Raw genomic sequence first — 72,089 nt, forward strand, 5'->3', positions numbered from 1 at the left:
AGCCCAGGGGAGCAACTGAACAAAGTTTGAAGTAAAATGACTGACTCCTGTATGCCTTTATACACTCATTTGTTGGTTGAAGAAAAGGCTTCTCAGTCACAGCAGCACTAAGGTCACTTACATGAAGAGGCCTTTGGAGCACAAAATCTTCAGTGCTCATGTAGACTGCAAGTATCTTCAAGCATTCTTGCCAGGTACTTGTGTACTGTGCTTTTTCTCCAAGCAAAAAAGTTGCAACTTTTTAGGGTAACATTAAGTTCAGGATCAGAATGTAGGAGATTGGGCGGGGGGGCGGTGGAGAGAAGGAGGGCTAGTTTGTTTTTTACTCTGAAGAAAAACTTCTGGTTTTGCAAATAGAAAACATTTTTTAAATTCTCAAAAATAATAAAGAAAAGAACTCTGCTCCCATCATGACCTCTCCTCTTTCACAGAACCTGTACACATCTTTCTTATAGGAAAAACATAGGTACCACATATAGGATTACCTTTTCCTTCACGTATGTGAACAAGCAAACTTGTTCTTCTCCTTCTTACATGTGCCTGAATCTCACTTTTCATTTCCCTCTTTGCTGCACCCCTGTGATGTCTCCCTGTTAGCCATTGAAGCTTGACTCTCTTGCTGTGATCTGAGTCCTAATCCATTCTTTTCTCATTCATCTTGGGGGTCACCATCTTTCTCTTTTATGCCCTCTGTAACAGATGGCTCCTATTAATGTGCATTTCCTCTGGGTCAGAGAACAAGCAGCCTCCTCAAAAACTTCTGCTAATGACCTCAAACCTGATATGAACAAAGTAGCTGCTCCTGAGGAGGAGCTGCCAGTTATGCTATATTCCTATATGTGTGGCCAGTGTAGAAGGCAAACACCTGCCAATGAGAAGCTGGTTTGAGGCCATAAACAGCAAGTTGAATTTGGACTCTAGACTTTGACAAGCGAGTGCCACTTGGTCCTGAAAGTGCCCCATCTTTCTTTTTTATCAAAGTGCTGTATTGGGTTTAAACTATTATCTCTACAAGCTATGATAATCATCCTTGATCATCCAAATATAGTCTAAATATTGCAAAAATTAGTGTTGTTATTAATTAAAAACTGAGCTATTGATTAAATGGTTGTTCTGAAATAAAATCCAAATATTATCACCACTACAGTCAAATCCAGGTTATGGCCCCATCCGTGATCATCTGGAGACAAAGGAGTTTACAAGCTTAATCCCATTCCACTGTGTGTATAAAATGTTGTTTAGAAAGTAATTGTGGTCATTTTGAAACCATCTCAAAGTATCAAATTCTGCTAACATCACTTAGTAAGTGATGTTTGGACCTAGTCAGTTTGGAGTCTCAGAGCTTTGGACTACTACATATATCAAAATGAAATACATTATTTTTTCCTTAATAGGGAATGTATTTTTGGAGGCATACTGAAATTATTTTTAAAAGCTCAGCAAAGCTCCATCATTATGGAATTTATCAGAGATTATTTTCTAGCCTTTAAACTAGATGCCAAGAGTTAGCTTAAAACCAAACAAGCTAACAGATAAAAAAAGGTTTGTTGGGGTTTTTTTTGCTTATTAACACTTCCCTCCCTGAACAGTATAAATTAATATGGAGTAATTTTTCTGAGCCTGCAGAAAACCTAAAAAAGCCTTAAGAGAAACATGACTTTGTCCCAAATATCTCAAGATAACATAATTCCCAAAGAATAATTATGGCAATCTATGATTCAACTACAGTTTTCTGCAGGAAAAATATTTCTGCAGTAGTGAGGTTAGATGTGAGGTACTGCTAGATGTAGTAACAGATAGTGGAACAAAGAGAGAAGAAAGGCAAGGGATAATGAGAAAGAGAATGAACTCAATCCTGCTATGCCTAGACAGTGTGATAATTTTAGTTATTAGTGGTCCCAAGCCATCAGTCTGAAGTTTTTGAGTATGTTTCTCCTCTGTATCCCATCATCACCAGCACTATTACCTCAAGCTGACTCAGTTTACATGTTACATTTGATCCCAAGAACTGAATTTGTTGTGTTACCCTGCTGTGCATCAAAGTTAAACTTAATGATTCCCTACCTCTCTCCAAATAGCTTCTTAGGAAGAAAAATGCTTTTAGTTCTTCTCTACCAGCACAGCATCTGTGAAATCCTTTTCACCAGAACAGCTCCTTCTGTTTGACAGTCCAATGAAATCAGAGTTGTCTCTTCTAGGTATATATCTGAGTATTTATTAACATGACAATTAGATTTGGATTCAGCAAGTCAGCCTCTGGGAAGTCATTTTCATGTCAGTAAAAGACAGACTATGACATTTCCTATTAGCAAGTTTTGGACAGTGTCAGCCAAAGAAGTTCTGGAAGTGTTATTAAAAAGCTGACGAAACTGCAACTTGAAACTACATTCCTTATATCCAATTTAATGAACCAGGGGGTCAGCTCTCAGTGGAAAATGTTATTGCCCCTCTTAAGGAAAGAGAAGGTTTTAGCCACTGGTACTACAGAGAACATACCATATTTATTTACAGTATTAGTGGTACATGAACAACAACCCATTCTGTACCCCCTTCTGGTCAGATCTGGATAACAGGGCCTGTTATTCTGCCTAGTGCCTTGTAAGCACTGGAGACCAACAGATGCAGGATCGGTTGGGAAAAATGCTCAAAGAACAGGGTAAAACTGGCCTTCATCCCTTGATGGCTGCCTTGTTAGACAAATTGTTCTATTCATGTTTTCTATTTGATTTTCATCAACTTACAGATCATTCAGTAACAGATGGAACCACTAGTTCATTTGTTTTAGGTTTTTTCCCCCAGCTGATATGCTAAATGATTTCAGCCTTACACCAATTATCCATAACAAAGGATTATTATTGCGTGGGGTTGTAACTAGACATTTAGTGAGCTAGTGTACAAAATGGCTGACATCTACTTATTTTTATTTCTTGTGGGAAGAAAGCAATGCTGTTTCATATTCTTTACTCACTTCCTTATTATTTCCATATTCCATTAAAGAGAGTAAAAGCAATCTATAAAGCTCTTTACAGTTTGGGTCCTGTCTATTTTTGCAAGGAAGGATGGTCTGTGGTTGAAGCAGTGGAAACTGAGGAAACTGAGGTTTGATTGATTCTTTGCCTGTTATAAGGCCTTAGTGACCTTGGGTTATGGATAGCTCAGTCTTGCTGGGCCTCAATTCACCACTGATAAAAGAAGAGTAAAACTCCTCTGTCTGACAGGAGTACTTTTATATCTATACAAAGATTTTAGAGGCACCCTGGTTTTACTTTGATTAATGCTTTATAAACGCCTATGCAAATAATTTCCCATTATGCTCTTTCCTGACACTTGAGAAACAGAAAAATACACAAACTAACATACTTCATGTCTTGGTATTCATGGTTTATGGATGATAGCAAGTTCCTTCCCTTTTTTTTTAATAGTACTTGGTCCAGAAAATCATTTTTCCTTCTACTCTTATAGAGTCAAAGTCAGTTAACCCTGACAGCACACTATAAGCTCTATATATTTGCCAGAATGGATGGAGGTGAAGGATATGTTATTTGGGTAGAGAAGGTAGCTTTTCTGGATGATAGAAAACTACTTTAACCAACCTTACTTTTGTTTGCTAACTGTGGCTTATATTGGCAACAAAGTAGTAATAACATTTTATAAGATAATGAAAGTCCCCTGAGCAGTGGAACCAAGGAATCCTGGTCTCCTATGGTGTATGTTCAAAGTGTGGGCTCTTGTCAAGATATCTGAATGTCTAACAAAGAGCAAGCTCATACTTCAACTACGTTCTCAGTGAAGGTACTAAAGGGGTTTCTCTCTTCTCTGCTTAACACCTATTTTCACTAAATTTGAAGGAAGTTCATATCTTCAATATGAAATTCACTTGAAACTGGATAATGGGCTCAGAGGTATTATGAGCCAAATAAACAGAAAGACAGGTGGACAGATAGCATGGCAACATACACTTTGTTTCCTCAGAAAGACAGGATAAAAAGTGAACTGAATAATGCTACTGAGTAACAGTATTGTATTGGGTGTATGTGGCAAGGTTGGGGGGGGCTGCAGGGGTGGCCTCTGTGAGAAGAGGTCAGGAGCTGCCCTGTGCTGGACAGAGCTGAGTCCACAGTAGACCCACTGCAGGCCAAAGATGAGCCAATCAGAAAAGTTGGTGGTGCCTCTGTGAAAACATATTTAAGAAAGGGCAAAAAACACCACACAGGCAGAGGAAGAGAGATGGGGAGAGAGTGAGAAACAGCAGTGTGAACACCAAGGTCAGAGAAGAAGGAGGGGGAGGAGGTACTCCGTGGCACTGGAGCAGATATTCCCCTGCAGCCTGTGGAAGAGACGACGGTAGAGCAGTTGGATATTTCCTGAAGGAATTGTGGCCCATGGAGAATCCACGCTGGAGCAGATTGTTCCTGGCTGGACTGCAGCCCATGGAGAGGACCCACACTGGAGAAGGGGAAAAATGTGAGGAGGAAGGAGCAACAGAGAGGAACTGTTATATACTGACCATAATCCCCCATCCCCCCTGCACCGTGGGGTGGATAGAGGAGTTGGGAATGAAGTTGAGCCTGGGAAAGGGAGGGTGGGGGGAAGGTGGTGTTTTAATTTTTTTTGTCTTTGTTTTTTACTATCCAAATCTATTTTAGTTGGCAATAAATTAAATTAATTTTCCCTAAATCAAGTCAGTTTTGCCTGTGATAGTATCTGGTAAGCAATCTCCCAGTCTTTGTCTCAACCCACAAGCTTTTTCATCCTATTTTCTCCCCCTGTGTTGTTGAAGAGGAGGAGGGAGAGAGCAGCTGGGTGGGAGTTTGGCTGCCTACCACACAGTAGCAAAGGCAGGTGATAACTTTAATGGCATGCAGAATCTCACAAACAGACAGAAAAGACTAGTTTAATGTCTGAGTCCTGAAAATCCCAGTAAACAACCCTTGATTTGTTTTGTTATCTGTTGAGTTGTTCAGATCCCCTCAAGACACTTAAACATTTTGACAACCATAAAAAACAAGATGAAGATGAATGCATGACTAGACAGATTGAGACTGGACAACGACTGCTGAGTTCTCAGTGTCAAGGAGTGCTCTCGGCTCTTATTTCAATGGATGATGCTCTGACCTTCAAAACAGGTATTACAAATAAGCATATACCTAAAGGCATACTATTTTGCCACTGGCTTTCTTACACTTCTCTGAAATAAGCCATGTTACCAAGCGTTTGAATTTCTTTAAGGGGCTTTGAAAGGAAACTGGATTCCCGTTTCTTGCACTTAATCTATATTAAAGTCCTACACTTTTTTTTTTTTCTTTTTTTTTTTCTGATTGTTTGCAGGGCCCAGGAAGTACCTTTTTTTCTGCATTGTTGCAAAACTTGACTTCTTGGGCTTGGGGGTTTTGAAAGGGAGATATGTGAAATGGCATTGGCGGGAGGGAAGTTTCTTTTATTCCTGCGAAGCATAGAACTAGAAGAGGGATGCAAGATAGGGTGCAAAAGTGCATTAAAATATTCCTCAGATACCCGATTTGTAGTTTTTCCCATGCACTTTGGGTTGAACCAGTTACCAACAATTTGTCCAGGAAGAAACTTTACCCACAACAGACTTGTGGAGACTATTGAGGTTGTTTAGTTTTTTACCTCCTCTGTAACAGAGGAAGTAGTCCACTCTGCCCAACCCTACTATACTGGCAATAGACTGGAGCCCTCCTCCTCTCTCCCAGTGATGATATTATGTGTGACTTTTGATCCTTTACATAAGATTTAGGTGTGTCAAAGGGTGCCAGGGAATGGCCCGTGCACCATGAACCTGTTTTTACTTCATATCCACTGCACAGTGACCTGAGCAGTTTCTTGCAGCTCTCTGTGAGGGAATGTGTGTGCAGCAGGAGGTTCATTCAAAAAACTTGTGCTGACCTTGTTTCCTCGAGGAGCTACAGAGCTGCCTGTGGCATGGCTGCTTTTTTCCTGGCAGGGAGAAATGAGACTCAATGAGATTCCTCCAGATGGAAAGTCGGGAAGTCGACTAAAAACACACATATGAATGCATACAAAAGTTACTCATTAAGTAATTTTACATTGCCCTAAACTTGTGCTTTCTTGTATTGGGTCGAGAGAAGGCCTGCTAGTTTTACAGAAGAGTCGGCTGGAGGTTTTGGAGCACCTGAGCGAGCCGCTTGGTCCGCAGGGCCATGGCCGGCCCACCGGGTTTACAAGTATTGCACACCCTTCGGAACCTCGCTCTGATTAGCCGAGCCCTTGCCAGTGACATCAGCCGGCTCACTTTTCATTAGCCAGCTGGTTGCTGGGACTGTAGGACTTCTAGCGAGACATTTAACCCTCTCGATGCCGCGCGGCGCCGGCGGTCCCCCGCAGCCTGCCGGCAGGACCGCGCGCCCCTCACGTAGGAGGGCGCGGGGTCGGTGGTGCGAATCGAGCCTCGGGGAGGGAGCCGCGAAGAAGATGTGGATCCCCCTCCTCTCGCTCCCCTTGCATCATGGCCCTTTTAAACGGGCGCGCCAAGGCACCCAGAGTAGCACGCGGTCTGGGGAGAGAGCACAGGGATTGGTGGGTCTGCCGCCTGGTGGACACACCCTCCATACAAAAAGGCTCATCTGAGTGAAAGAGGCAAGAAGGTAAACAGAGTTGACTTGTGCTGTCTGTTGGCCGATGGGGGGGGGGGGGGGGGGGCTGCGAACCTAACGTGATGGGATTCGGTGCGGCCGTTCCTGAACAGGAGTGCGCGGGGCAGCCAGCAGTTTCCTCTCTACTAGCGGCCGCGCCTCGGCGTCCGCCGCTGTTGCCAGACCCAGGCCGACGAAGCGCTGTTCCTCAGCACTGCTCTCCGTCTGCTGAATATTGCCTTGGGGGGGGTGGGGGGGTGTGAAAGACGAGCCCTGGGGGCAATTTGAAATTTTTTTCCCCTCACGTTTTCTTTTATTAAATATGCCCCAGTGAACTACTCCAGGTCGGCTCCGGCAGCTGTGTCTCTGAGCCTCGTCCCAGCGGCACACTGCCCAATATCGGACCGACCCTCCAGCGGTTGGTGGACCATGGCTTGCAGCACCTGGCGCGACAGCGCGGCAGGCCCTAAGAGAGTGTACTGAGGTGCTCCGCGCCGCCCGGGGACTTGGTGAAGCACAGCCGGCAGCGGGAGTGGGACTGTGCGCGGCAGGGCTGCTCCCGTACCATGTCGGCCGTTGCCTACATGGACTTCGTGGCTGCCCAGTGCCTGGTGTCCATCTCCAACCGCTCTGCCGTGCCTGAGGCGGCACGGCTGAAAGTGGCGGGCGAGGAGCAGGTGGGAAAGGAGCTGTGCGATCCCCGTGACGCTTGGAAGGACTACTGCACCTTGGTGACCATAGCCAAGAGCCTCCTGGAGCTGAACAAGTACCAGCCCCTGCCCGTCCCTTCCGTCTGCAGCGGCAACGTGGAGAGCCCGGACGAGGACGTGGGCTCTGACAGTGACGCGACCACAGAGCCGGGGTCGAGCCCGGCACGCAACTCGGCGCCGGGGCAGCCCCCCCACCTGCGCGACGCCGTGCCCCCCAAGGGGAAGTTGGGGGCTGAGAAGCGGCACAAGTGCCCCTACAGCGGCTGCGGCAAGGTTTACGGGAAGTCCTCCCACTTGAAAGCCCACTACCGAGTGCACACAGGCAAGCCGCGGGCGCGCGGGGGGGGGGGCGGCGGTGGGGCTCGAGGGAGCTGCTTGTCCTCAGGTGAACCCTGTGGGGATCGTTTGCCGCAATATCACTTATTTCCCCTCCCACACTTCGGGTGGGGAGCCTGTGGAGGGGGGTCCCATGTGAGTCCTACGTCGGTGGCGCCGTAAACCTGGCCGAGAGCCCTCGGGGTTGTCTAAAGTAGCGCAGCTTGGTCGGGTGCGGTGTCTGCCAGGCCAGCGGCCGGTGAGCAGGCCGCCTGCCACCGCGGGGTGTGAGAGTGGGGCCGGCTGCCCTGGGCAAGGGCTGCGGCAGCGGGGCGTGGCTAGTCCTCCCGCACCCCCGTGGGCTTCCTGAGTCCTCAAGGGAGAGCCCAGCTCAGCTCCTCCAATAGCCCTGGTGTGAAAGGGCCGGCAATTAATGGCGGAAAGCCCAAGGAAGAAAAAGGCAGGGAGCAGAAGAGCAAGTCTTGTGGAAAATCTTGGTTTTTAGAAAGGCAGCAACCTTTGGAAAGTGGAATACACTTTTGGTAAACAGATCACCTTGAGGAGAAGCTGTCGGTGACCGATATTCCAAGATTGCTGTATTGCTTTTATTTATGAGCTTCTTGAATCAGACTTTCTGATCCAGCGCTACAGCACATAAGTTTCTTAGTTATGTGACAGTCACCTTCATTATAGATGCTGTGGTAGGTTAACCTTGGCCGGCTGCCAGATCCCCACCTAGCTGCTCTCTCACTCCCTCTCCTCAACAGGACAGGGGGAGAAAATAAGGTGGAAAAGCTCATGGATCAAGATAAGGACAAGGAGATTGCTTACCAATTACAGTCATGGGCAAAACAGATTCTACTTGGGGAAGATTAATATAATTTATTGCCAATTAAAAGTAGAGTAGGACAGTGAGGAAACAAAACCCAAAACTTTTAAAATAAATAAATAAAACCCAACCTCAAACACCACCACCCACTTCTTCCCAGGTTCACCTTCACTCCTTCATTCTCTACCTCCTCCCCAACCCAAGCGGCACAGGGGGGATGGGGAATAGGGGTTGCGGTCAGTCTGTAACACTTCGTCTCTACTGCTCCTTCCTCCTTATACTCTTTCCCTGCTCTAGTGTGGGGTCCCTCCCATGGGATACAGTCCTTCAAGAACTGTTCCAGCATGGGTCCTTTCTGCGGGGTAGAGTCCATCAGGGACAGACTGCTCCAGCGTGGGCTCCTCACCACAGGCCACAGTTCCTTCCAGGAGCCTGCTCCAGTGTGGGTTCTCCACAGGCTGCAGCTTCCTTCAGGGCATATCTACCTGCTCCATCATGGCCCTCTCCATGGGCTGCAGGGGGACAACCTGCTTCACTATGGTCTTCACCACAGGCTGCAGGGGAATCTCTGCTCAGGTGCCTGGAGCACCTCCTTCCCCTCCTTCTTCACTGACCTTGGTGTCTGCAGGGTTGTTTCTCTCACATATTTTCTCACTCCTCTCTCTCACAGCTGCTGCACAGCATTTTTTTGCCCTTTCTTAAATGTTATCACAGAGGCGCTACCAACATCGCTGATTAGCTCAGATTTGGCCAGTGGTGGGTCCGTTTTGGAGATGGCTGAAACCGCCTCTGTCTGGCACAGGGGCAGCCCCTGATCTCTTCTTATACAGGCCACCCCTGCAGCCCCCCCTGCTACCAAAACCTTGCCATGTAAACCCAATGCAGATGTTTACTATAATATTGGCTGTGGCAGAGCAGCTTTATATAAAGATGCTGAGCATGTTTTGAATGGAAGGAAATCCTCACTACTTTTCAGAGTATTAAGCTCTGAAAGAACACAGAGGCAAACTTTCTGGTCATATAAATGAGCAAGTTTCAGAGACGCTAATGGCATTTTGCTCACTTGCAGTAGTAAAGATTTTTGGCCCGTTTTCTAAAAATAAATCCGTGGCCTTGGGTAAAAAAAAAAAAAAGAAAGCTCTTCTGCTGTTCTGAAAGGGTGTGTATTTGGTAATGCTCAACTACTGTTTTTACCTTTTTGAAGCCAGGTTTAATTCATCAGTTTTGCAGTCTGTGTTTTGATAGCCCTTAGTATCTTTAAGCTTTACTTCATGCCAGGGAAACTGGATGTTTCAGGATCCTAGTAATGGCTTGAGTACTGAAGTGTAGGATGGTTGTGTTGTATGTTGGCACCATACTCTGTCTCACTTCTGGGCTATGTGAAGTGAACTGTTAAATCTTGGCATAGCTCCATGCAAAGGGGAGGCCACGTCTCCCTTGCACAGTGATAAATTACACCTTTTGGCTTTTGTTGGCAGACCCCCTCAAGCAGGTGAAGGACCAAATGAACTTAAGGGGAAAATTCCAGAAGTATGCGACTTAAAAACCTGTGTCAGCCCCACAGACTCCCCATGGAAGAGACTTTCTTCAGGGACTTAGGTTACTTTGCAAATGATACCAGCAGGTTAACTTGTACTCCCTAGATGTGGCTCACTCAACTTAGAGGATTTAGCCACTGTCCATATGGGATTGGCTGCTTCTCTGCTCAGCTGTTCCTGTTTTCATAACCCATCTCAGCTGAGATGGCATTTTTCACAAGGGCTTCATCTATAAGACTGCATCCTTTAATACCCATGTACTCTCCCAAGCGGTTTAGAGGGTATGGCAAAATGGAAACTTAGTGATTAAAATAATCTGCTGCAGCAACTCTTATTTCCTCTGGTTCTGCCTAACAATTAAGAGCATAGTAATTGTAGACTTTTTAAAATTTCTCTAGATTAAAGGGCTGTGTATGAGTAAGGAAAGGCATGGATCAAAGGAAACACACTGCCATGTGCTTCATATCTGTTTTGTAAATTACTTCTTTTCTGAATTTTGTATATTGGCAGTGATAGCGAGTGGTGAAGTAAAAAATGAATTTATCACTGAGGGAACGTGTTGCAAGTTATTGCTTTAGTATTTAGTGCGGTCTGAGTAGGGCATGGTCAAATCTGAACACTGGCTAAACTTCTATTGCTCTGACTTGCCTGTTCATCTAGCTATATTTGTATTGCAAAGGAAGAGACCTGGAGTTGGTTATCTACCTATGCCCTACTAGGAGATCTGTTATGTGCTTGGCTCAAGAGGTCAGAAGGAGGATTACTGGATGTGGTTCAGTGGTGGACTCTGCGTTTAGGTGGAGTTAAGACTGTGTCCATGAGCAAGGAAAGAAGATGGTCAGTGATGACCCTTAAATAACCTCAGTACCTACCCTAGGGATTATTGTGTTATCAAATCAAAGATTTCAGCTCAAATCCTCTTTTGGAGGCTGAAGGTAACTGATGTCTTGCAAAACTTTGGCTCACAAGTGACAAAGGAAATATATTAGTATCACTTCCACTCAGTGCTCAGATACCCACCCTGATATGGGGACCAAAATAGACATCAACTGGGATAGCATTTTGGGTGTTAACATGAAAATTAATATACTGTACAACCCACACGGCTTGCTGTATGCAATATAGTTCTAAGTATCTTCTGAAGTGGTGTGAGGCTTACAAAGGCCACTCACTTGTGGGTGGCACATAACTCCAAGTATTAAATTCTTAACTTGGACACACTAATGTACCTTCACTGTAGTTCTGTGTGATTAAAAAATTATTAAAATGCAGCAGTAAATAAACTTTGAGAGCTTTCTAATGTAAACAGTTAATAGCAACCAACTGAAATACTAAATGATGCTGCTAATGCTAATTACTTTTTATAAATGGCACAACAATTCCATAGCAACAGTGGGATTTGATGGAGCCTCCACAGTTATTCATAACTACATATTGCGGAGTGTTAATGCTCCCTCCTCAGTATCATTTTTTTAAAAAATCATTTATCTCATCTCAGATTTTTTAATCCCTTCTATCTACCTTCCACTTCTTAATCAGGCCATCAATTTGGTTTCTTGCTGCTTTGTAGCCTATAGTTGAAGTAGGTACACAGCTATCAATTAAAAACTTCCTGGTCTTAAAATTTTAATATTTAACCTCAGTCTCTCAATTTTGGACAACGACTTTAGGACTTTGGTTCACACCTATGATCTTGCTTGTACCAACATGACTTTCTATTCATGGATGCTAACTAAGCAAGGTGGAAAGCTCTGAATATTGATTTGTGCTGTGTAATGTTGAGAATCTAAAAATTCACTGGACCATATTTGGTCAGCTAACAGAAAATGAGACATGAAAGAGCAAATAAAGTTAGAAGACAAAAGACTTGATGCTCAGAGGTAAAGGGTCTGTATCTTACTAGTAATTACCTAAACCTGTTGGTTCAAAGGCATTATGTATTTCAGAGACCAAAGGGAGGGGGGAGGGTGAGCAGACGGCTGTGTGGTGCTTAGTTGCCAGCTGGGGTTAAACCACGACAGTCATTTTGGCGCCCAATGTGGGGCTCGAAGGGTTTGAGATAATAACAGATTAACCAGAGTGTATTAAGGAATTTAGATCTGTTAATAGTTGTGGGTCATGATATTGATTTATCTGTTCTCAATACTGGTTTACCTGATCTGCACCATGCTCATTTTTTTTGCCGTACATGTTAAAGATCGGTGTTGGTTTTTGCAGTTTGCTGTGCTCTGCAGTGATTAGTGATGTTTTGCCTGGGAGACTTGTTATTAAAACAGTGGCCTTCCTTGAGCTTAATCTGGTATTTGGGCTTTGTACTGAAGCCATTACTGTATGTCGGGTACCACCTCATGGAGACAATTAGCAATTATACCTCTTCCTCTGACAGGTTTTTTATGGAGGAAATACAAAATGGCACCTTTGCTACCTTCTTCTATGATGTTTCCTCCTTCATTACCATAACTTTTCAGTATCTTGAACATCCTTGGGTAGTTAAGATACATCTATTGGTATTGCTTGGGAATACTGTTTCGGTTTTTGTCCAAGATTAGTAAGCAATTTAAGAATATCATCCAGAGATCTGCCCCAAGGCTGGATAGTTATGAGTGGCAGGGTGTGTGGGATAGCATGGGCAAATGCCGAGGTCGGTGGGCACCTCCAGTGTTTTGGAACTTCACCTCTGAACAAGTGCAGAATCCTGAAAAACTAGTAGAATATTTGGAAAAAGTATGCTGTCACCCTGGCAATTCTAGGGAGATACAAATCACTGCAATGTGCTGGGGCCTGGCCCATGCCTACCGAGCCCTGCTCAACACTATTCAGAATCCTCAAGGGGAAGAGAAGGTCTCTGGATCTGGCGACAAAATGACAGGCACTGTGGCTACTCCAGCCCCCCTGCGACAGATAACGCGGTTGAACCAGGAAACCAACCCTTGTTGGTATCGGTCCCCCTTATACACTGGAAGAAATCATGGAAGCGAAAGTCAGCTTGTTCAGAAAGGGAAGATGGAAAAGCAGGGCCATCACAAGGAGAGGAAGAGGAAGAACTTGTGGATGAGATGGAAACCACCTGATCCCTATCCCTGAGTGAGCTGCGAGATATGCGCGAAGATTTCAGGCGTTGTCCAGGCGACCACATTGTCACCTGGCTGCTCCGATGCTGGGATAATGGGGCCAGTAGCCTGGAATTAGAGGGTAAGGAAGCCAAACAGCTGGGATCCCTTTCTAGGGAAGGGGGCATTGACAAAGCGATTGGAAAAGGGGCACAAGCCCTCAGCCTCTGGAGGCGATTCCTGTCAGCTATGAAGGAAAGATATCCCTTCAAGGAAGATGTTGTATATCGCCCAGGCAAATGGACCACCATGGAGAAAGGTATCCAGTAACTGAGGGAATTAGCCGTGTTGGAGGTGAGTTATGGTGACCTGAATGATGAGCGGTCACCCAAAGATCAAGATGAGGTCCAGTGCACACGACCCATGTGGCGGAAGTTGGTGCGGAATGCACCATCGTCGTGTGCCAACTCATTGGCAATACTGACCTGGAAAGATGGAGAGGGTCCAACAGTGGATGAAGCGGCTAGCCAGCTCTGGGAATATGGAGAAAGTATCTCTTCCTCCCTCATCTTGGCTGTGGAGAAACTGTCCCGGGAGTTCCAACGATTCAAAGAGGATAGGTCCTACTCCCCACCTGTACGGGCCAGTATCTCAGCTATTAGGAGTCAGCGTTCCTCTGCTCAAGAGAGAGGATATAGAGGGTACACACCACGGGGCACCCTATGGTTTTACCTGCGTGACCACGGAGAGGACATGAGGAAGTGGGATGGAAAACCTACCTCGACCCTAGAGGCGCGGGTACGTGAGTTGCAAGGAAAAACAATCACCAAAGGGGGTTCTTCCAGGAAAATTGCTGCTCCGGTTTCCAGTGGACAGTTCCCCAGACAGAGTAAAAGGGCTGATCTTACTCCTGATTTTAATGAAGGAGCACCTGACTCGTATTTACAAGAAGTGGGTAATGAATACTATGACCAGGACTAGAGGGGCCCTGCCTCCAGCCAGGTGGAGGAAAGGGACAACCGGGTTTACTGGACTGTGTGGATTCGATGGCCTGGCACATCAGACCCACAGGAATATAAGGCTCTAGTAGACACCAGTGCACAGTGTACCCCAATGCCATCATGCTATACAGGGGCAGAACCCATCTGTATTTGTGGAGTGACAGGGGGATCCCAACAGCTAACTGTATTGGAGGCTGAAGTGAGCCTAACTGGGAATGAATGGCAAAAGCACCCCATTGTGACTGGCCCAGAGGCTCCGTGCATCCTTGGCCTAGACTACCTCAGGAGAGGGTATTTCAAGGACCCAAAAGGGTACTGGTGGGCTTTTGGTATAGCTGCCTTGGAGATGGAGGAAATTAAACAGCTGTCCACCTTGCCTGGTCTGTCAGAGGACCCTTCTGTTGTGGGGTTGCTGAGGGTCGAAGAACAACAGGTGCCAATTGCTACTGCAATGGTGCACCGACAACAATATCTCACCAACCGAGACTCCCTGATTCCCATCCCTAAGCTGATTTGTTGACTGGAGAGCCAAGGAGTGATCAGCAAGACTCGTTCACCCTTTAACAGTCCCATATGGCTAGTAAGAAATTCTAATGGAGAGTGGAGACTAACAGTAGACTATCGTGGCCTGGATGAAGTCACGCCGCCGCTGAGTGCTGCCATGCCAGACATGCTGGAACTGCAATATGAACTGGAGTCAAAAGCAGCCAAATGGTATGCTACAATTGATATTGCTAATGCATTTTTCTCAATCCCTTTGGCATCAGGGTGCATGCCACAGTTTGCTTTCGCTTGGAATCAACTGCCCCAGGGGTGGAAACACAGCCCTACCATTTGGCATGGACTGATCCAGACAGCACTAGAACAGGGTGAAGCTCCAGAACAAACTAGCAAAAAGGAAACACAAGCTTTCTTAGGCATTGTTGGTTTTTGGAGAATGCATATTCCAAATTATAGTCTGATCGTAAGTCCTCTCTATCAAGTGACCCGGAAGAAGAACGATTTCAAATGGGGCCCTGAGCAACAACAAGCCTTTGACCAAACTAAACGGGAGATAGTTCATGCAGTAGCCCTTGGGCCAGTCTGGGCAGGGCAAGATGTAAAAAATGTGCTTTACACCGCAGCCAGGGAGAATGGCCCTACCTGGAGCCTCTGGCAGAAAGCACCAGGGGAGGCTCGAGGTCGACCCCTAGGGTTTTGGAGTCGGGGATACAGAGGATCCGAGGCCCGCTATAATCCAACTGAAAAAGAGATATTGGCAGCATATGAAGGGGTTCGAGCTGCTTTGGAAGTGGTTGGTACTGAATCACGGCTCCTCTTTGCACCCCCGGCTGCTGGTGCTGGGGCTGGATGTTCAAAGGGAGGGTCCCCTGTACACATCATGCACTTGATGCTACGTGGAGTAAGTGGGTGGCACTGATCACACAATGGGCTCGGATAGGAAACCCCAATCGCCCAGGAATCTTGGAAGTAATTATGGACTGGCCAGAAAGCAAAGATTTCGGAATATCACCAGAGGAGGAGGTGACGCGTGCTGAGGAGGTCCCACTGTAGAATAAACTGCCAGAAAATGAGAAGCAATATGCCCTGTTCACTGATGGGTCCTGTCGTATTGTAGGCAAGCATTGGAGATGGAAAGCTGCTGTATGGAGTCCTATACGACAAGTCACAGAAACTGCTGAAGGCGATGGTGAATCGAGCCAATTTGCAGAAGTAAAGGCCATCCAGCTGGCTTTAGACATTGCTGACCAAGAAAAGTGGGCAGTGCTCTATCTCTATACTGACTCATGGATGGTGGCAAATGCCCTGTGGGGGTGATTACAGCAATGGAAGCAGAACAATTGGCAGCGCAGAGGCAAACCCATCTGGGCTGCTGCATTATGACACGATATTGCTGCCCGGGTAGAGAACCTGGTTGTAAAAGTACGTCACGTAGATGCTCATGTACCCAAGAGTCAGGCCACTGAGGAACATCAAAACAACCAGCAGGTGGATCAGGCTGCTAAGATTGAAGTGGCTCAGGTGGATCTGGACTGGCAACATAAGGGTGAATTATTTATAGCTAGGTGGGCCCATGACACCTCAGGCCATCAAGGAAGAGATGCAACATATAGATGGGCTCGTGATGGAGGAATGGACTTGACCATGGACACTATTGCACAGGTTATCCATGAATGTGAAACATGTGCTGCAATCAAGCAAGCCAAGCGGTTAAAGCCTCTGTCGTATAGAGGGCGATGGCTGAAATGTGGGGAGGCCTGGCAGATCGATTATATCACACTCCCACAAACCCGCCAAGGTAAGCGCTATGTGCTTACAATGGTGGAAGCAAGCACTGGATGGCTGGAAACATATCCCGTGCCCCATGCCACCCCCCGGAACACTATCCTGGGCCTTGAAAAGCAAGTCCTATGGCGACATGGCACCCCAGAAAGAATTGAGTCAGACAACGGGACTCATTTCCGAAACAACCTCATAGACACCTGGGCCAAAGAGCACGGCACTGAGTGGGTATATCACATCCCCTATCATGCACCAGCCTCTGGGAAAATCAAACGATACAATGGGCTGTTAAAGACTACACTGCGAGCAATGGGTGGTGGGACATTCAAACATTGGGATACACATTTAGCAAAGGCCACCTGGTTAGTTAACACTAGGGGATCTGCCAATCAAGCTGGCCCTGACCAATCAAAACTTTTATGCACTGTCGAAGGGGATAAAGTCCCTGTAGTGCACACAAAAAATATGCTGGGGAAGACAGCCTGGGTTACTCCTGCCTCGGGCAAAGGAAAACCCATCTGTAGCATTGCTTTTGCTCAAAGACCTGAGTGCACTTGGTGGGTGATGCAGAAGTATGGGGAAGTCCGCTGTGTACCTCAAGGGGATTTGATTTTGGGTGGGAATAGCCAATGAACTAAATGATATGGTGGTAATTGCTATATAATACTGTATGTCATCACTGCTATGGTTGCTATATGCCATATCAATGGTATTACAGTAAGAATCACTGAGATTAATGAAGAATGAACTTTCATGAAACCAAGGAAAGTGCAGCAGTGATGGAACCAGAACTGGCTTCAGCATGCAACAATCCAACACCACACACCATCTCTCCTGCCCAGAAGGACTGTTATGACAGATGGAGCCCAAAGTCATGGACTAAATGAACTCAATGGACATTTTAGAGGGATGGCCCATAGACCAAGGGAATGATATCTGTGTGTATACATCAAAAGACAGGGAGAGTGGTGGTTATTAATTGGAATGTATTAGAAAGGGTGGAACCTGGGCATGACGTAGATGGTATAGAATAAGGGGTGGATACTGTCCTGGTTTCGGCTAGGATAGAGTTAATTGTCTTCCTAGCAGCTGATATAGTGCTGTATTTTGGATTTTAGTATGAGAATAATGTTGATAACACACTGATGTTTTAGTTGTTGCTAAGTAATGTTTACACTAGTCAAGGACTTTTCAGCTTCCTATGCTCTTCCAGGTGCACAAGAAGCTGGGAGGGGGCACAGCCAAGATAGTTGATCCAAACTGGCCAAAGGGCTATTCCATACCATATGACGTCATGCTCAGTATATAAACTGGGGGGAGTTGGCCAGGGGGCAGCAATCACTGCCCGGGGACTGGCTGGGCATCGGTCAGTGGGTGGTGAGTGGTTGCATCACTTTTTTTTTTCCCCCCTGGGTTTTGTTCATCTCTCTCTCTCTTGTTGTTTTCCTTTTCATTACAATTTATTATTATTATTATATATATTTTTTATTTTTCCCAATTATTAAACTGTTCGTATCTCAACCCATGAGTTTTATTACTTGTGCTCTTCCGATTCTCTCCCCCATCCCCTTGGGAGCGGGGGAGGGTGAGTGAGCGGCTGTGTGGTGCTTAGTTGCCAACTGAAGCTAAACCACGACAGTGACATCATATGGTATGGAATATCCCTTTGGTCAGTTTAGGTCAGCTGTCCTGGCTATGTCACCTCTCAGCCTCTTGCCCACTCCCAGCTTAGTGACCTTTGTGCCAGGTGGGGGATTTGGAGTGAAAGCCTTGATGCTGTGCAAGCATTGTTCAGCAGTAGCCAAAACATTGGTGTGTTATCAACATTGTTCTAGCCACAAATGCAAAGCACAGCACTATACGGGCTGCTATGAGGGCAGTTAACTCCATCCCAGGCAGACCCAGCACATCCACATAAAACTGTCTTCTGTGGTGATCTTAACAAAAATGTCACTGGATGGTGCTGCACATCCTTACTTAAGCAAGCAGCCCTTGGTTGTGCCAGAATTCCCACTCAGCTCAGTATGACTTAGAATAAGATTTCCAGGAGGAAGCTAAGGAAGTCTGAACTCTCTTCTTTTCCAGAGGGTAGGCCTTTCATTTCTTGCCAGACCCCCAGTGTTTCTGTGATATCATCAGGTACTTCTTCATTCTATCTTGGATGTATACCTAAATTCAAAATCTATTAACTTGCAAAAGCCTGTGATACAAGGACAAGCCTATCACTGAAACTAATCTACTGCCTTTCCTGTCTTATCACTACTATCCAGAAGTAACTTGTAATTTATTGTTCAAATTCTGATGTCTTGGACAGGAACGCTATTATGGGTAAGATTGTGTGAACTATTTCCCATAGCATCTCTGAGGTACGTGGCACTTTGAGTAGAAGATATAAGATGGTGTTATCCCAAAGCTCACAAGCCAAAAGCTGTTTGTCTGGAGGGCAGGTGGAGGATATGAAATATGAAGTGACCTTACCTTAGTCTCATAATACTTAGGTAGTATTATGAAACTAGGACAGGTAAACTCTGATTGAAGTTTGGTAGTAGCAGGATGGATTACAAGAGTGGTCTTTCTGCACAACAGTCTCGACTATTGAGGTGTCATGGGCAAGTCTTGCAGACTTCCCCTGAGGGCTTTCTGAGCATAGAAAAAGAGACAGACATAGGCAATATGTGCACAAGACCAGAGCCCTGGAAGTAAGAGCAGATATGCAGAGGATTAGCTTGAAAATGCAAAGACTTCTTTAAATAAGTAGTTTTAGAGGTTTGATATGGCCAGTAATATGTAGGTTTACTGTTAGCCTCAAAAATGAGGGGGGGAACTTAACAGAGGAGGATGTGCAGACCAGAGGATCTCCAGGGAAAATAAAGACAGACATATGAGAGTAAATAAGCAATCTTAGCCAGAAGGCCTGGGCAGGGAGCATTGAGCAAAGGACAAGATACCAAAAGAAAGGAAAAGAATGGCAGGAGAAACTAAATTAAAGAATGTACACTTGCTATGATGGTGTGAATGCAAGCCAGTTAAAGGGCATATGGCAGCTCATAGCAGATCCTCCTGGTTAGAAAAGAGGGATAGAGAAGGTACCATGATGTTAATTTGTGAGATGCCTCTTACAGGACCTTTAGAAGTTAACTCACCTGGGCGGGGAGGGGGTGTGTGGTGTGTGTAAATTCCAGATACTTCCCAAAATTTAGCACTACAATTTAGTGGGAAGTTCATGTCTACATCAGGTACTCTTAATTAAGGTTAGATGCACAAAAAATCCTGTTGTATGAAAAGTTTTCCCTCTAACTAGGTTTTATAGCCAACTGCCATCTTGTAAATCAGGTCCAAACAATAAAAAGTTTGTAACATTAGGCAGTTGATATACCCTTAAACTCTTCTGACATTTTGCTCCAATTGATAGTAGTAGGTTGTGGGCAGAAGCATGGATCCATAGATGGCCATTCTACAAGGTGAATCTGAGGAGCATTTCTGGTAGAAGGGAAAGACACGCACAGCAGCTGATTAGTGCTGCAATATAGATATCATAGCATTGATCCAGGCACCATATCAGTTTAGTTTGGTTGTTTAGTCTGGAGAAAAGGAGGCTCAGGGGAAACCTTATCGCTCTCTACAACTACCTGAAAGGAGGTTATAGCAAGGTGGGTGTCGGTCTCTTCTCCCAAGTAGCATGTGATAGGACCAGAGGAAATGGCCTCAAGTTGCGCCAGGAGAGGTTTAGACTGGATATTAGGAAAAATGTCTTCACCGAAAGGGTTGTCAAGCATTGGAACAGGCTGTCCAGGGAAGTGGTTGAGTCACCATCCCTGAAGGTATTTAAAAGACCTGTAGATGTGGTGCTTAGGGACATGTTTTAGTGGTGGACTCGGCAGTGCTAGGTTAACAGTTGGAACTGATGATCTTAAAAGTCTTTTCCAACCTAAATGATACCATGATTCTATGACTGTACTGCTTTGTTATTTGTATTCTAGATTATCACTAGATTGACAGACTGTACACATACAGATATGTTGACAGTCCTCTGCTTGAGCTTTTTTGAGTATTTTATGTGAGCATAATCTGAAATATATGCAATGCCAGTTCCTTTACAATAAGACTGAAGAGCAGAAAGTGGAGCCATCAGGACGTTTTTGCTAAACCCAGACCTTTGTCTGCAACCCCTGTTCTCAAGGATTTATAACATGCAAATTCCTAGGGTTCTAATGGGCATATTTCTGGGTATTGGAGAAATATGATCATATTGACTGGAAGCCTTGCTAGCTGAGCAAGGTAGGCAAAAATCATAAAGATTAATTCCAGCATTGCCTGACCCAGTTGTGGTTTATTTCTGTTTCAAAAAATAAAGTGAGTGTATGTTTCACAGTGGGGAAAACACCCCAGAGAGTCTATTGCTGAGGATATTCCTCTCAGCTATGAAAAGTGTGAATTTAACTCTCAGGTGAGGTCTTTCATCTCCCAGGTAGCTTCCCTGACTGATAGACATAAGGGAGCACAATCCCCCAAATAAAGCCTTTTCTAAGGTATACCGGGAGGGATATAATCCAGTAGAGAAGCTACAAGGATGTTTACATCTGACACTGTATCAGATGGGGGTAACAGCAAGACTGAGTCTCACTGAGATTCAGGCATGAGCTAGGACTCCCAACAGCTCAGTAGAGCTGGGTTTTAGTGGATGGTTTTGCATCTGGGTTTGTGGTGGGTTTTTTTGGTTTTTTGTTTGTTTGGGTTGGGTTTTTTTGAAAGAAACTCAAACACCTGCACATGTAAGCAGCTGTTGAGTGGTGGTTTTGAGGATGTCAGAGCAGTCTACTTGCTGAAGGTGGCATTTTTAATACCTTAGTCAACCTGTGGTGTTAAGTCCTGAGTGCTGGTGGAATAAACTTATTGATGCAAATTATCCATCCATTGCCTATCCTGTAATCACCTGACATTGATTAGGGGTCTGTTAAATCCGTTGCAAGACTAGCTGGTTGAGGTTTAAGTATTCTAGAAGTCCTTGTTTTATACAAATAGTACATACCATCCTCACTGCTGATCTTGCTCTGTGCTGTTTCTCACCAGCATCTGTAGCTTTGGTTGCCATGTTTTAATGATCCAATTTTGGACTCTCTCAGAAGAGGAAAAAGGCTGCTTGAATTGCCTCCAGTCCACTGCTCAGAAGTGGGTGCACAGATGCCTGTGAGATTCATCTTCATCAGAATATCTTGGATTTTGAATGAGTGTCCACATGTCCCACAGGAAACTGCTCATTCAGAGTGTGTGTGGGAAACAAGGACACTGGAAGACAAAAGTAAGAGAGACCTGAGATAACAGCTATTCTGAGGCAAGGAAGAAAGCCTGTCCATCTTTTTTCCTGCAATAAGCTGGACCATGTTCTTTGCACTCATCCATCTACAGAACCTTGTGAGACACTGAGAAACACAGGAGTGGTGGCTGAGTGGGTTCACAGGAAGAAGAAAAAAAATGCTTATTGTGGTCATGTCTAAGTCAGGGATTGTAGTTCAGGACCAGATCTTTTCAGGATACCAAGATTTCTTTGGAAAGTTTGAGTTCCAGCAGCCACAGAGCTTCAGAAGGATCTTGGAAGACAAAGACAAGAAGGTATGCTAGATTCTCCTATTTGAACCACCCAGAGTTGAATCTGTGTGTTGAAGCTGTGGGAATACTCTCTCTTTTTTTTTTCCTTCCCCCCCCCCCCCCTTCCCTCCTCTGGCTTCATGCAAACAGTCCTGTTTTCCTAAGTAGTTTTGCTCTTGACTGATGGCAAAAGATTTCCTTATTTCAGCTTTCCATAGTTGTGTGCTTTTCCATCTCCCTCTTTCCCATCAGCTCCCTCAAATCCCTGATAGGAAGGAGTCAGCCCTGCTGTAGTTCTGTACCTCCGGATTTTAGGGCAGGTGCTGCAGGCAGAGGTGGAAGTCCCTGCAGCAGTAGATAATGGCTACAGCTATGCCATGTCACATGGCTAGACACAGAATGGGAATCAAGTACAGACACTGCATCCTATAAGTCAAACTCGGAACCGTTCTTCAGTTTTGATACTTAATATGCTATTATGCATCCTAGGCAGCACAGTCCTACCATGTACCTGATGTTATCTTGTTTTGTACATATGTCAGTCAAGGGTGTCTAATTAGCTGTCCGTTCATGCAGCTGCAACTACAGTCCATTTGACTTCCTAGTTAATGTGTGAAGCAGTATCATTAGCATTATTTGATAACAAACTTTTCTGCATTAGCTAACATAGATCCCAGACTCTGGACTCATGGCTGTGTCCAACTTCACTACTGTCAGCCAGAAAAACAAAGCAAGTCTAACAAACAGCTCATCTTGGCCAGACTTCCATCCACACCAACAGCAATTTCTGAAAGTCTTCTGTAAAGTCAGCGCTCAAACAATTCCAGTAATTCACTTAATCTTAAGTTAATACACCATGGAGTGAACTTAAAATTAAGTTTGCACCACAGAAGCTCAGTTTGTTCCAGTCCTAGTGCACATCCTTTTATAAGCCTTTAATAGCCTAAGTGTGTGATTATCAATTTTGTCTTCAGCTTTTTCAAACACCACTTTTTCATTTTCCCTCTGGAAAAATAAGACAGTCCAGAACTTCTTTATCACGTGTTTGTGTAAATTAAGTCATCTTTGTTAAAGCCACTGAACTGCAGCTCCTAACCTCAGTCATCCACATCTAAAACAGCATCTTGTAGTGAGAAGACAAATGAGAACTCAGGATATTGGGTATAATACCTGTACTATTAATGAATCTACTAATGCAGACTTTATATTCTTTTTTATTTTCTCTTCCCCCCCCCCCCCCCCAAACCCTGCACAAGACCACAATGTGGAAAATCTGGAATGTCTCAGGGCAGGACCAAAAAAAGCTAAATAATTGACCTCCCTAGTCAGAAAAAACTGGAAAGCTACCTGCCTCAGCTCATAAAAAGCAGCTTAGATACAGAGTTTAAACTTGCAGAGAAATTAAAAACTCTCAATTTGAGGGAGAGCATGTGAGAAGGAACAGGGAGAAAAGATCAACTGGAGCAAGAGAACAGAGATCAAAAGGATCCACAATGGCTTTATATCCATATGGGATCTGATGCAGAAGTGCGAGTTCTTTAGGCTTCAGAAAAGATCTATGGAGAACTGATGTTAGCTTGTGCAGTTATGTGCACCACTACGTCCCTGGTGGCAAACAGGACAAAGAATGGGAATTCTGCAGACACCTATTCCAATAACCTTTAAATTAATTTGTTTCATTTGTTACTTCTGTAAGCTGCCCTGGATATGTCTTTTGAATAAAGTTTTATCTCTTCTTCAGATTCCATCGCATATGGTTTTAAGGTATTGTTGATACATCAGTGGCCATTCCTCCATCACTTGGTTGAAATCCAAGCTAAGGCATGTTTTAAAACATAAGTCGCATACTGACAACAAAGGAAATAGTACATAATACCACTTCATTTTAAGGGTTTATTCTGCTCATTTCAAGCCTTAGCAGTACTAAGGGGAAAAACATGTGGGGGAGGGGAATGTCTGACTAGAGCACAGAAGTCAGTAGCACCTTGTTATCCGGCCTAGATACCTGATCTCTCTCTAATAGAATTAGGCATTTCTGCAGGCTGAAGAGCTGTCCTGAGGTAGATTATAAGAAATGTTGTTTCTGGGGAAGGGGCAGGATGCCTGAACTTTTTCCACTGCTCTGGAGTGTAGGTACCTGATAAAGAGCCATATACTAGATGCCTCCACACATGCAAGATTTTTAGCACTTCTCCCACACTCCCTGGGGGATCCAGAAAGCTTTTCTGCACCTCCCACTGATGCCTGCTTCAAGAAGCTGTGACAGAAACCATGAGATAGTAAAAGAGCAGTACAAGTGAAATGCTTGACTCAAATGTCATGTGCAGACATCAAGCAGAGCAAAGCCAGAAGAGACCAGTTAGCATGGTGCCATCACACAAGTGCTCTGTATGGTTGTGCACACCTCCCAGTGTTGCCCTGGGTTGTAGCTGTGATCATGGCCTTCACATGTATATGAGCAAACATACAGTTTTAATTTCTTCTATACAGGCAGTGCTTATTCTGAAAGGCTTCCAACCACGTTTAAAAACATACAGCAGGAAGCCAAGAAATCTGTAAAAAATAACCCACAGGTCAGAATGCCTTGCACTGATGTTTCCATCCTGCTCTGAGTTAATGCACCAGGCTAAATTGGCATTTTGCTATTCCTGCTTCCTTCTTCCTTGACCAAGAGCCAGTCTTGCTGTGAGATGAGGAAAGAAATTGCACAGGAAGCAAGCTATGCTGTGGCTGGCCTAAAAGGCTGCCTTAAAGTGCAAACTCTTACTCATCTAGCTAAAGCTACCAAATGCTGGTCATTCTGGGACAGAGTAGTCTGCCTGTCAAGGAATACCATATAATTAGAAGCCTAAACCATTAAAATTACTACATTACTTATGAGAATTTCACTAGGGCTTTAAGGGCCCATTGTGTGGCTAAATCTCAGCTTATTTAGTCCATCATCTTCCTTTTTGACATCACATCTTCTGGATGCCATCAGTCATTTTCCCCCCACTCCTCTGCCCCAATTCTTCTCTTTAAAGCTTTGCAATGCTTTCCATTACCAGTTGTCATCCTGGCTTCTGGGCTATTAATTCCTCAAGTCTTTAGCCTGGTCTTTCATCTCTGCTGCTGTGTCTGAGGAGTTATTCCAAGGCGCACTTGCTTGTAAATGACTCCTTTTTTTGTGATCTGTAAACGTAAAGTGAGCTTGTGTGTTGCATCAAACTTCACAGTATCAAGAAATACTAGAGTTCTTGAATTTCTTTCCAACTCTTCCAAGTTGGAAACACTCCTGGGATAGTTTTTATATTTCATGGTTGACTATAAATAGCTGTCTCATAGCTGTTATTTATATTCTCTTCAGGAGACTCTTAAGAAAGGGAATTAAGGCATCAAAATGTACTGGCATGTGATGTCTGTGACTGAAAGCTTTCATGCGAACTTAAAAGTTTTCATTTCCTTGTGTGTCATATAACTGAGTCAGTGTACTGACCTGAGCATAACGCAAATGGTATGGAATAAGGGGTGGAGATTGTACTGGATCTGTCTGGGATGGAGTTAACTGCCCTCATAGCAGCCCATATAGTGCTGTGCTTTGCATTTGTGGCTAGAACCATGTTGATAACACACCAGTGTTTTGGCTACTGCTGAGCAGTGCTCACACAGCGTCAAGGCTTTCTCTCCAAACCACCCTCCAAAGGCCAGTAGGCTGGGGGTGGGCAAGAGGTTGGGAGGGGACATAGCCAGGACAGCTGGCCTAAACTGACCAAAGGGGTATTCCATACCATGTGACGTCGTGCTCAGCAATAAAACCTGAGGGAAAGGAAGAAGGGGGGCATTCATGGTTAAGGCATTTGTCTTCAGAAGCAACCGCTACACCTACTGAGGCTCTGCTTCCCAGGAAGTGGCTGGACATCTGCCTGCTGATGGGAGGCATCTGCCTCTTTTTGCCTTTGCTTTTCTCATTAAACTACCTTTATCTCAACCCGTGAGCTTGTCCATCTTATTTTCTCCCCCTGTCCTGTTGAGGAGGGAGAGTGAGTGAGTGACTGGGTGGGGGTCTGGCAGACAGCCAAGGTCAACACACTACAGTCAGCTTTGCAGATCAAGAAGAATTGGGTCTGTGACTGTATGCAAGGCCCATGCAACCTGCAGAGGTGAACTGCAGGGATTTGGGGTGTTAGGGAAATTATAGTGAGTACTATTCACTCCTCACATCCTTGTTTTTAAAACAAAGGTGCAGTGTATTTTAAGATAAGGTGTTTGGTTTTGTTCTTTACCATGATAGCAAACATTCGTATTGATAGAGCTGTGAATAATGAGATAATTTTCTTGCCCTCAAATCAGCCATCTAAGAGATTGAGGGAAGTCCTTTATTTTGTGGAGCAGCTTGGATTTCTGGGAGAAAGGGAAAGGAAAAGAGGGGGAGCATAGGCCTTCTATCTACAGCCACAGCATTTTTTCTGTACATATTTGTAGCCCTGGGGCTGCACAGCTCTCCCAATCCCCTCCCCACTCAATTCTTCCCAGACTGGAATTACTTGTCCTAGGTGAGATTTTTTTTTTGCTTCTTTTCTAATGGTTACAGATTATTTTATTCAGCAGAATGGAAGTGTTAGAGGAATAATAGTGGTGTTCCTTTCTCAAACCTCTGTAGTGAGCACAACATAAAAAATGTACAGGAATAGGCAGAGCTCATCTGTTGTTATGACAGCATTCAGTCATGTGAGGTTCTGCACTAGAGTTTGAGTTTCATGCAGTTGGAGGGGGTTTTGGCTTCTGCTAGAGGTGACTGAAACCTGATGAAGTGATCAACAGCTCTGCAGACACTGACACCATAGCAAGAAATAAAGGCAGCTTTTCCCCTCAGCAGCATATTCCCCAGCTTCTCAGCTGTCCTGCTGCAGCAAAGTTTGTATGTGCTGGTGTTTATATCCCTCCCCTAAATTTCTTGTCATCCTTTCCTCCCTGCAGGTGAGCGACCATTCCCCTGCACGTGGCCCAGCTGCCTTAAAAAGTTCTCTCGCTCCGATGAGCTCACCCGGCACTACCGAACCCACACAGGCGAAAAACAGTTTCGGTGCCCCCTCTGCGAGAAGCGGTTCATGCGGAGCGACCACCTGACAAAGCATGCCCGGCGCCACACCGAGTTTCACCCCAGCATGATCAAGCGATCCAAAAAGTCCAGCTCCTTGTGAAGGCAGAGCTGGCCTGGGGAGGGGAGCAGGGGAAGTGAGCCACGGCAAGGACATGGTGAACAGTGCAAGAGCAGTCCACTGCCGTGCTGTTCACAGTCTCTACTCACGGTTTGAAAGCACATGTAGCCGAAGTTTAAAAAATAAGTACTCTGTGCCCCCCTCCCCACCCTTTGCAAGGAACAACAGTCTTAAGCAAGTGAACTGCAGAGTGAGTGACAGAAGGGATGGTGATTGGACTAGGCAATGACTTTCTTTTGTAATTTAAAGCATTGACACTGGTGGTTATATGTCTGACTGGATGGTTTGGCCTGTGACACCACAGTAGTGTGATTCCAAGGTCTTTGTGATTGCTGTGTCATGAACATGTTTTGTTGAACAATGTAATGCTGCTTGTATTTAAAATTTATTGAGTAAAACCACGTTCTGAGTCGCTTAAATAATTCTCAAGTAAAAACTCCATTTTAAAAGTGGGTTTACTTCTACTCAGAATGATCCTTCATTTTAAAAGGCAGTTAAGAGAAACATTGCATTTGTTACCAATAGCATCTGATTGATACACAAAAATAAGGTGAATTTATACTCAAGACCCATTAAAGTAAATGTGTCTTTTCAATTTTTCTTTGTATTAACTATACTTTTGAATATAAGCTGCACTTTTTCCAGTAAAAATGTGTATAATTCAAGCAGATACTTAAAGCAAAAAAAGCCACAACAGCTCAGTCATTTTCTGACAGTATGTGTATTTAGCTCTATTGTTTACTTATCTAGAAAAACTAGAAATCAGCCTGTGTAATGTGGCAGGGGTATGAGGGCAGAAAAATACATCTCTCAGTTAATCCTATACTTTCATTTGACAATAAATACAATACTGTACTATAGAAATGCCACTAACAGTGCTTTATTTTGCTGTGTTTTGTTTGAATGGATGCATAACAGCAGCTGTCATCTTTATAAACTGCTCCTTTTTAAAGGTTTTTTTTTCTCTTCATACACTTGCCTTAAAGTTTTATTCTCTCATATGCTTATCTAACTTCTGCAAAATCCAATGGCAGTTGTGTGTGCTTATGGAGAGAGTAGACATTTCCTTAAGAGCACTCTATTAATGGAAACAGCTAAAATTATTGTAAAGAGCATTTTGAAAGGGCTCCTATATCTCTTTATAGCTGTTGCTGTAGAGTATGGGGGAAAACCATGAGCTAATTGGAAATACAATGCAGGTGTGTTATAATATTCCTAGTGTCATAAGCTTCTCTAGGTACCTTGCATTTTACCTGTGTCATGCATGACACATCAAATACTGAGAAAGGCAATATTTATTTTAAAACTATGTTTTGCTCTTTAAGAGGAGCAAAAACATCACTGAAGGAAAACTTTAAATCATTGTCATTATCTGAGTATTCCATCTTTGCTATGTTAAAAGCATGAACTGTAAGAGGTTATCAGTTATTTTTTTTCCCCTCCCCAACTATTTATAGGGGAAGAATTATGTTTACACATTTTTCTTTCCAGAAACATTCTTCTGTTCTGTTTTCACCCTCAAGTTTCACCTCTGTTTTCACCTCAAGAAGAGGAAGGGGAGATGCAGCCCTTAGAGTCTTTGGGCCAAATTCATCTCAGGATAATCACACTGAAATCCAAAGTGTTTCCCCCACAAATGAATTTAGGTCATCTTGTAAAATTTTTTACATAAAAATCTTGTTAGTACACCTGCAATTACAGTATCGTATTGTATTACCTGATAAAAAGCTTGCTTCCTAGTAACAAACATTAAAAAATCAACTCAGAGTATTTTCTTCTACAGCTGTATATAGCTTTCAGCATTAGAAATAGTTTGCATATAGTTCATGATAAATTCCATCTATGTGAGGAGAACTGCTTTTAAGGCATTAGGGATATTGAGCAGTCTATGCAATAAAAAGGGATGTGTTTTCTTCAGTGAAGACATCAGGAAACCAAGCACATTTTCTACCTCCATTTCAGCTTTTTGAAACATTTATTTTAGAAACCAAACTTTAACTTCTGGTGTCCAAAGTGAGTTGTAGGAACATGTGTTCTTCCTAATAAAAATAGGTAGCAGCAGTATTTCTATTGATCTAGAAATATAAAGAGTCTTCTGCTTACCAGTACTGTTAATGCTGCCTTGTTGAGTGGGGTCAGGGCCATGTGTAACCCAATGACATTCAAAGGAGCATTCACATTCATCTTCATTCTTCTCTATGAAGATCACACAAACTTTAGAGTCTGTCATACAGTCTGTATTGTTGCCATTTTGCAGGACAAATGCAGTACTTGGAAAATTAAGGCTTGAGCCTGTGAAATATGAAACACCCTCACATCCTATCAACTACAATGGGGAGCTACAGCTGATAAACACCTCTTAAATCAATATGTAAATGTTTTGGCTACCAGGAATAACCTACATATGGATGTAAATGTCCAAATTTAGGGATCCCAGCTTGAATAGTTGGGGTAGAATGCACATTTAAAGAAATGTCATTGTTTCTTCACTTTCTAAAGGAATTAACAGATGGGGGGGTACTTTAGTCCATGAAACAATGGAACATATAGACTCATGTCATTATTACTTGTGACAAAATCCTGTTTCTGAAAAAAAAACCCACCAAACCCCACTCCTAAACAGTAACTGATTTGCTCTAATGTATACTGTATTTCAGCATAGGACAGGTGGAATTAATGTGATTCATTAACCACTAATAGAATATATTGGGAATGATCAGGTTTGGAGATTTATATTTTATTGTTTTGTTCATTTGGCTTTTTAAGGTTGGTTGTTTTTTTTTTTTAGTAAAAACACACAACAAATCTAACATATGAAACAAACTCCAGGTTAGTTCTTTGCATCGTGAAGTTAAGTTTTGAAAGAGTGTTACAAATATTGGGGAAGAAAGGAAAATCAGGTTCTCTAATCCTGTATGTACTTGTACTGTACTATTTTGGAAATACTTTATAGTACTGAAGTTCGGACAGCTCCTCTCCTTGGTTAAGAAAGCCCATTACTATAGAGAAGCCATGGCTTTAAAGGTATACCTATAAAACATCTGTTTTGATCAATTTTTCATGATCTGTATTGCAGATCTATTTTCAGTTTGCAGATGGACTTAGCCCAGCATACACCAGACTGGACACATACTTCAAAATGCTGTTTTACAGATTAGTGATCTGTAACACTGTAAAATACCAACTTTCCAACAGTTTAATCAGTTATCAGTTTTCTTTTTGTACAGTATTGGTATTCTTTATAAGTTATTTTGCTGTCCTGTTTTGTAAATAACATAAAATTGTAAAAAAAAAAAAAAGGAAAAAAAAAGTAGGCATAGATGGGTTTGTACATATATGTATATATAATGTCAAATAAAAACACAATTAAAAAAACAAATGTTTTGAATGGAGTGAGAGAGTGATCATGTAAACCAATTGTCTGAATTATTATAAAAAAATACTGCTGCACATGATGAAATCCATGAGTTGAGTGGTGTATGAACCAGCTTCAAAGATCTTAGCATTGCTAGTTATTATGCTTGGGCTTTGTTTCTCTACTTTTTCCAAGTATTTTCCCAGGTATTCCTTCTCCCACTACTCCAGGGAGACAAAGACTAATTGTGGCATAACTTACAGCGGGGGAAGAATATTACCTCACTAGCATGCTTCAGCTACTAGGAAGTTTCTCTCCCATTGCTCAGTGGCTTTTGAGCTCAAGCTGATGCTCTCCCTTGCACCATGCAGCCTCCCCATGAGCTAATGTGCTTAAGCTTGTGCAACCACACTGCTACCTTGAGATTTCCATGGATTTGGATGGGTTCACGAATGTAAGGAATAAAACTACCTGTTCAGCCTCTGAAGGAAGGAAAGACAAGGAGCCCGGCCCCAAAAAGTTCACTGACATTTATAGTCAGAACTAGCTAAGAGCAACTACTTACACTAACTTAACCTGGTACCTGACCTGTGCTAGGGTGTGAGCAAAATTAGACCCCTGACCCAAGGGAATATTTTAACCCTCTAGCAATATTTAACCCTCTGGCAAGGCAAGCAGAGACAGAGGGATGGGATAGTGCTATCTGCAGCTAGAACAAGATATATAAGCAGACTTCAGGTTTTGACATATTAATGACATAGACAGTGGGATTGAGTGCACCCTCAGCAAGCTTGTGAATGACACTAAGCTGAGTGATGCAATTGATTCCCTAGAGGGAAGGGATGCCATCCAGAGGGACCTTGACAGGCTTGAGGAGTGGGCCCATGTGAACCTCATGAAGTTCAACAAGGCCAAGTGCAAGGTCCTGCACCTGGGTTGGGGCAACCCTCAGTATCAATACAGACTGGGGGATGAATGGATTGAGAGCAGCCCTGCAGAGAAGGACTTGGGGATATACTGGTGGATGAAAAATTGGACATGAGCTGGCAATGTGTGCTTGCAGCCCAGAAAGCCAATCGTATCCTGGGCTGCGTCAAAAGAAGTGTGGAGAGCAGGTCGAGGGAGGTGACTCTCCCCTTCTGCTCTGGTGAGACCCCACCTGGAGTACTGCATCCAGCTCTGGGGTCCCCAGCACAGGAAAGACATGGACCTGTTAGAGCAGGTCCAGAGGAGGGCCATGAAAATGGTCAGAGGGCTCCTCTGAAGAAAGGCTGAGAGAGTTGGGGTTGTTCAGCCTGGAGAAGAGACGGCTATGGGGGAGACCTTATTTTCTGTCCTCAGGCTGAACAGCCAAAAGACAAATAAAACAAACTCAGCATGGAGTTTTCTCCCCCCCCCCCCCATCACTTTTAGGGTAACAACGGACACAGAACTGGGGCATTGAGCTCATTCCCCTGTAATCTCATCATATAGCACTTTTTGTAAATGTGTCATTCCTCACCTTAAAACTCATTAATTTTTGTCTCTAGTGGTCTAATCTGAAAAGCTACCAAAATCTTCCCAGTGTAGACAGGGCCTTAGCCTTGGATGTTTCCAGCCAACGAGATCTAATAGACTCTACAGAATTGTCCTCCCAGGAACTGTGTAAATTTTGTCCGGAATAGTCACAACATATGAAGACTGGAAGCATTCCAATAGATGCTAGCAGTAAGACTTCAGCTGTGACATGAGGAGGTGTGACCCTCAATACAGAACAACTGATTCAGAGAACACAATTTCTACAAGGAGATCCCCCCCACCCTTCAAGGGAAGAAGAAATGAAACACAACATACAATGCCATAAAAGTTCAGTTAAATGCCCACAGCATGGTTCAGAAAGCCACGTAATTTCCTACCTGCTAGGATGACTTCTTTCACTTCCATGAGAGTCTAAAACACATGTTGTTCAGCACTCATTCAGAGCCAAGGTTTCCTTTCTGCATCAGAGCTCCATAACAACTGCTACTTTCCCAATGTTTTTTTCTATGGAGTCAAAAATCTCTTCCAGGTTGAGCTCCTCACATCTCCCAGCCATATCGGACAAATTGCATCAACAATAACTTAATGCAAAGTCGTAATTGTCAGAACAATGTACTTATTGAAGTCTGCTTTAAGAGATTGCCTTAAAGTGAAAGAAGCTTTCACAATAGCATGAATTTTGCAATTGCAGTGCTTTCAGTGCCATTCTGTCCTCAACTGAAAACTTCCTTCTCCCTTAAAATACTTTCTCAAACACTCCCACAGGTATTATGGAACTCTTCACCTTTCAAAATGTGAACTCCTTGACTGACACCATTTTTTAATCCTTATAAACACTTGTTTCTGTATCATTATACACTGTTCATATGGAGCTCACCTATTCCTTTTGAGGAAGAGAGATCAGAGTCCCTGTTGCTTTTAGCTTCTATTTTTGAAGTGGCTACAACCATTTCTGGTTTTTATTGCCTTATAGTCCCCAAATTATAACTGATAAATATCCTATTGCTTTCCATATCAAAAACTGTGAGCCTCTGTTTCAGTATTGTCTGTTGCCTCTTAGGCCATGCAGTGCTGATCAAAACAACACCTAAAAATCTGCATTGCTGAACACAAGGTACAAGGAAGTGGAGTGCGTAAAGTACAGGACTAGGAAAACACTTAGTAGATAAGGACAACTTATCATTCTTACCTACCAACCCAGAGATCCAAAAAGGCCTCATGAGAATTCAGAGGGCACAGAGAAAGACACCAAAGAGCATTGCCAATATCAGACACCTCCTAATCTTGTGCTAACAATGTGCAAAGAAAAGTCTTATGCTTTCCAAAAGGCTTTTTCCTCCTCTTGTGGCTAATGGGCAGAGCCCATAAAGACAGCAGCAGAAGTTTCAGGAGAGATGATGATGAGGAAGGTGTAGGTAACATGAGAGCTCCCTGTAGAGAGCATATGTGGGCTCTTCTGTTGTTAACCACTGTTTCAGTGGCCTTGAATAGTGTTTCTAAATGGAAAACATTTTTGAGATCCTATGAAAAGCCATGTATAACTACTCTGTCAAAAACACAAAGACAGGGAAACCCACAACTGTGTTATTAATATATGCAAAATTGGTAGTAAATCACTGTGCCTGTTTTACTGGTTCACAGACAGATGAACCAGGCCTTACCTAGAAGCTAAGTGACATTCAGCTCACATCCAGTGAACCATTTTTCTCAGGGGTATGATTTTTTTAACCGAAACATTTCAAATGGGAATGCCTTGTTGTAAACTCCTTTAAACTGAAGTAAAGGAGAGTCTCTCAATATAATTTATTCCAGTAATTTTATGTGAGTAAACTGGTCTAAGGCATAATGATGGTTGAGGAGCTGCATACCCACTGGAGCCTGTACCACTTTATACTGGCATCAAACCAGTACATTTTATACAGCAAAGCATATTTTAAACAGTACAAAAGTTCTGACCATAAAAAAATCCTTCATGAGCAGCGCAATTAGGTTCAGAAGCAGTTACTTAGTGGATCCAGAATCCTCAGCCATTGGGGCCCATAGAAAACTCTTTAACATCAGTGGCTTTTGGCCTAAACAAACCTTTAAGCATCATTGCAGCAGTACAGAGCAGGGTCAATACTGCTAGTGGTGTGTGAGAGCAAGTCCCTTTCTGCTTTCTCTACTGATCATCTCCTTTGGATTTATTCTGTTCACAGTTTGCAGTTCTGGGGGGAAAAAAACCTTTGTTGTCCATGACAAAGCTATAACACGACTCAAATTGAGGTAAAGCAGTATTAATGGATTACAGTTAAATTCAAGCAATATAATGATCACAGTCTAAAGCTTTGGTTACAAACTGGGGAAGGGAGGAATCTAAAGATGAACATGAGGTCCCTTCCTAGACTTCCCTAGTGCATATGTTCCTTGCCTCTTCATTATGATCCCAGAAGGTGGCAAATGTTCCTTCCCATCACTAGGTGGAGGAAAAAGATGGATTTTCTGTTCTGTTGAAAACACTAATTCTCCAGTAAAGTCATGTCTCCCAAAGACACCTGCCTCTTCTACACTATTTATTGCATAATACTGTATGCCATGTGTCTGCTAAATGTCAAGTTTAGAATTTCTCCTGTTCTAGCTTTTTCCTCTACTTATCTTCCCCTCATTGTCTAATATCCTTATTTATTTTCATCATAGTCTTTCTTTTCCTCCAAGCTTTCATCCTAGATGTCTAATCATATACTTATAAATTATATAATCCTGACTACCTTAAAGCATGTATTTACTTTGAGCCATCCACATTGCATGTTACCTGTGTCATCTTCTGCTCTCTCTTCTTTTCCAAAGCTCCTTGTTATCTGTCTTCTGCAACCATCTTCTCAGTTATCAGCTGTTCTCTCATTCTTGCTTCTAGCAAAGCCAGCTTTGTCCACTGCCACCCCTAGTTACTTTCCCCCAACAAAGTGAATTTTGTAATTCTTTTCCAGCTTACTTGCAATGTTCTCATCTCCATGCTTCCCAAAAAGACTATCAGTCTCTGAGAATGGATGCCTTGCTCTTCTACAGATAAGCACTGGGCATATTTTCCAAGATTTTGTGTAGTTCCAGGTGCAATAGTGGATGCAAATCATTTGCAATACTAAACTCTAGCTAATGACATGTATAAGGCCACATTCTTCATTTTGAGACAAACATATACTGTCAACAAAATATTAGTGGGGGGAATAGAGTAACAGAAGGAACACTGGACAACTAAGGAATTACTCTGAGAGCAACTGGGGAGCAGAAGAATTGTGGAGAAAAGCTGATGGAATTTGGTGGAAAGTACAGAGACAGGAATTGCTGGCAGGGGATTGAGCTGTTGGGAAAGGGCCATAGGAGAGGAAGATGGCTGGTATGCTGCTGTAGTGAGAAGGTAGACTGGTTATGACCTCTCTTATCTTTTGCCTCTGCTGTTGCTACTTGCTTTTATTTTTCCACATTTTCCCTGCTGAATTTCAACATCTGCCACAGTAGTTGTGACTGTTCACTGAACTCCTGCTCAGATTTTAGCTAACACACAGCTCATGCTAAGGCCTGATGCATACTGGGAGCAGTGCCATTAGGTCAAGGTGAGAGCAACACATAGGCAGGACACAATGGCCAGGAAGGGCTAAAGGTCATTATGCAGCCATTATCACCTGCAGCTTGCTGTCTCCTGCAGCCATCATCCTTGCATATTGGTTGTCTGGCAGTTTCTTCAGAAACTGCTAACTCATGGAAATGGTATAGACCAAACTTCCAAGCTGGAAGGTATAAATACATCAGCTTACCCAAAAAGCTTTTGAAACGGATCCAACAGCAGCTGGACTGCTGAGGCTTTCGTGCTTCCCAGTGTGATACAGGGGACACCTGCACCATGACAGAGAAGGAAGGATGAGCACTCTCACCGTCAGCTAGCTAACTATTTTGGTTGGACTCGATGATCTTAAAGGTCTTTTCCAACCTATACAATTCTGTGATTCTGTGATTTTCCTCATAGGTGCACGAGTTACAAGTTATGAGTTACAAATTATGAATTAGAGAACTTGTGAGTGAGAAACCTTATGAATTAAGTGATGAATTAGTGAATTCACGTGTTAGACTAGTCTGTACAAAGGGGACTGAGTCCTTGTTTGTCATGTGTGTTTGTTTTCTTTCCTAATGAGTTCATAAAATAAAGTTTAATTTACAGAGTACATTGTCCTGTAAATTTGAGAGATCCAAATGGACCATGACAGTAGTGCCTGAAAAACTTGCAACAGCTAAATACATCCAGTTCCTACATCCCTCTCCTCTCTTTCCAGTTAACAATTCATCCTTGTCAATGATTACGTTAACACGGAATTAAAATGAAGTTTAAGTACAGTAAGTACTCCTAAATAACCCCCTGCATATGAAACACCATATTTAGTCCAGGCTGTTGTAACATGCAAAGGACAGATGGATCAATAAAACTAATGAATCCTGGCTATATTTTGAATTAGCAAGGTACTGGGAAAAATGCTTCTGTAAAAAAAAAAAATCTAGAAAAGTTTTATTTTGGACATTTTGTTTCAGTGAGTCAGAACTGAAAATGGTAACTTTGGCTCTGTGTTATTTATAGTGAAGCTGGAGTGCCAAGGTTCCCTCCTTCCTGTGATGTAGGCTCTCCTACCCAACACCTCCCATCATGTACTGTGTCAGTCAAATCAGCAGAAACTACAGTGTACCTTTCAAGAAGCAGGTCAATTAAAGACAGGTGAGAGGATGAGGAAATGATGCATGAAACATCAGAACAACTCCTATAAAATTACAAAATATTTTGATGTAAAATTAGAAAACATTTTGATTTAAAATCACTGGGATACTACTGAGCCAATATAGCTCTCCAGCTCAGCGTGGTGCTCCTTTCCAGCACAGGTGGTGCTAAAGGTTCTGGGAGCACAAGAACAAAAGTGGGAATTATGCATTGCCCAGGACCATCCCTTAACCATTCCCTGGGGATGGGCACAGGACCCCTTCTCAGCTTAGCAAACAGTAAGCATATTTAATTACAGCTCTCCCTCCCTCATTCTCCCTCTCTCCTTCCAGTTGTGGACAGTGACACTAGAAGGAACAGAGGTACCCAATCTATCAACTCATGGCTCCGTGGCTGGTGTCATTGCCACGGATTTGGTTTTTTTGATAATGGGATGGCCTACACAGCACCGGGTTTGCTGGTGTCTGATGGGATTCATCTTTCTCAAAGGGGAAAGAGAATCTTTGCTCAGGAGCTTGCAGGGCTCATCGACAGAGCTTTAAACTAGACTTGAAGGGGGAGGGGGATAATATCAGGCTTGCCCGAGGGAAGCTGAGGGATGACGTGCCATGGTTAGAGGGAGCGGGTGCCAGTGAGGGCACTCAGCCTGTGTCTCTGAGATGTGCTGGGTATGCTGGGGCACAGCTGAAGTTGAACAGAGTTGAGCTAGGGGATACTGAGGCAATAGGAGCCAAGAGGGAAATGCCAGTGAAATGCCTCAAAGCACACAAGGGGTGTTCTATGAAGGAGACATGGACGACAGCCCAGCTGAAGTGCCTCTACACCAATGCACGCAGCATGGGCAACAAGCAGGAGGAGTTGGAAGCCATTGTACATCAGGAAAACTATGATATGGTTGCCATCATGGAAACATGGTGGGATGACTCGCGCAACTGGAGTGCGGCGGTGGATGGCTATAAACTCTTCAGGAGGGATAGGCGAGGCAGGAGAGGTGGTGGGGTAGCCCTGTATGTTAGGGAGTGTCTGGATAGTTTAGAGCTTGATGATGGTGATGATAGGGTGGAGTGTCTATGGGTAAGAATCAGGGGGAAGGCCAACAAGGCAGATATTGTGGTGGGAGTCTGTTACAGACCACCCAACCAGGATGAGGAGACAGATGAACTATTCTATAAGCAGCTGGGAGAAGCATCACGATCACTAGCCCTTGTTCTTGTGGGGGACTTCAACTTACCAGATGTCTGCTGGAAATACAATACAGCAGAGAGGAAACAGTCTAGGAGGTTCCTGGAGTGTGTGGCAGATGACTTCCTGACACAGCTGGTGAGCGAGCCAATTAGGGAAGGTGCCCCGCTGGACCTCTTGTTCACAAACAGAGAAGGACTTGTGAGCCATGTGATGGTTGGAGGCCGTCTTGGGCAGAGTGATCATGAAATGATAGAGTTTTTGATACTTGGAGAAGCAGCGAGGGGGGTCAGCAGAACTGCCACCTTAGACTTCCGGAGGGCAGACTTTGGCCTGTTTAGGAGACTGGTCGACAGAGTCCCCTGGGAGGCAGCCCTAAAGGGCAAAGGAGTCCAGGAAGGCTGGACATTCTTTAAGGAGGAAGTCCTAAAGGCACAAGAGCAGGCTGTCCCCAGGTGCCGAAAGACGAGCCGGCGGGGAAGAAGACCAGCCTGGCTGAATAGAGAGCTCTGCCTCGAACTCAGGAAAAAGAGGAGAGTCTATGACCTCTGGAAGAAGGGGCAGGCAACTCACGAGGACTACAAAGGTGTAGCGAGGCTGTGCAGGGAGAAAATTAGAAGGGCCAAAGCCGAGCTAGAGCTCCATCTGGCTGCTGCTGTAAAAGACAATAAGAAATACTTCTTCAAATACATTAACAGCAAAAGGAGAGCTAAGGAGAATCTCCAGCCCCTAGTAGACGGGGGAGGGAACACAGTGACCAAGGATGAGGAAAAGGCTGAGGTACTTAATGCCTTCTTTGCCTCAGTCTTTAATAGCAGGGCCAATTGTTCTCTGGGTACCCAGCCCCCTGAGTTGGAAGACAGGAATGGGGACCAGAATGAAGCCCCCATAATCCAGGGGGAAATGGTTAGTGACCTGCTACACCACTTAGACACTCACAAGTCTATGGGGCCTGATGAGATCCACCCGAGAGTACTGAAGGAACTGGCAGAGGTGCTCACCAAGCCCCTTTCCATCATTTACCAGCAGTCCTGGCTAACTGGGGAGGTCCCTGCTGACTGGAGGTTAGTGAATGTGATGCCCATCTTCAAGAAGGGCCGGAAGGAGGACCCGGGGAACTACAGGCCTGTCAGCCTGACCTCGGTACCAGGGAAGCTGATGGAGCAGATCATCCTGAGTGCCATCACATGGCACGTAGAGGATAACCAAGGGATCAAGCCCAGCCAGTACGGGTTCAGGAAAGGCAGGTCCTGCTTGACCAACCTGATCTCCTTCTATGACAAGGTGACCCGCCTAGTGGATGAGGGAAAGGCTGTGGATGTTGTCTATCTAGACTTCAGTAAAGCCTTTGACACCGTTTCCCACAGCATTCTCCTGGAGAAACTGGCTGCTCATGGCTTGGACGGGTGTACTCTTTGCTGGGTAAAGAACTGGCTGGATGGCTGGGCCCAAAGATTGGTGGTGAATGGAGTTTACTCCAGTTGGCGGCCGGTCACAAGTGGTGTTCCCCAGGGCTCTGTGCTGGGGCCAGTTCTGTTTAATATCTTTATCAATGATCTGGATGAGGGGATCGAGTGCACCCTCAGTAAGTTTGCAGATGACACCAAGTTGTGCGGGAGTGTTGATCTGCTTGAGGGGAGGAAGGCTGTACAGAGGGATCTGGACAGGCTGGATCGATGGGCCGACGCCAATTGTATGAGTTTCAACAAGGCCAAGTGCCAGGTCCTGCACGTGGGTCACAATAACCCCATGCAACGCTACAGGCTTGGGGAAGAGTGGCTGGAAAGCTGCCAGGCAGAAAAGGACCTGGGGGTGTTGGTTGACAGCCAGCTGAATATGAGCCAGCAGTGTGCCCAGGTGGCCAAGAAAGCCAATGGCAGCCTGGCTTGTATCAAAAATAGCGTGGCCAGCAGGACTAGGGAAGTGATCGTGCCCCTGTACTCAGCACTGGTGAGGCCGCACCTTGAATACTGTGTTCAGTTTTGGGCCCCTCACTACAAGAAGGACATTGAGGTGTTGGAGCGTGTCCAGAGAAGGGCAAGGAAGCTGGTGAAGGGTCTAGAGCAGAAGTCTTATGAGGAGCAGCTGAGGGAACTGGGGTTGTTTAGCCTGGAGAAAAGGAGGCTGAGGGGAGACCTTATCGCTCTCTACAACTACCTGAAAGGAGGTTGTAGAGAGGTGGGGGTCGGTCTCTCCTCCCAGGTAACAAGTGATAGGACAAGAGGAAATGGCCTCAAGTTGCACCAGGGGAGGTTTAGACTGGATATTAGGAAATTTTACTTCACGGAAAGGGTTATCAAGCATTGGAACAGGCTGCCCAGGGAAGTGGTTGAGTCGCCATCCCTGGAAGTATTTAAAAGACGTTTGGATGAGGTGCTTAGGGACATGGATTAGTGGTGGTCTTGGTAGTGTTAGGTTTACGGTTGGACTCGATGATCTTAAAGGTCTTTTCCAACCTATACGATTCTGTGATTCTGTGATTCCCCCCCACCTAAACCCTAAGCATGGACAGCATAGATAGTGTCAGATAACATGTTAATATTATGCATGTTTGTTAAACTGAATGACAAATTTCACATCTTGCATATCTTCTTGCTGTAACACTTTGCTTTCTATAAGACATAATGGAATGGCATTGGAATTGGACAAGGAAGGTGAAAATTAAGACCTACTTGTAAGAGATTTTACAAAAATAAAGAGGCCTTGTTAAGGGAACAAGCAAGTAACTGCGGGCTCATGAAAGAAACCATAAGTCAGTCAGTTTATAGGAAGTAGTGTTTGAAGATGGTCCAGAAGCTTCTAGAAAGGAAGCATCACCCAGAGTGCTTAGTAACAAAAGAGCAGGCACCTTGACATGAACGATAAACAAGAGCTTCCAGTAGTGTTAATTCTAAATAAAATTTGCTATCGGACCAGGAGCAGATGCATATTCTGGCCTCTAAAGAGCACCTACCATACATTTTAGCAAGCATCCTGCAGTCCAGACCAGCTCAGTGCATTTTATCATCTCTCACTAATTCCAAAACCTGGAGCATAGAAGTTCAAATCAGCAACAGCCTTAAGAAATCTCATTTATTTTTCTTCCAATAGAAGCCCAGCCCCATCTGCCTAAGTACTGTTTTTCAGTCTTTCCTAATTAACAATAACTTACATGGCACAAATACCATTTTCAGTCATAAAATACAGTAAAAGGTGATTTATAAGTAAGGGCTTTTGAGTATTTAGCTTCTCCATTTTTTTTTAATTTCTTACAGTAAGTCACAATTTCCATGCTGCTTTTTTCTCTGTCTCAATACATGCGCAGACAGATGTTTGTCAGAACAACAGATGGTGGTGGAAGATCTTTATCATAGTCATCAGCTGATCTAAACAGCAGGGAAGAGGACTTATTTTTGGAGAAAGCTCAATTTATACTTCAACTGTCAGAACTATTTAGGGTACTTCCATTTCTACATTTTTGAGAAATTATGCCTAGTCAGCAGGAAAAGTGGGATACTGTATGTATATTTAACCTAAGTATTTAACCTAAGCTCCCACTCATCCCCTCCTCCTCAAAGTTATGCTGAAATTAATTCTATGTGTTTTTATAGCAAAAGTCCCAGAGGAGCTGAATGGCAGTAGAAAAGCATGAGGAGCAGCAAGAAAACTGGCAGCAACACAGGGGTCCTATACACAGATAAGGAACGCTAAATAATGCTGTAGCTCCGCTAAGTCACTTAGTGTGGTTTTGCGTGGTTAAATACACTATCCAGTTCAAAAGACTTACTTGTAAGCTAGAAGAGTTCCAAACATAGCAAGGATGCATCTGCCAAATGAATCATCAAGTTACTAACTGGAGCATTGTTGTGGATAGAGTGATGCACTTCACTTGTAAGAGAGAAGCAAAAATATACTTTATTGATATAAAACAGTGAGTTAACAAGGTTCAATGGTAAATGCGACAGTGGTTTAACAAGATTCGATGGCAAGGTACACTTGATTACTTACTGCATAGAGGACAGGGTCAGACAAAACTGTCAGGGAGACTCTCCCGTTGAGTCATGAGGTTTGGAAAAGGATCCCCTTGCTTTCTAAACTCCTTCTCAGAGAGGAGTCTAGGTGCGGCTAGATCCAGTCCTAGTCCCAGACTTGGTCAACGGTTTATGTCTAAAGGATTATATGTGTGCGCAATCAATCCTTTATATCACTTAGCTAAGGTTTCAAAGTTTAGCATGCTATTAGTCACTTACCGAGGATCTGTTGAGGCAAGGAATCTCTCAACCTCAAGGAGTAACCTTGAGAGGCATCCCTGCTCAAGGGGAGATCCTGGCGTGCAGCCTGCTGCCGTGCAGGAGAGCTCAAAGGGCCCTGGGCTGTCCACTATTTAAGGAGTAAGATGATTGACTTATGGTCATATTTGCATACCAGCAAGACATCTGGGTCCCTGCTCCTGACAGCCCTTGGCTACTTTGTTGCCATACGTCCCCAAAATCCAGCACAAACTGGATGCAGCCATCACGACCCCCACTGATGGTTACTGCTTGTGCAGGGAGCAGGGGGGAGCACACTGCCACAAACATACGCATGGGAGGCATACAGTCTTATAGACCATTTGGAAATAGCAATAGCTGCTTTTCTATACAAAGTTGGTTTTATAGGGGTTTTTTTGTTTGTTTAAAGGCTTTAGCTAGCAGCACTACTGGACAGTGAATATTGGCCAGTAACATGACAGTGTTGCATGGTTTTGCTGCTTGTCACACTGTCTGGGGAAAAGTAATATGAGTGTCTGTCATATTAACGTTGTAGCTGGAAATGTCAAGAATAAGACCTCTGGTCTATAGTGACAGACCTCCAAGGGAAAAGCAAACACTCACAACCCTATTATCCTCTTCACTTGTGCAACATGGCAGGCATACATCCAGAAGATTGAATTTTTGAAACAGGAAATTAAGTACCATTCTCTTGAAAGAAGTCAGATTTACATTACATACCTCTGCCTGAAACATGAGAAAAGAACAGAACTCTAGGAAGAAATCCCATTAATTTCTATAAGGACAGCATTAAGAAGAGATAATCAATTCTATTTAGCCATAGAAAAATCAAGTCCTAACACATGTGCATGTATGTAGTTTTATCTATTTAGATATTGAAAATAAATTGATATAGTGATCCTCAGAGACTAAACAGGAGATACATTTTCCTTGAATAAAAAAAAAATTAACCATACAAGTTCAGGGTTCCAAGAAGCCAAATATTTTGAAAATCAACAAACACATTTGAAACCCAGATCTTGCAATGAGGTGGACAGATAGGCCTTTTATCTTCAGTTAAGTCAAGGAGACTCTTCCTGTCCACTCAGTCCCTGAGCTACAGCCCAAGTTTCCACACTCATTTAGTACTTCTATCAAATATTTCTATATGAACACTAATCTTCATGGAACTAATTCTATCAACTCATTTCACAGTAAGACAGAGATCCATTGATCAACAGTGATGTATTCTGGCCTGGGATGTAGAAATATGTAGTTCTCTATTCCCTTAAAGGTTCCTTTATTCAAAATAAGACCTAAAGTACTTGCTTTTAATACCTGAAACCTTTCAGACCATAACCCTTTCAGAGGGTTATTTTATTTTTAACATCTCATTTTCACGAGAAAGCCAGACATAACAGCATTCTGTCAGTGAACTTTGTAAAGTGAATAAGTAAAGTGATAAGTAAAACTCCCACCCAAGTGGATACCAAACTTTGTATAAAATTCTATCAATGACTACTACAGATGGTGTTTTGGGACGCATTCATTTTTAAGTACATTTTACACAGAGATGGCAGTTTCAATTTCTTTACAAATCATACTCTTCACAATTCAGTATTAAGTTTAATTTTTTTAATAGTTAACTAAATAACTGATATTTTATTTTAGGTATTCAACATTCTATCGATAACATGTACTTTCAAATATTTAACAGCTATATCCAAAATGGCACTAATGATTTTTTATGGCTATTTGCCAAAAAGCTATTGTGTATACGAGTCCAATTCAGCTGAAGCCTTTCCATTTTAATAGGAAAAGTGAGTTAGGGGGACACTATTTACCAGAAGCAAATTCCAGTTTTTGGAAAAAAAACAGACACAGTATAATCCAGAAAATTTAACAACTATATTTTTGATGCAACATGCTTACATTGGAGGAGCCCTTACTGATAAAATAGCAAGATACAAGAAACATTCTTTTTTCATTTAAAACTACTGTTGAGAAAAAGTAGGTTCTTTGGAGAAGCAAGCCACTATGAGATTTGGAGGGGAAAAAAAAACCCCAAAAATCTTGCACATCAGATCTTTTATGCTTTTAAGCTTTTACACAAATTTTAAAAAACAAAGCTCTTAATCATCAGTTCTTTGCAGGTTCTCATTGTTTACAGCTTTTAAAGTCTTGACTACCAGGTGTTCTACAAAAAAATTATATATATATACACACACATATATGTGTGCGTGTGTGTGTGTGTATATATCACTGTTCATCCATCCTTCCAACTTGCTGCTGTGGAAGCCAAATAGTTATCATCTCATAGGCCTTTGCAGGCCTCACCAGTTAAGAAACATTTGCAGCTAATGGTCTTGACAGTCAGTACTGGCAAGAAGACTCATTAAAAAATAAAAAAAAATCAGTGGATTATTCGTAAAAGAAGTGGAGTATTTGTAAAAGGATGCACTGTCTAGAGCCTCCTTATCTGCAGAATTTCAATCACTGTTGTTATTTACTAGATCTTGCTTATCTGACACAGTTTTGGTGAAGAATGGGTTGTATGTATAACCTAAAAGAATATAAACTCTGCAACTGCCCCAGTTGGGCAGAGTTCATATCAGCAGAGGCTGTCACTGCTGCTCTTTCTCTCTCCTATAGCTACAGCAATAAACTGCTGCTGTTCTAACCTGATCTAAATTGTAATTCTGGTTATTTCTGTGACACTGTCACCTACAAAAAGCCTGAAGTCCAATTTCCTTGCTTCCATCATAAAATGTTGCAGACAAAAACCACTCTAATCTTGTCATTGTAAGTGAGATTCTGCAGCAGCTGGGTAAAAACAAAAAAAAAAAGTCAAAATAGCTAGAACATAAGGTGTTGTGTGTTATCTAAAAAAATGATGGAGGTCTACATAAAGCTTTAGACCTCAAAAGGTCGTAAAATCATAGAATGGTTTGAATTGGAAGGCACCTTTAAAGATCATCTAGTCCAACCCCTCCCCAGCCATGGGCAGGGACATCTTTCACTAGATCAGGTTACTCAAAGCCCCCTCCAACCTGACCTTGAACACTTCCAATGATGGGACATCCACAACTTCCCTGGGCAACCTATTCCAGTGTATCACCACTCTCATCATAAAAAATTTCTTCCTTATGTCCAGTCTAAATCTACCCTCTTTCAGTTTAAAACCCTTGCCCCTTGTCCTGTCACTACAGGCCCTGGTGAAAAGTCTCTCTCTGTCTTTCTTATAAGCCCCCTTTATATATTGAAAGGCCACAATAAGGTCTCCCCGGAGCCTTCTCTTCTCCAGGCTGGAACAACCCCAACTCTCTCAGCCTTTCCTCATAGGAGAGGTGTTCCAGCCCTCTGAACATTTTCATGGCCCTTCTCTGGACCCGCTCCAACAGGTCCATGTCTTTCTTGTACTGGGGACCCCAGAGCTGGATGCAGTACTCCAGGTGAGGTCTCACCAGAGCAGAGTAGAGGGGCAGAATCACCTCCCTCGATCTGCTCTCCACACTTCTTTTGATGCAGCCCAGGATATAATTGGCTTTCTGGGCTGCAAGCACACATTGGCAGTTCATGTCCAATTTTTCATCTACCAGTATATCCCCAAGTCCTTCTCTGCAGGGCTGCTCTCAATCTATTCATCCCCCAGCCTGTATTGATATTGGGGATTGCCCTGACCCAGGTGCAGGACCCTGCACTTGGCCTTGTTGAACTTCATGAGGTTCACATGGGCCCACTCCTCAAGCCTGTCAAGGTCCCTCTGGATGGCATCCCATTCCTCTAGCATATCAATTGCATCACTCAGCTTGGTGTCATCTGCAAACTTGCTGAGGGTGCACTCAATCCCACTGTCTATGTCATTGATGAAGATATTAAATAGTACTGGTCCCAGCACGGACCTTTAAGGGACACCACTTTTGTTACTGGTTTCCACTTGGACATTGAGCCATTGACTGTAACTCTTTGGATGTGGCCATACAGCCAATTCCTTATCCATCTAACAGTCCACCCATCAAACCCATATCTCTCTAATTTAGCAGCCAGAATGTTGTGGGGGACCGTATCAAAGGCCTTACAGAAATCCAGATAGATGACGTCCATAGCTCTTCCCTTGTCCACTGATGCAGTCACTCCATAATAGAAGGCCACTAGATTAGTCAGGCACAATTTGCCCTTGGTGAAGCCATGTTGGCTGCCTCTAATCACCTCCCTGCCTTCCATATGGTTGGACATGTCTTCCAGGTGGATCTGTTCCATGATCTTATCGGGCACAGAGGTGAGGCTGATTGGTTGGTCAATATAGTAGGATCAGTTTTATAACCTTTTTGACAGATTAAGTTTAATTTATTCCTAGAAATCCCCAAAGACACTCCACTCATCCCTTTAGACAATACATTTCCATGCTTCAGTATTCTTACTACGAGAAAATGTTTCTTCACATCTAATCTGTACCTTCTTGCTGCAGATGGGACCATTACTTTTTACCCTATCTATTACGGGCATAGAACACTGGCTGCTTTTCTTTTTTGTGCCAGGGCGGGGTGGGAGGGGGAGATATTTGGGCACAATTATGATGTCTCTCTTCAGTCTCCGCCTCCTCTGAGCTAAGCTATTTGCATTCGTGCAAAGTCAAGCTTTCAAAACTTCTCACAAGTTGCATAGTTGTCTTCTGGAGTATCTCCAGCCAAGTGTGCTACCTTTCTTAAGTGTGGTAGCCATAGCTGAACACTTTAATCCTAGTTGTCGTGGTTTAACCCCAGACGGCAACCAAGCACCACACAGCCGCTCGCTCACTCTCCCCCGGTGGGATGGGGGAGAGAATCGGAAGAGTAAAAGTGAGAAAACTCGTGGGTTGAGATAAAGACAGTTTAATAGGGAAAGCAAAAGCTGCGCAAAAGCGAAGCAAAGCAAGGAATTAATTCACTACTTCCCATCAGCAGGCTCCATCACGTGTAACAGTTACTTGGGAAGACAAATGCCATCACTCCTAATCACATCCCTTCCTTCTTCTTCCTCAGCTTTATATACTGAGCATGATGTCATATGGTATGGAATAGCCCTTTGGTCAGTTGGGATCAGCTGTCCCAGCTGTGTCCCCTCCCAGCTTCTTCCGCACCTGGCAGAGCATGGGAAGCTGAAAAGGCCTTGACTAGTGTAAACATTACTTAGCAACAACTAAAACATCAGTGTGTTATCAATATTACTCTCATCCTAAATCCAAAACACAGCACTATACCAGCTACTAGGAAGAAAATTAACTCTATCCCAGCTGAAACCGGCTCACTAGTCAAAATCCTGTTAGTGACAAGCCAGGAGACTGATAAGTTTCATGCATTTTGCAATCTGTACGGCTATTTGTAGTACTCAGGATGACTTTTAACCATTTACTTGCAACTGATGCTCAACTTGTGATCCACAGTAATTCCTCTCTGCCCCCTTCATTTAGGCATTTATGCCCTAGACCAGATATTACTGTTGCTTATTCCCATTTAAATATCAAGCCCTATCCTTGTCTGTGCTGAAATGCATCCTGTTTTCAAATAAAATTATCTAAGATTGTTTTGAATTCTAATCCTGTTCTACAGCAAATCGGCAGTCACTCCCAACACAGTGCTGACTTGCAATTTTAATAAGCATACTTTGTTTCATCACAGATTGGTATCAAAAATACTGATTTTCAAACCCAAGACATCGTCCTGAAGAACATATTCAGTTCATCTACTCATCCTGATATTTAATCATGACTATTCAGAATACATTTTTCCTGATCAAGCCTACTGCATATTAATCTACATCCCTTCCCATCTGTAGTTTGCTTAAAATAATATCCAGGAAAAGTGTCAAAAGCATACAAAAAACCCCAGAAATCAAGGTAACAGTTTTTCCTATATCCATAGGATACATAAAAAAGAACTTAGATTAGTATGACACTTTGTTGCCTGTTATTCCATATCTCACTTTTTAGTAAGTGATTATATACAGCTTAGGTTCCAGTAATTTTTCGAGGAACTGCAGATAAGCCATTGGAACTGTAGGGTCTGGCTTTCTCCTCAGCTTGCTCTTGACAACCTTTTAATTATCCTCTGATGCAGCTCACCTGAACCACCTCATCAGCTAATATCTTTTTATGAAGTGCTATATCAATACTGTTCTTTGTGGTAGGCCGTTATAGCTTCACCATATGTTATTAATTGTGGTGATCCACCTACTTGTGGTTGATCATACAAAAAAAAAAAACCAACCTTCAGCCATCTCTTCCTGATGAATAGTGGTCCAACAGCCTCCTTGACCTTCCTCTTACCATAAATGTTAAATAGATTATTATTTTTTTTAAAGCCTCTGAAGTTTCTTGCTTGTTTCTTATTTTTTCTCTGACTTTCTGGTTAGCTCTGCACACTCAATTTTCCTCCTTATCTATTCTTAGTCATTTGACAGTGAACACAACTTTTAAAACTGACTTGGAACCCTACACAGTCACCTTGTACAGCTTCTCATATGTTGGAAGCACTACTTATAGTAGAGCTACCTCTATCCTTATAAAATCCAAATCCACTCTATTATTTCTCAAAGTAGGAAAGAAATAGGAGAGAAAGTAGGAGAGAAATTCTATTTCTCAAAATAGAAAAGCAGAGCCAATGATAAGGAGAAAAAAACAGTTAGACAAAAGGGGAAAGATTACAAGTACAAAACAAGTAAGACAAAAGTAACATGGAAGAGAAATTAGCAAATTGTGTGGAGATAATGAAACTGCAAGATCAGAAGGAATAGCAAGCACCACTTTTCTGCTACTTTCAGTCAGGAAAATGCTGTAGGTGGCTTATCACAGGTCCTTCAACTGTGTTGTTTAAAGAAAAGAATGGCATGTACCAGCCAGATCTTCTAAAATGCAGTAAACTACAGTAAACTACAGGCCTGTCAGTCTCACTTCAGTGCCTGGTAAAATTATGGAGAAGGTTATTCTGGGAGTTACTGAAAAACACACGAGAGACAACACAGTCATTGGTCACAGCCAGCATGGGTTCACGAGGGGAAAGTCCTGCTTAACCAACTTAATTTCCTTTTCTGAGAAGGTCACCCATCTAGTTGACCAAGGGAAGCCAGGAGATGTGGTGGTTTTGGATTTTAGCAAAGCTTTTGATACTGTCTCTCACAGTATCCTTCTGGACAAAATGTCCAGCACACAGCTAGACAAGTCCATAATACATTGGGTGAACAATTGGCTGACGGGTCGGGCTCAAAGAGTTATAGTAAATGGCGTTACATCAGGCTGGCGGTCAGTCACCAGTGGGGTGCCCCAGGGCTCAATTTTAGGGCCAGTGCACTTTAATGGTTTTATAAATGATTTGGATGAAGGAGTCGAATATATATTAAGTAAGTTTGCTGATGATACTAAACTAGGAGGAGCTGTGGACTCCCTCAAGGCTAGAGAGGCCTTACAGAGAGATCTGGATAGACTAGAGAGCTGGGCAATCACCAACCGTATGACATTTAACAAGAGCAAGTGCTGGTTTCTCCACCTGGGATGGGGTAATCCTGGTTATACGTACAAGTTGGAGGACAAGAGGCTGGAGAGCAGCCCTGTGGAAAAAGATCTGGGGGTCTGGGTTGATGGCAAGTTGAATATGAGTCAACAGTGTGCCCTGGCAGCCAAAAAGGGCCAACCATGTCCTGGGGTGCATCAAGCACAGCATAGCTAGCTGGCTGAGGGAGGCGATTGTCCCACTCTACACTGCACTGGTGCGGCCCCACCTTGAGTACTGTGTGCAGTTTTGGGTGCCTCAGTATAAGGACATCAAACTGTTAGAGTGTGTCCAGAGGAGGGCGACCAAGACCGTGAAAGGCCTCGAGGGCAAGACTTATGAGGAGCGGCTGAGGTCACTTGGTTTGTTCAGCTTGGAGAAGAGAAGGCTGAGGGGTGACCTCATTGCAGTCTACAACTTCCTCAAGGGGGGCAGTGGAGGGGGAGGTGCTGATCTCCTCTCTCTGGTGACCAGCGATAGGACATGAGGAAATGGAATGAAGCTGTGAGGAAATGGAATGAAGCTGCGTCAGGGGAAGTTCAGATTGGACATTAGGAAAAGGTTCTTCACTGAGAGGGTGGTTGGTCACTGGAACAGGCTCCCCAGGGCAGTGGTCATGGCACCAAGCCTGTCAGAGTTCAAGGAGGGTCTGGACGATGCTCTTAGTCATATGGTTTAGTTTTAGGTAGTCCTGCGAGGAGTAGGGAGTTGGAATTGATGATCCTTACGGGTCCCTTCCAACTTGAGATATTCTATGATTCTATGATTCTATATACACAAACATGTGTACATATGTGTATACACACACACACATATACATTAAGCACCCAGGGCAACATCTGATGCTTTCCAAGTGCAAGCACTCAAATTATTCTGAAACTTCATTCCAAAACAACATGGGAGGCTACTTTTCTTCCACTAGCAAATGAGATACAAAGCCCCTACAATTTCCCTTTTGTCTGTGGAGTCAGGAAAACCACACACAAGGATTCCAGTTCTGGCCTTTAACAGAAAATTGATATTTGACAGTATTCTGAGTCAATGAGGCATAAGTGTGGGGATAACAGATGTGGTTCAAAGAAGGCCCATGCAAGGAAATAAATTAATGATTCTAAGAGAAAAAAAAAATAATCTCTGGAGTACTTGCTAATCTTTCTGAAGTTCATGTAAACTCAGTGCAGGAATGGGATTATAGTCCCCAGTGCAGAAAGTCCATACTGATTGCTTACAGTTTGGTCTACATAAGACAATCTTTACCTGTGCCTATCATTTTAATGAGAGCTACATTGAGGATTCACAGGTTTCAGGAATTTGGGTTCTAAGATGTTAATGTCTTTCTATATTTATTGTAGAAGCAGAAATCCTGCACTTTGAGGCCATCCATGCTTGTTCTTCTATACACAACACGAATACTTAGTGTACAAGAAAGAAGTGAAGGTGACTCCCTGATGGTTTCTTGCAGAATACTTCTAGTTTTAGAGAGTTGTGGCAAGGAGACAATGAGAAGCCCATCCCATAGAAACTGGCACATGCCAGATTGGTTCAGATTGCTGCATACCACAGACATCAAAATGCATATGAATCTGGGTGACCCATCAGAGTCACCTGGATAATGGTAGGCTTGACAAGGTCTAAAACTTGCCATAAAGTAAATACCCCCTTAGAGTCTTAACACTGTCTTAATGAATTTTAAGTCTGTAGGAATGGTGTTTGGCTTTTTGCTACCTTCATGTCTTGCTTTGGGATGAGTAACGTACAGACCAGAGAGCATCTAATATTTGAGAGGATTTATTGTTTGTCAGCTGATCTGCTAAGTCAGGAAAACAAGCAATCTTTTGGTGTTCCCAGTGTTTTACTACAACCGCAGGCAAACATCCTCAGGACTGCAAAGTGTAAGGTATTTACTTTCTTGTACTACAAATATCTATTATAGTGTGCTGGGTTTGGCTTGCATAGAGTTAATTTTCTTTATAGTAGCTAGTATGGGGCTATGTTTTGGATTTGTGCTGAAAACAGTCTTGATAACACAGGGAGGTTTTAGTTGTTGCTAAGTAGAGCTTATACTAAATCAAGGACTTTTCAGCTTCCCATGCTCTGCCAGGTGCACAAGAAGTTGGGAGGGGATACAGCTGGGACAGCTGACCCCAACTGACCAAAGGGCAATTCCATACCATATGACATCATGCAACTGATGCTACGTGGAGTAAGTGGGTCGCACTGATCACACAACGAGCTCGAATAGGAATCCCCAATCGCCCAGGGATCTTGGAAGTAATTATGGACTGGCCAGAAGGCAAAGATTTTGGAATATCACCAGAGGAGGAGGTGACGTGCTGAGGAGGCCCCACTGTACAACAAACTGCCAGAAAATTAGAAGCAATATGCCCTGTTCACTGATGGGTCCTGTCGTATTGTGGGAAAGCATTGGAGATGGAAAGCTGCTGTATGGAGTCCTATACAACAAGTAGCAGAAACTGCTGAAGGAGATGATGAATCGAGCCAATTTGCAGAAGTAAAGGCCATCCAGGTGGCTTTAGACATTGCTGAATGAGAAAAGTGGCCAGTGCTCTATCTCTATGCTGACTCATGGATGGTGGCAAATGCCCTGTGGGGGTGGTTACAGCAATGGAAGCAGAACAATTGGCAGCACAGAGGCAAACCCATCTGGGCTGCTGCATTATGACACGATATTGCTGCCTGGGTAGAGAACCTGGTTGTAAAAGTACGTCATGTAGATGCTCATGTACCCAAGAGTCAGGCCACTGAAGAACATCAAAACAACCAGCAGGTGGATCAGGCTGCTAAGATTGAAGTGCCTCAGGTGGATCTGGACTGGCAGCATAAGGGTGAATTATTTATAGCTAGGTGGGCCCATGACACCTCAGGCCATCAAGGAAGAGATGCAACATATAGATGGGCTCGTGATCGAGGGGTGGACTTGACCATGGACACTATTGCACAGGTTAGCCATGAATGTGAAACATGCACTGCAATCAAGCAAGCTAAGCAGTTAAAGCCTCTGTGGTATGGAGGGAGATGGCTGAAATATAAATATGGAGAGGCCTGGCAGATCAATTATATCACACTCCCACAAACCTGCCAAGGCAAGTGCCACGTGCTTACAATGGTGGAAGCAACCACCGGATGGATGGAAACATATCCTGTGCCCCACGTTGGGTGCCAAAAAGGACTGTTGTGGTTTAACCCCAGCCGGCAACCAAGCGCCACACAGCTGCTTGCTCACTCCCCCTCCAGTGGAATGGGGGAGAGAATCGGAAGAGCAAAAGTAAGAAAACTCGAGGGTTGAGATAAAGACAGTTTAATAGGTAAAGCAAAAGCCACGCATGCAAGCAAAGCAAAGCAAGGAATTCATTCACTACTTCCCATTGGCAGGCAGGTGTTCAGCCATCTCCAGGAAAGCAGGGCTCCATCATGCGTAATGGTTACTTGGGAAGACAAACACCGTCACTCCTAATGTTCCCCCCTTCCTTCTTCTTCCCCCAGCTTTATATACTGAGCATGATGTCATGTAGTACGGAATTGCCCTTTGGTCAGTTGGGGTCAGCTGTCCCAGCTGTATCCCCTCCCAACTTCTTGTGCACCTGGCAGAGTATGGGAAGCTGAAAAGTCCTTGATTTAGTATAAGCTCTACTTAGCAATAACTAAAACATCCCTGTGTTATCAAGACTGTTTTCAGCACAAATCCAAAACATAGCCCCATACTAGCTACTATAAAGAAAATTAACTCTATCCCAGCCAAAACCAGCACATGTAGAAACATGGAACTGTGAATCCTTGAGGCTTAGGCAAATGCATACAGACTTTGGAAGAGAATGAAGATGGTTTGGCATAATTACAAACTCAATTTGCCCAAGTGCAAGGTTTTTCCGATTTTGAAGAAAGGTCACCTTTCTCACCCTCAGTGTTTCCCCTGCTGGCAACAGGTTAGCAATTCCAAGGAAAACCGAACCCCAGCCATGCTGATGAATGCTGTACGACCATGAGAGATGCACTGGAGCAAAGTGATACTTACTGCAACTAAAACCATTTGCAAGCTGTTTTGGTTACCATTTCATTCTCCCCCACTAAGGAAGAAATTTCTTCTAAAGCAGCTTATCAAAAAAATAATTAGCTTCTCAGATTTGCAGATTGTATTTTGATAACCACGCCTGATGATCAGGAACCTAAGTGGAAAAATCATGTGGCACACTTTCAAAACAAATGGTGCTGCACTGACCTTTTTGAGGGTGGTATCTTAATGAGGGGAGCTAATGAGAGATTCTTCTCATCAGCAGAGATAATAGCACCATCACTTAGATGGATTCTCTCCATTTGAGTAGGATTTGGTACTTGATGGTCAGATCAGTCTCAACAGACTCACAGTCTGAATGGCTTATGAATAACACTTAACACGTGATAGGTTGACCCTGACTGTAGTCTAACAGGAGCTGGTGGAAGGCCAGGACTTACGTAAAGTTGATAAGGGGGATTCAGACTGGAACGCGGAACGTCTAAACAAGAACCTAACCAGCAGCTAAGCCCCCACCAAGTAGCTCACTCACTCCCCCTGCAACAGGAAAGGGGAGAGAATCGGAAGGTCAAAAGCGAGAAAAACTCATGGATCAAGATAATAACAGTTTAATAGGGAAAGCAAAAGCTGCACATGCAAGCAAAGCAAAATAAGGAATTCATTCACTACTTCCCATCAGCAGGCAGATGTTTAGCTATTTCCTAGAAAGCAGGGTCTCAGCACGTGTAAGAGTTGCTTGGAACACAAACGCCATAACCACTAACATGTTCCCAGCTTTTATTGCTGAGCAAGATGTCATATGCTATGGAATATCACTTTGGTCAGTTTGGGTCAGCTGTCCTGGTTGTGTCCCTTTCCCTTCTTGCACATGCTCAGCCTACTTGCTGGCAGAGCAGAGCAGGAAAAAGAAAAGGCCTTGACACTGTGCAATAGCTAAAACACTGGTGTGTTATCAACACTGTTTTAGTAACAAATACAAAACACAGAAACATATGGGCTTATATGAAGAAAATTAACTCCATCCGAGCCAGACCAGCCACAAGGAAGATGCACGACAACATGAATTTCTTCTTCTATATGAAAATTAAGTCATACCTCATTTCCTACATGAAGATCAACTTCACCAGCACACTACATAGAACTAAAAAAGTTACGGAACTTCTCATTAATTTGCTTGACCAGCTTTTTCAAGGGGTTTAGCCACCTATCTTTGACCTAGACTTAGAAATATCCATGTAAAACCATTTTTAATAATTGAATTTTCCTTTAGGGAACGCAATTAAATACAAAAATACTGTAATTACAAAAGCTAAAAGCTGAGTTTACACTCAAAAAAACTTGAAATGTTACCTTTTATTTTGCTATATACATTCTATTCTAATAATGACATACTTATACAGAAGTGCTATTTTATTTTTGCTGTTAGTTGTCTAATTAATTTTTCTTTTTCTCTAGTACACAGAATCACACCAAATCACATAATGGTAGATGTTAGAAGGGACATCTGGACATCATCTGGACCAACCCTCCCTGCTCAAGCAGGGCCACCTAAAGCAGATTGCCCAGGACCATATCAAGACGGCTTTTTAATATCTCCAAGGGGGTAGAATCCACAACCTCTCTGGGCAACCTGTGCCAGTGCCCAGTCACCCTCAAAATCAAAAAGTGTTTTCTTATGTTCAGATGGAACCTCCTGTGTTTCAGCTTGTGCCCAGTGCCTCTTGTCCTGTCACTGGGCACCACTGAAAAGAGCCTGGCTCTGTCCTCTTTGCACCCTCCCTTCAGATATTTGTACACATTGATGAGATACCCCATGAGCCTTCTCTTCTCTAGGCTAAACAGTCCCAGCTCTCTCAGCCTTTCCTCATAGGAGAGATGCTCCAGTCCCTTAATCATTTTCATGGCCCTTCGTTGGACTCTCTCCAGTATGTCCATGTCTCTCTTGTACTGGGGAGCCCAGATCAGGACACAGGACTCCAGGTGTGGCCTCACCAGTGCTGAGCAGAGGTGAAAGGATCACCTCCCTCGACCTGCTGGCAACAGTCCTCCTAATGAAGCCCAGGATACCATTAGCCGCCTTTGCCGCAAGGGCACATTGCTGGCTCATGTTCAACCTGGTGTCCACCAGGACCCTCAGGTCCTTTTCTGCAAAGCTGCTTTCCAGATGGGTGGCACCAGCATATATCGGTGCATGGGGTTGTTCCTCCCCAGGGGCAGGACTTTGCCCTTCCCCTTGTTGAACTTCATGAAGTTCCTGTCAGCCCATTTCTCCAGCCTGTTGAAGTCCCTCTAGATGGCAGCACCACCTTCTGCCATATCAGCCACTCCTCCCACTTTTGTGTCATCAGCAAACTTGCTGAGGGTACACTCTGCCCCATCATCCAGATCATTAATGAAGATGTTGAACAGGACTGGACCCAGTATTGATCCATCGGGTACACCTCTAGTTACCGGCCTCCAACTAGACTTTGCTCCTCTGATCACCACCCTCTGGGCCTGGCCGTTCAGCCAGTTTTCAGTCCACCTCACTGTCTGCTCATCCAGCCCATACTTCATCAACTTCTCTATGAGGATCTTATGGGAGACAGTGTCAAAGGCCTTCCTGAAGTCTAGGTAGACTATATCCACTGCTCTCCCTCAACCACCAGGCCAGTCATTTCATCATAGAAGGTTATCAAGTTGATCAAGCATGACTTCCCCTTGGTGAATCCATGCTGACCACTCCTGATGACTTCCTTGTCCTCCATGTGCCTGGATTAGCTGCTCCATCACTTTCCCAGGGATCGAGGTGAGGCTGACCGGTTTGTAGTTCCCTGGGTCCTCCTTCTTGTCCTTCTTGAAGATTGGAGGGACATTTGCTTTCCTCCAGTCCTCAGGCACCTCTCCCAATCACCATGATCGATCAAAGATTATTAAATGTGGCCTTGCAATGGCATCTGCCAGCTCCCTCAGCACTCGCGGGTGCATCCCATCAGGGCCCATGGACTTACGTATGTCCAGTTTGGCACATCTTCCTTGCTCCAGACTTTCCCCCTGGGCTCTGGGACCTGGGATTCCTGAAGGCCAGTCTTGCTAGTAAAGACTGAGGCGAAGGAGACATTCAGTACCTCAGCCTTTTCCATGTCCTGTGTCACCAGGTCCCCCATCTCATTCAGCAGCGGGCCCACATTTTTCCTAGTCTTCCCTTTTCTGATGATGTACCTGTAGAAACCCTTCTTGTTGCCTTTGCCATCCCTGGCAATGTTCAATTCCACTTGGTCTTTAGCTTGCCTAACTTCATTCCTGGATGCTTGGACAATGTTTCTGTATTCCTCCCAGCTTACCTGTCTCTGCTTTCACCCTCTGTATGCTTCCTTTTTGTGTTTGAGTGTTGCCAGGAGCTCCTTGTTCACCCACGCAGGCCTCCTGGCGTTTTTGCTTGACTTCATACAAGTCAGTACTACCAGAAATACATATGGTCCTTTACTGGTACACTTCTAGTATTAAATATATAATATTATTTGTTATAAAAGTTATAATGGTGTACATGTGACAAAACTTAAGAAATGTATTGGAGCTTCCTGTTTTGTACATACATTTTGAAATTCTTTCGGAAAATAGTGATCTGGACTAAGTTTGCACACCTGTCAAGCTTTTTCAGCAATTCATTGCAGTTCTCAATAAGAACATGCTTTCTATCATCCAGTTCATGAAACTGTTGCTATTAGAAGAGATATTAAAATACACATCTTTTTATTTTAAACTTCCTATTGCTTTTCACTACTGTCTGTGACTTTGCATTGTATTTCACTAACTCCTTAAGAAAGAGCTCAGCATTTAAATGTCACAAGACATTTTCTCACATTCTAATTCCAGTTCTAACCAGAGGTGATGCTAGCATACCAGCCATAGAAAACATCAGAATCAGGCAAAGGTACGTGAAATCAGACCTTGTTCTGCTTTTCTGCTCAGTCAAAATGTGCCAAGGTAAACTGATCAAAAGCATGCTCTTGTAATACAGCTAAATTTCTCTTCGCTCAAGGAGACAAGTACTCTGGCACAGTATCCTCCATGGGCTGCAGGGTGCATATTTGTTCCACCGTGGACCTCCATGGGCTGCAGGGAGACAGCCTGCATCAACATGGTCTCCTCCATGGGCTGCTGGGTAATCTCTTCTCTGGCACCTGGAGCACCTCCTCCCCCTCCTTCTTCACCGACCTTGGTGTCTGCAGAGTTGTTTCCCTCATGTATTCTCAGTCCCCTCTCACAGCTGCGACACTGTTTTTTTATGCTTTCTTAAATATGTTATCACAGAGGCACTACCAACATAGCTGACTGGATCAGCTTTAGGCAATGGCAGATCCATCTTGGAGCCGGGTGAAACTGGCTCTTTCTGACATGGGACAGCTTCTGGTGTCTTCTTACAGAAGCCACCCCTACAGTTACCCCTCACCCCGCTACCAAAACCTTGTCATGTAAACCCAGTACAACATGTGTGTATGTAGACTCAACATGTCTAAAATAGTAAATATATAGAGTAAATTCTATATAAGCCAAAGCACAACTACTGTGAGCCTTCTTTTTATTAGCTCCCATTTAATTTTATTTATGTACTCAGGATAATGTAGTGAATATTATTTACACTGAATGGTATTTTATTTGAAACTGCACAGAGAAAACCTTACAGCTACATAATCAGAAATTCTTTGCTGTTTTATATTCAACCTTATGCTGGTTTTGGCTGGGACAGAGTTAATTTTCTTCATAGTAGCTAGTATGGGGATATGTTTTGGATTTGTGCTGAAAACAGTCTTGATAACACAGGGATGTTTTAGCTATTGCTGAGCAGTGCTTACACAGAGTCAAGGCCTTTTCTGCTTCTCACGCTGCCCCACCAGTGAGTAGGCTGCAGGTGCAGAAGTAGGGAGGAGACACAGCTGGGACAGCTGACCCCAACTGACCAAAGGGATATTCCATACCATATGATATCATGCTCAGTATATAAAGCTGCGCAAGAAGAAGGAAGGGGGGATGTTCGGAGTTATGGCGCTTGTCTTCCCAAGTAACCATTACACATGATGGAGCCCTGCTTTGCTGGTGATGGCTGAACACCTGCCTGCCAATGCAAAGTAGTGAATGAATTCCTTATTTTGCTTTGCTTGCGTGCACGGCTTTTGCTTTACTTATTAAACTGTCTTTATCTCAACCCATGAGTTTTCTCACTTTTACTCTTCTGATTCTCTTCCCCATTCCACTGGAGGGGAAGCGAGTGAGTGGCTGTGTGGTGCTTAGTTGCCAGCTGGGGTTAAACCACAACAGACCTTTATAATATAACTACCAAAACACAAAAATACCTACGATTTTAAAATCAATATTGTAAAATAAGTGAAAAGCAGATACAGTTTTTTATTTTACACATTAGTCTTAAGTCTAAACTCTTTGGAACTTACTATAGGTAAGGTTGTAGTCTATCAGGAGCTGGTGGAAGGCCAAACCTTACATAAAGCTGATAAGGGGGATTCAGACTGGAAAGAGGAACGTCTAAACAAGAATTACTGTCCTTGGGAGTAAAGCACATCCTGGAGAAATATGCAAGCTAATTAAGATGTTTTGGGAACCATCTGAAACAACTAGTAGAAGTGTGATAAGAAGCACCCTCACGTGAACTATCCTCATTATAATACTAAAAGTCACACCCCTCGAGCTGCAGACCCCGGCCCAAGCAGAGACCCCTCACCTTTGAGCGTGCGCAGAATATTAAAGTAGCACTGTAGCTTTAAGTTGAAACAAGAGAAATGTAGACCAATAGAAAACTGCTTTGTGTAATAACTTATGCATATGCATAACTAGACTGTATAAATACTGTACCTGTATGACCGAACTTTGTGCTAGCTTTGTGGAGCTACCACCTAGCACCCATCTCTGCGCAGACATGAAATAAAATACCTCTGCCCTGTGTGTATATTGGTGTCTTGCACACCGGGTAAACGACCTCACACTTGTGGGATAACAAGGTGACTGGCCCAGTCCTATGACTTTTTTTTTTTGGGGGGGGGGGGGAGGGGAGGTGTTTAGCCCTGGCAAACAGCCAAGAGCCAAACACCTACATGCCACTCAGTAACTCCCCCTCCTCAACAGGGCTGAGGGAGAAAATAGGATGAGAAAGCTCAAGATAAAGACAGGGAGATTGCTTACCCATTACTGTCGTGGGCAAAACAGACTCAACTTGGGGAAAATTAATTTAAGTTACTGTTAATTAAAATAGATTTGGGTAGTGAAAAACAAAACCAAATGTTAAAACACCACCTTTTCTTCCCCCTCTCCCAGGCTCAACTTCAGTCCTTCTCTCCATACTCTTCTATCCCCCTCCAAGCAGCATGGTATGGGTATGGCCAGTACACAGCAGTTTCTCCCTGCTGCTCCTTCCCTCTCACACTTTTCTCCTGCTCTGGCATGGGTTCTCCATGAGATGCAGTTCCTGTCAGGAAAAGTCTGCTCCAACATGGGCTTCTCCATGGGCCTCAGGAAATATCCATCTGCTCTAGCATGGGCTCTTCCATGGGCTGCAGGGAATCTCTGCTCTGGCACCTGGAGCACCTCTTCCCCTTCCTTCTCTGACCTTGGTGTGCCCTCTGCTGTTTCGTCATTTTTTTTATTCCATCCTCCTCCCTTTGTTTTTATAAATATGTTTTCACAGAGCCACCACCAACTTTGCTGATTGGCTCAGCTTTGGCCTGCAGTGGGTCTGTTGCGGAGCTGTCTGGAACTGTCTGCACCCAGCACAGGGCAGCCCCTTAATCTCTTCCCACAGAGGCCACCCCTGTGCCCCACCCCACCAAAACACCTTGCCATATATACCCAATACACTTCTGTAATACAAGGCTACTACCTTCATAAAACACTAAGCTAAAGATTATCTTAAAACAGCAATATCCAGGCAAAAAAGCTTGGAAAGCCTTAAGTATCTCTTCCTCTCTGTGCCCAGAAACCTCACCTACCTCTCTCCCACACGTGCACTTCCTACCTCAGACCTGTTGCTTCCACAAACAAAATAGGAAGTGCTTGGGAATAACTGCTTATTGCTGTCTTCCAGCTCAAGTGAGCACTGAGCTGCAGATAGGTGGGAGCTGCCAACAACTCTGAATTGGAAAGGATTATGTACCAAGAGACTGGGAGCTTTTAATTCAAAAGATTTTTTTACTATACATTTACTCAGTGATTACACATGCAATTCATCTTTTTAATGGACAATTACACCATAGGAATGCACTGTTTTCACTTTTTCTAGAGGCACAAAACCCTAAACTAAAATCCATCTGCACAATATTTTGCTTCAGAACTTCTGACAGTTTGGGAAGTTTAATTATAATCCTATGCTTTGGAGAGCTTGCTTTATCACCCCATTTTTAAATTTTTGTGTATTTTAGTTAAATATGGGAGCCCTCCAGTGGCAAAAAAAAACCCTGAAGTGTTCATCATTTGGAAACTATATATTTGGATAAGTGTTTTTTCTACATTTTTAAAATATGGGACACAATCATCAATAGACAGCTCATGTTACTTTCTGGCAATTTAACTTATCTTTATTTACTAAGTACAACAGAAGCAGTAGTAACATGCTATCATGAATGATCACCAACTGAGTTCTTATGTTCACTGAAGAATTAAGGTTGCTGTTCTGTATAGCATATATCAACTCAAAAGTTCTGTTTTCCCTTCCCTCCACAGAGCACTAGGAAAGATTGTGCAATACAGTTAAGCATTTCACAAACTTCCCAAACACACTGGGAAAGATATTTTCCTACACTGTGTTGATATTTTCAGAAAGGTTTAAAAAAAAGCAGCACCTTTTTTAGTTTTTTTTTTTCCTCTCCACTTCTACAAAGTTAATGCTAGAAAAGGAGGCAAGTGTTACATAGGGGCATGAAGGACTGGCATTAAAGCTATATAGATAATATAGCCAGAAGTGGAGGATGGCCCTTTTAGTCACAGCCAAGATATTTGTCAGTTCAGAATGACATAATAAAACTGTACAAGGCAATGCTTATGTTCCAATGCTTGACCACCCTTTCAGTAAAGAAATTTTTCCTAATATCCAATCTAAACGTCTCCTGACGCAACTTGAGGCCATTTCCTCTCGTCCTATTGCTAGTTACTTGGGAGAAGAGACCGACACCCACCTCACTACAACCTCCTTTCAGGTAGTTGTAGAGAGCAATAAGGTCTCCCCTGAGCCTCCTTTTCTCCAGGCTAAACAACCCCAGTTCCCTCAGCCTCTCCTCATAAGACTTGCTCTCCAGACCCTTCACCAGCTTCGTTGCTCTTCTCTGGACACGCTCCAGCACCTCAATGTCCTTCTTGTAGTGAGGGGCCCAAAACTGAACACAGTATTCGAGGTACTCACCAGTGCTGAGTACAGGGGCACGATCACTTCCCTAGTCCTGCTGACCACACTATTTCTGATACAAGCCAGGATGCTATTGGCCTTCTTGGCCACCTGGGCACACTGCTGGCTCATATTCAGGCAGCTGTCAACCAACACCCCCAGGTCCTTTTCTGCCTGGCAGCTTTCCAGCCACTCTTCCCCAAGCCTGTAGCATTGCATGGGGTTATTGTGACCCAAGTGCAGGACCTGGCACTTGGCCTTGTTAAACCTCATACAATTGACCTCGGCCCATCGATCCAGCCTGTCCAGGTCCCTCTGTACAGCCTTCCTCCCCTCAAGCAGATCAACACTCCCACCCAATTTGGTGTCATCTGCAAACTTACTGAGGGCACACTCAATCCCCTCGTCCAGATCATTGATAAAGATATTAAACAAGACTGGCCCCAACACAGAGCCCTGGGGAACACCACTTGTGACCGGCCGCCAACTGGAGTAAACTCCATTCACCACCACTCTTTGGGCTCAGCCATCCAGCCAGTTCTTTACCCAGCAAAGAGTACACCCGTCCAAGGCATGAGCTGCCAGCTTCTCCAGGAGAATGCTGTGGGAGACAGTGTCAAAGGCTTTACTAAAGTCTAGATAGACAACATCCACAGCCTTTCCCTCATCCACTAGGTGGGTCACCTTGTCATAGAAGGAGATCAGGTTGGTCAAGCAGGACCTGCCTTTCATGAACCCATGCTGGCTGGGCCTGATCACCTGGTTGGCCTGCACATGCCTGTTGAGTGCACTCAAGATGAACCGCTCCATAATTTTCCCCGGTACCGAGGTCAGGCTGACAGGCCTGTAGTTCCCCGGGTCCTCCTTCCAGCCCTTCTTGTAGATGGGCGTCACATTTGCTAACCTCCAGTCATCTGGGACCTCCCCTGTTAACCAGGACTGCTGATAAATGATGGAGAGTGGCTTGGCAAGCTCCTCTACCAGCTCCCTCAGTACTCTCGGGTGGATCCCATCCAGCCCCATAGACTTGTGAGTGCCCAGGTGGTGTAGCAGGTCGTTAACTGCTTTCTCCTGGATTATGGGGGGGTTTATTCTGCTCCCCGTCCCTGTCTTCCAGCTCAGGGGGCTGAATACCCTGGGGATGACTGGTCTGACTATTAAAGATTGAGGCAAAGAAGGCATTAAGTACCTCAGCCTTTTCCTCATCCTTGGTGGCAATGTTCCCCCCTGCATCCAATGAAGGAGGGAGAGATTCTCCTTGGCTCTCTTTTTGTTGTTAATGTATTTGTAAAAACATTTTTTATTATCTCTTACAACAGTGGCCAGATTGAGTTCTAGCTGGGCTTTTGCCTTTCTAATTTTCTCTCTGCATGACTTGACGAGATCCTTGTACTCTTCTTGAGTTGCCTGCCCCTTCTTCCAAAAGTGGTAAACTCTCCTTTTTTTTTCCTGAGTCCCAGCAAAAGCTCCTTGTTCAGCCAGGCCGGTCGTCTTCCCCGCCAGTTCGTCTTACGGCACATGGGGATAGCCTGCTCCTGTGCCTTTAAGACTTCCTTCTTGAAGAATGCCCAGCCTTCCTGGACCCCTTTGCCCTTCAGGACTGTCTCCCAAGGGACTCTCAACCAGGCTCCTAAACAGGTCAAAGTCTGCCCTCCGGAAGTCCATGGTCGTGGTTTTGCTCACCCCCCTCCTTACTTCGCCACAAATCGAGAACTCTGTAATATCATGGTCACTAAGCCCAAGACAGCTTCCAACCACCACATCTCCCACCAGTCCTTCTCTGGTTGTAAACAGCAGGTCAAGCGAGGCACCTCCCCTGGTAGGCTCACTTACCAGCTGTGTCAGGAAGTTACTTTCCACACATTCCAGGAACCTCCTAGACTGTTTCCTCTCTGCTGTGTTGTATTTCCAGCAGACATCTGGCAAGTTGAAGTCCCCCGTGAGAACAAGGGCTAGCGATTGTGAGACTTCTGCCAGCTGCTTACAGAATGCTTCATCTGCCTCTTCATCCTGGTTGGGTGGTCTATAGCAGACACCCAGCAGGATATCTGCCTTGTTGACCTTCCCCCTCATCCTTACCCATAAGCACTCGACCTTATCATCATAATCGCTGAGTTCTACACAATCGAAACACTCCCTAACATACAGAGCCACCCCACCGCCTCTCCTTCCTTGCCTATCCCTTCTGAAGAGCTTATGGCCATCCATTGCAGCACTCTAGTCATGAGAGTCATCCCACCACGTTTCTGTGATGGCAACTATATAATAGTTTTCCTGCTGCACAATGGCTTCCAGCTCCTCCTGTTTGTTGCCCATGCTGTGTGCATTGGTGTAGTGTCATGGTTTAGCCCCAGCCAGGAACTAAGCACCATGCAGCTGCTCGCTCGCTCCCCCCCCGGTGGGATGGGGGAGAGAATTGGAAGAGCAAAAGTAAGAAAACTCAAGGGTTGAGATAAAAACAGTTTAATAGGTAAAGCAAAAGCCACGCACGCAAGCAAAGCAAAGCAAGGAATTCATTCACCACTTCCCATGGACAGGCAGGTATTCAGCCATCTACAGGAAAGCAGGGCTCCATCACGTGTAATGGTTACTTGGGAAGACAAACACCATCACTCCGAATGTCCCCCCCAGTCCTTCTTCCCCAGCTTTATATACTGAGCATGATGTCATGTGGTATGGAATAGCCCTTTGGTCAGTTTGGATCAACTATCCTGGCTGCGTCCCCTCCCAGCTTCTTGTGCACCTGGCAGAGCACGGGAAGCTGAAAAGTCCTTGACTAGTGCAGCAACAACTAAAACATCCCTGTATTATCAAGACTGTTTTCAGCACAAATCCAAAACATAGCCCCATACCAGCCACTATAAAGAAAATTAACTCTATCTCAGCTGAAACCAGGACATGTAAATGCACTTGAGCTGGGCTATCGATTTCACTCCCAACATTGGCATGCCACCCTTAGGCTCCTCTCTGGTGAGCCTGGTTACATCCCCTTCCCCCTTCGAACCTAGTTTAAAGCCCTCTCGATGAGCCCCGCCAACTCATGAGCGAGAATCCTTTTCCCCCTTTGAGACAGCTGAACTCCATCTGTCGCCAGCAGGCCCGGTGCCATGTAAACGTCCCCATGATCAGAAAAACCAAAGTTCCACCAATGGCACCAGCCTCTGAGCTACGTGTTGAGCAGCTGAGTTTCCCTGTTCCTTTCAGTATTCTTCCCTGCCACTGATGGGATTGAGGAAAACACTACCTGTGCTCCTGATCCCTCAACCAATCGCCCCAGTGCCCTGAAGTCCCTTTTGATCGCTTTTGGACTTCTCTCCGCAACCTCATCATAGCCAACGTGCATAACCAATAGCGGGTAATAATCAGAGGACCATACCAGACCAGGGAGTTTCCTAGTAACGTCTCTAACCCGGGCCCCAGGGAGGCAGCAGACTTCCCTGTGGGATGGGTCTGGTTGGCATATTGGGCCCTCTGTTTCCCTCAGAAGGGAATCGCCTATGACAATTACCCTCCTTTTTTTCTTAACAGAGGCAGTTGTAATATGTGGGGCTGGCTGGCTTACCCTAGGCAACCCCCTCGGTATGGAATATCCCTTTAGTCAGTTGGGGTCAGCTGTCCCAGCTGTGTCCCCTCCCAACTTCTTGTGCCCCCCAGCCTACTTGCTGGTGGGGTGGGGTGAGAAGCAGAAAAGGCCTTGACTCTGCGTAAGCACTGCTCAGCAACAACTAAAACATCCCTGTATTATCAACACTGTTTTCAGCAGAAATACAAAACATAGCCCCATACTAGCTACTATGAAGAAAATTAACTCTATCCCAGCCAAAACCAGCACATGTGCAAAATGAGAAGCCAGTTTAAGAAAATATAGTTACCAGTAGCCAATGTTTTCTCATGAATTGGTGTTTGAACATATGTTTTTTGACTGTATTTAATTAAAGTTTGGAAATTTATACATAGAAAAATATAATTTGCATTTTCTTAAAACTTGGCTTAAGTAGTAAATGCTGCTATGTGCATACTGAGTATTAACATCAATTATTTAAACAAATTTGCAACAAATGAACCTAAAAATTGACAAGCTATCAAAGCAAGACAATTTAGCAAGGCTCTTTCAAACAATCATTGTAAACATGCAGGCAACTGTGACAATTATCTAATGAGCAGATGGAGCTAATAGTCCTCCCTAATGTTCAATGTGGGTCAAACACAGATTTGCTTCTTAGGCTCATTAAATGAATTAAATACCAGAAGTTGGTAAAATAACACTAAGGTTCTCACTTAAACTGTCATGGCAAAATAAAACCCCCAGAAATCTGTTGTTGCTAATTTGACTTGTTCAAAAATACATGTTTTTTTGGCCTTTCCATCTAAGTGTTTAAAAACAAACATACACAGACACCCCCGCAACAAATATGCTGCTCTCTCCACAATATCCCAATGCTAAGACCTCACAAAAGGAACATATGTGATCTTCTTCTCTTAGATGGAATAAGTGGGTTTTGTGTTTGCTTCAAATCTTAACCAGATATTTATTCAGATATTCTAAAGGCTCAAAATTGTTTGGGAGATAAATCTCATCTTAGCACTTCAAGGTCAGCTTTGGGGCAAGACCCTCTTAATGCAGAACTGCTGTAGAAGAAAAAAAAATTATCACAGCCAAAGTCTAAGAAGTTGGAAGGGAAGGGGACACTTGAAATGTATTATTTCAAAATATACTTCATTTGAAATAATACATAATTTAGCTAAGATATACTAAGTTTTGCCCATGAAAGGGCATCTTAAAGTAGAAAACAATAGACAAACCCCAGAGTGCAACACATACATTACTCACTGGGGAATACAGGAGAGAAAACTTCTAAGAAGCGGCTAAAGACTTAATTCAAAGACTTCTTCATGCAGCATGTGGGGAAGCTTGACTTCGGATTTCCATTTAAGTAAAAACTTATAATGCACAGAAGAACCTCCTTCACCATGGTCTTTTCTACGGGCTGCAGGGGAATCTGCTCCTGCGCCTGGAGCACCTCCTCCCCCTCCTTCTTCACTGACCTTTGTGTCTGCAGGGCTGTTTCTTTCGCACTTTCTCACTCCTTTCTCTCCCAGCTGCTGCACAGCAGTTTTTTACCCTTTCTTAAACATGTTATCACAGAGGCACCACCAGCTTCACTTTGGCCAGCAGTTTTGGATCTGGCTGAAACTGGCTCTGTCCGACATGGGGGCAGCCCCGGTCTCTTCTCACAGAGGCCACTCCTGCAGCCCCTCCCCCCCCCCCGCCAACCTTGCCACTTGCCATGTAAACCCAATACAATTGCATAGCTTCCTAATCTCATCAATGGAAGGACTGGTTATGCTGTTTTCTCTCCTCCAAGAAGGGCATTTAATTACAATATGAGAACGTAAACCATGAAAGAAAGGGTAAAACTGCTCTGCTCCACTTCTATACTTTCTGGTTCATCTTGAGCCTACACCTCCCATGTGGGTTGGGTCTATTTGTCTACTACAGACTCAGGAGAAAGAACACTTCCAAAGAATAGCTAGCCTTTGTACCTGGACTATGTACGATAATAACAAAATCCAGGACATAATGAATGTTCACCATGTTTTCACAGATACTTAGCTGTCTTAATTGAGGAAAGCAAAGTTCCTATTCAGCTTTTAATGAAGAAGCTGAAGTAATGAATCAAGCTACAGAAATCAAGGCTAAATGTTTAGCAGTGGTAACACCCATTCCTAAAGAAAGACACAGAAGCATCCTATTCTATGCTATAAAGGCTTCCACACAAGATATTTTCCACCGTGGATATCCCAGTATTCACAGAAAGAGTTACATCTGAAGCTCTTAGCTGTACACTTACTGCTTTATACTCTGATTCTACTCTGTTATTCTCGACAGCCACTGTAGGGCTCTGAAGAACTAAGCCTGCTTTGAGGATGTTCAGTGATTATGCAATTCTACACAGAAAAATAGAAAGTGTCAATTTTTTTTCCATGAGAGACTCAAAACTGATATAATCACTATCAGGCTTTAGAAACTATTAATTTTTTTTTTAGCTATAGCATACAACCTCAAACTACGTTCAACTCTTCAGAGTTTTCTTTCAAATTCAATTTTTTTTTAATGTGTGTGTGTGTGTATAAAGCATGACTTACTGGTGACCCCAGTTCTTCAAGATGCACAGTCCACATGTATTCTTACTCTGCAGGCATACGCATATCACCTGTGAGCAAACAATTTATGCTTGTATATCAAAAAAGCATGTTCTCTTTCCCTACATCATATATTCACATGTAAAGTGTGAGAATACACAAAGTACACAAAGCCATCTCGATTCTTTCTCAGAGAGAATCCAACAGGTGGATTTCATAACTCAAAAACAGAGACTGAAAAAGAGCAAGAAATAAATACATAAGATATATCCCTCTCTCGTTGGCAGTACAAGATGAGTGACTGGATGTGAACTTCATGGCAGAAGCTATGACACTCAGGAACATAGGAGCAGTCTTTTCACAGAGGCAACAATTACCAAGTATCATACAAGCTCTGGATGCCCCTCTACTAGCACAGTAATCACTTGGCAGATGTACTCTAGTACCTTAGTGTAACTTGGACAAGGTATGACAACAGAAAGAGGTTCTATTTTAGAAGTCTTGTAAAAGATTTAGTGAGCCCCACAATCTGGTTTGACAACTTTGACAAAAACGGTTGTCTTTTTAAAAGGGTCAGCCTCAGGGATGGTCAAGAAGGCTTCAAAATCATCAATATGTTCTTGAGCGTGTGAAGGATAGCTTCAAGTCTGGAAGTATGAGGCACTGCAGGTAGGTTCACCAATTTTCTTATGACAGGCATATAAATACAAAGGAATCTACACTCTTAAGGAAATAGAGCACAGGGTCCCAGCTGCAGACCTAAGGGACCTGCAAGATGAAGTTTTGAGTGGTAGCCTCTGACCACATGTACTGGGTCTGGCTGGGGTGGAGTTAACTTTCCTCACAGCAGCCCTCATAGTGCTGTGCTTTGCATTTGTGGCTAGAACCACGTTGATAACACACCAGTGTTTTGGCTACTGCTGAGCAGTGCTCATGGCTTTCATCATGGCTTTCTCATGGCTTTCATCATGGCTTTCTCTCCAAATCACTCTCCAAAAGCCAGTAGGCTGGGGTTGGGCAAGAGTTTGGGAGGGGCATAGCCAGGACAGCTGACCTAAACTGACCAAAGAGATATTCCATACCATACGATGTCATGCTCAGCAATAAAAGCTGAGGAAAAGGGGGAGGAGGGGGCATTTGTGGTTAAGGCATTTGTCTTCCAAAGTAACTGCTACGCATACTGAGGCCCTGCTTCCCAGGAAGTAGCTGGACATCACCTGCTGATGGGAAGTAGAGAATAAATGTCCTCTTTTTGCTTTGCTTCCACGTATGGCCTTTGCTTTTCTCATTAAACTGCCTTTAAAATCACAGAATCGTATAGGTTGGAAAAGACCCTTAAGATCATCAAGTCCAACCATAAACCTAACACTGACAAGTCCACCACTAAACCATGTCCCTAAGCACCACGTCTACATGTCTTTTAAATACCTCCAGGGATGGTGACTCAACCACTTCCCTGGGCAGCCTGTTCCAGTGCTTGATAACCCTTTCGGTGAAAAAACGGAATCTCAACCCACGAGCTTGTCCATCTTATTTTTTCCCCCTGTCCTGCTGAGGAGGGGGAGTGAGAAAGCAACTAGGTGGGGGGGCGTTGGCAGCCAGCCAAGGTCAACCCACCACACCACAGTACTAAGTCAAGGTCAGAGATCTTCACTATGTCTCATTTCAACACAGTTTCCAGTATTTCAACTTCGTCTCCTCTTTGGAAGATGCTTGAAAGAACACACAGAAGTCCAGTATGAACTTGGACAGAGAAATAAGTTCTGTGGTTTCCAATGAACTTAAGCAGCTTGAAAATCAGAGAAGCCAACTGAAGAGTCTTAATTAAAGGAAATTAAAAAAATGGAAGAAGTTAAAAGACTATTCAGAAGACAACAGCATAAAGAACTACAAGCAACAGCTATGCCAGAATTTGAAACAGTGAAATAAGTCTGTTTCTATCAACTGGTTGTAAAGAATTGATGTGTACCTGGTAAATGCTAGGTGTATTAGGAGCCTTGCGGAAGACATTGTATTCAAGGAGTTAGTGATCTTGGGCAAGCCATGTCTACTCTATCAGGCCTTGTACTTGAGGCTTGAGAAGCCCGTAGGTTAGCATGAGTAGCTGCTGTAAGGGAATCTGCTGGAATGCTCCATGCCGGCCTGCGCTATGCGCTGGTGGATGTTATCATTCCAACCTGTCAGAAGAAGATACATGGCTTCGTTACACAAAATAAAAGGCACCACGGTATGGAAGGAAAGAGGAACCTCTCCGCAGACAGGATCTGCACAGCATGCTGTGGAAAAATCTGTCCAGGGTCCATCCGATGCTGCATGAAAGCAGGGTTCACAGCATCTGAAGGGTCGTAATATTTACTCGCTATCTATATTCCTCTTTTTATTCTATCTTATTAAAACAGCTATTTTAAGCTATTGGTTGTCGGGCCTTTCTTATTGAGATCTGCAAAGAAACCTGCACTGCACCGTTCCCTCCAATGCAGAACACCTGTAAAAAAAGTTACAGTTGGAAGAACGAAGTGGAACTAGCTAGAGACAGTTTAAATTAAGCCATTTATGTCTGCAACAAATAAAAGGAGTACTGCTTTTGTCCCATTTTGCTAGCTTTGCTAAATGGGCAGTAACTTCTTAGGTTACATTTTAAGTAACTTCTTAAGTATAGCTACATATGCAAGAAGACTTCTGATCAAAGTTAGGCCAAGAACAGTATTTCAAGACCTGTCCTGTTTGCACCAAGCAATTAAAGCTACTCTGATCAAAATGCTTTTAAATAATTTTTTGGGATATTTCTAATATTGCAGTTTTAGAAAAAATGGTTTAGGTAAGAAAAATAATGAAAATAAAAGCTTACCACCCAAGGCCTTTTCCTCTCAAGCATCTCAATTAAGTCTAGGTGGCACTTGCATTCATGGAATCTCTCAACATCTTGTTTGTATTGTTCAATCGTCTGTTTAATTTTCTCCAAAGAGTTAGTTTTGTCTTTGCACAAGTTCTATAAGTATATATATGTTTATATTTTACATTATCTCCATGAAAATACTTTTCAGAAATAGTCCATATCTCATCTGTACAATAACTAAGCAGAAATTTAACACTATGGAGGACATTTTAGTACAGAAGTAATTAAAGGAGAACAATCCAACTACAAATACTTGTCCAGCTCTTTCAAGTACCTTATCACATACGTTCTGTGAAAACAAAACTAATTTAAACAGCAGCCTTAATCTGAAAAAAACCTTTTAAAAGAGCTTAAACATTTCCCAATTAAGTTATTCCTTACAGGTCAAGCCTCCATTAGAAGCTCCTAGAAGCTTCTAAAGAACCATAACTGATTCTGCTAAATATAAGTAGTAAAAATGCTTATGAAAGATGACATAGAGATTTGTAACAGAAATATTAAGGCTGTTAGATGAATGCAGCATGTATGAATGGAAATGCATGTGTGTGCATAAGAACAAGAATGGCCTGTACAGATAAAGAAAGATACTGTTCCCAAAACACCGCTCCCAGCAGTAACACTGATAAACACATTATTTCTGTCAAGATTAAAAAGCCTGTCCTGGTTTCAGCTGGGATAGAGTTAAATTTCTTTCTAGTAGCTGATATAGTGCTGTGTTTTGGATTTAGTATGAGAATAATGTTGATAACACACTGATGTTGTAGTTGTTGCTAAGTAATGTTTACACTAGTCAAGGACTTTTCAGCTTCCCATGCTCTGCCAGGTGCACAAGAAGCTGGGAGGGGGCACAGCCAGGACAGCTGACCCAAACTGGCCAAAGGGCTATTCCATACCATATGATGTCATGCTTAGCATGAAAAGCTGGGGGGAGCTGGCCGGGGGGCAGCGTCAGTCGGCAGGTGGTCAGCGGTTGCATCACTTGTTT

The 72,089-nt window shown here is 43.7% G+C and overlaps 1 protein-coding gene across 1 annotated transcript; it reads left to right on the plus strand.

Moving 5' to 3' along the window:
* The first annotated feature begins 7,180 nt into the window (after window positions 1-7,180).
* LOC140650657 (Krueppel-like factor 9) lies at window positions 7,181-27,106 on the plus strand. The gene is made up of 2 exons (XM_072859288.1): window positions 7,181-7,646; window positions 26,883-27,106. Exons 1-2 carry the CDS (start codon window positions 7,181-7,183, stop codon window positions 27,104-27,106), a joined length of 690 nt encoding a protein of 229 aa, XP_072715389.1.
* Window positions 27,107-72,089: the final 44,983 nt, after the last annotated feature.

Source organism: Ciconia boyciana, chromosome 4 (assembly GCF_034638445.1).
Source record: "Ciconia boyciana chromosome 4, ASM3463844v1, whole genome shotgun sequence".
Taxonomy (NCBI): domain Eukaryota; kingdom Metazoa; phylum Chordata; class Aves; order Ciconiiformes; family Ciconiidae; genus Ciconia; species Ciconia boyciana.

Coding starts and splice junctions, on each gene's coding strand:
- LOC140650657 (XM_072859288.1), top strand. CDS start 7,181: ATGTCGGCCGTTGCCTACATGGACTTCGTGGCTGCCCAGTGCCTGGTG. Junction 7,647..26,882: donor CCACTACCGAGTGCACACAG/GCAAGCCGCGGG, acceptor TCCTCCCTGCAG/GTGAGCGACCATTCCCCTGC.